The 71,846-nt window shown below is 48.2% G+C and overlaps 2 protein-coding genes and 6 non-coding genes across 9 annotated transcripts in view; all 8 read right to left on the reverse strand.

Annotated features, from left to right (window-relative positions):
- Positions 1-16,895: 16,895 nt before the first annotated feature.
- Positions 16,896-16,969, reverse strand: TRNAN-GUU (transfer RNA asparagine (anticodon GUU)). Its single transcript has one exon. It is a non-coding gene; the product is annotated as a tRNA-Asn (tRNA).
- A 5,565-nt stretch (positions 16,970-22,534) lies between these two features.
- Positions 22,535-22,608, reverse strand: TRNAN-GUU (transfer RNA asparagine (anticodon GUU)). Its single transcript has one exon. It is a non-coding gene; the product is annotated as a tRNA-Asn (tRNA).
- A 13,226-nt stretch (positions 22,609-35,834) lies between these two features.
- On the reverse strand, positions 35,835-35,908 carry TRNAN-GUU (transfer RNA asparagine (anticodon GUU)). Its single transcript has one exon. It is a non-coding gene; the product is annotated as a tRNA-Asn (tRNA).
- Positions 35,909-37,527: 1,619 nt separating this feature from the next.
- Positions 37,528-37,601, reverse strand: TRNAN-GUU (transfer RNA arginine (anticodon UCU)). Its single transcript has one exon. It is a non-coding gene; the product is annotated as a tRNA-Asn (tRNA).
- Positions 37,602-39,413, reverse strand: LOC140213231 (uncharacterized). The gene has a single exon (XM_072284376.1). It carries the CDS (start codon positions 38,689-38,691, stop codon positions 37,684-37,686), a length of 1,008 nt encoding a protein of 335 aa, XP_072140477.1. The 5' UTR covers positions 38,692-39,413; the 3' UTR covers positions 37,602-37,683.
- A 5,473-nt stretch (positions 39,414-44,886) lies between these two features.
- On the reverse strand, positions 44,887-44,960 carry TRNAN-GUU (transfer RNA asparagine (anticodon GUU)). Its single transcript has one exon. It is a non-coding gene; the product is annotated as a tRNA-Asn (tRNA).
- A 12,173-nt stretch (positions 44,961-57,133) lies between these two features.
- Positions 57,134-57,207, reverse strand: TRNAN-GUU (transfer RNA asparagine (anticodon GUU)). Its single transcript has one exon. It is a non-coding gene; the product is annotated as a tRNA-Asn (tRNA).
- Positions 57,208-61,452: 4,245 nt separating this feature from the next.
- LOC126527874 (uncharacterized) overlaps positions 61,453-71,846 on the reverse strand; it is an 11,594-nt gene continuing 1,200 nt past the window's right edge. The window contains exons 2-4 of one of the 2 annotated variants that reach the window (XM_072284251.1): positions 71,568-71,661; positions 65,774-67,143; positions 61,453-62,278 (exon numbers count right to left, since the gene is read on the reverse strand). In XM_072284251.1, coding sequence (XP_072140352.1) covers positions 61,670-62,278; positions 65,774-66,763 — 1,599 coding nt within the window. In that variant the 5' untranslated portion in view covers positions 66,764-67,143; positions 71,568-71,661 and the 3' untranslated portion in view covers positions 61,453-61,669. The remainder of the gene's footprint in view (positions 62,279-65,773; positions 67,144-71,567; positions 71,662-71,846) is intronic. The other variant, XM_050175723.3, reaches the window with a different exon arrangement.

Below are 71,846 nucleotides of genomic sequence, written 5' to 3' on the forward strand. Positions count from 1 at the left end.
CATAGGTTCGAGATACGCCGAGGTGTCCTGCCGTTGGTGCGTCGTGAAGCTCTTCTAAAACGGTTGAGCGGAGGTGTTTAGGCACGACAAGTAGGAACTCAGAGCCGTCCGGATGAAGGTTACGACGGTACAGAGTACCATCGCGGAGGACGAAGAGGCGTAGTGTGGCGTCGGCCGGAGTGTGTTCAAAACGGTCGATGAGTGCTCGGATGTAGGCGTCACGACGTTGCTCGTCGGCGAAATGCAGCAGCTGCGACACAGAGAATATGCAAGCAGCACTGGTAATATTGGAGGAGTCAGGGTCGTCAACAGGGTAACGCGACAAGCTGTCAGCGTCTTGGTGCAGGCGGCCAGACTTGTACATCACGGAATATGAAAATTCTTGTAGCCTCAAAGCCCATCGACCAAGCCGGCCTGTAGGATCTCTTAGCGATGAGAGCCAGCAGAGAGCATGATGGTCAGTGACTATAGAAAAAGGGCGACCGTAAAGGTAAGGACGGAACTTCGCTACCGCCCAGACTACAGCAAGGCATTCTCGTTCCGTAATTGAATAGTTGCGCTCCGGTGGTGTGAGGAGGCGGCTCGCATAAGCAATAACGCGATCCTGGCCACGCTGACGCTGGGCTAAGACGGCACTTACGCCATGACCGCTGGCATCTGTACGCAATTCTGTAGGGGCATCAGGGTCGAAGTGGGCGAGGATGGGTGGTGAGGAGAGAAGAGTAACGAGACGAGAGAAGGCGGCGGCTTCTGCAGTACCCCACGAGAACTGTACGCCTTTCTTCAAAAGATTAGTGAGGGGTCTAGCAATTGCCGCAAAATCTTGAATAAAACGACGAAAGTACGAGCATAGCCCTACAAAACTTCGAACGTCGGCGGCTGTCTTCGGAACCGGATAGTCTCGGACAGCGCGAGTTTTGTCAGGATCAGGCTGTACTCCGGAAGCGTCAACGAGGTGGCCCAGAACAGTAATTTGGCGGCGGCCGAAACGACATTTGGACGAGTTAAGTTGCAGCTTCGCCTTTCGAAATACATCAAGTATAGCTGTGAGACGCTCAAGGTGAGTGTCGAACGTGGGTGAGAAGACGATGACGTCGTCGAGGTAGCAGAGACATGTGGACCATTTGAAACCTCGGAGCAAGGAGTCCATCATACGCTCAAAGGTGGCAGGGGCGTTGCATAATCCAAACGGCATTACTTTAAATTGGTATAGGCCATCAGGTGTGATGAACGCGGTTTTTCTCTGTCCATATCGTCAACAGCAATCTGCCAGTATCCAGAACGAAGATCAATAGAAGAGAAATAGCTGGAACCGTGGAGGCAGTCAAGGGCGTCGTCTATACGTGGGAGCGGGTAGACGTCTTTCTTAGTAATGTTGTTCAGATGACGGTAGTCTACACAGAAGCGCCACGTGCCATCCTTCTTCTTAACCAACACTACAGGTGACGCCCAGGGACTCGAAGAAGGTTCAATGATGTTTTTGTCTAGCATTTTGTTCACTTCGCTTTGAATAACTTGGCGTTCCGACGCAGAAACTCGGTACGGTCGTCGGTGAATAGGAGTAGCATCGCCAGTAAGAATCCGATGCTTGACCGCGAGCGTCTGGCCTAAAGGGCGATCGTCGAAGTCGAAAATATCTCTGTAGGCCGATAATACTCGATAAAGGTCTTCAGCCTGCGCAGAAGACAGGTCCGTCGCAACCATTTTCTGTATCTTGGGATCGGCGGCCGAGGCTGGCACGAGAGGCCTGCGAAGCTCGCAAGAAGGATCGGTTGATAAATTTGCCACGTGATGGTCGCCGAGACAATCAACGTTGGCAAGGCAAATACCTTGTGGTAGAATTTGCTTCGCCAATCCAAAGTTAAAGATAGGCATGAAAGTGCGGTTCGCATGTAACAGTAAGTATACTGTGAGGCACGGTAACGTCATACTGTAGTGGAATGTCGCGCAGAGGAGTGACGAGGTACTCGCCATCAGGGACTGGTAGGGAAGACAAGAGTTCAATATAGGCTATTGATTTTGGCGGCAGGCAAATAAAGCCAGTGGGGCGTAGGCGGCACTGGGGTGCGTCAGAAGGTTCTGCGAGAATCGGTAACTCAAGGCGAAGGGTACTGGCAGAGCAGTCAATAAGAGCAGAATGCGCGGAGAGAAAATCGAGGCCGAGAATGAGGTCGTGGGGGCAATGAGCAATCACGGTGAAGAGAACAGGAGTGTGGCGGCCGGCGATGCTAACACGTGCCGTACACATGCCGATGATAGGCACAGTACCACCATCCGCAACGCGGACGACGCGTGCCGACGCTGGGGTGAGGAGCTTGTTCAGTCGTCGTCGGAAGGCAGCACTCATAATAGAAAGATGTGCCCCTGTGTCGATGAGTGCCGTGACAGGATATCCATCAACGTCAACGTCAAGAAGGTTTTGGTTCGTGTTTAACGTGAGCAGAGGATTTGAGGGCAGTGTCGACAACGCAGCTTCACCTCCAGAAGCTGCAGTGCCTAGTTTTCCGGCTGGGCCCGGGAGGTGATAGGCGGCGAAGAGAAGCGGCGGGGTTGGGGCGAACGGGACTGACGGCGTCGAGGTGAGGGCGAGCGGCTGTAGCGAAGGTTCGGAAGAGGAGCATCAGCGGCAGTGGGTTCACGGCGGGTGGCATAGGGAACAGAAGGTCCAAAGGTGCTGGAGTAAGTGGCGGCGTATGTCCGAGGAGGCGGAGGCCATCGGTTGCGGCAGTGACGAGCGACGTGGCCGTTGCGACAGCAGTGAAAGCAGATTGGTCTGTCATCAGGGGTACGCCAATCGGACGGGTTGCGGCGAGATGTGGCGGAAAAGGACTGTCGGGGACGAGGAGGGCCGGTGGAGAACTGGGGAACGCTGGGTTGAGATGTTGAACACACGGAGTTCAGACCCATGTTCTCAAATTCTTGTCGGACTACGGCCTGAATCATGGCAATCGTGGTTGCTGGCGGATCGGGAGGCGTCGTGGAGGAAGCTGGCGAACAGGCGGCCTCAAGCTCGCGGCGAACAATACGGGTGACGTCGTCACAGGTGGTGGCCTGACGCGATCGACCCTCACATGTCGACGTAGCAGCGGTGTTGGGTAGCCGCGTGATGTGGTGTGTGATACGACGGCTCTTGGCTTGTTCAAGGCGACGGCATTCTTTAATGATGTCGTCGAGTGTCGAGACATTGCCGAAAACAAGCAAATTGAAAGCGTCGTCGGCGATGCCTTTTAGGACATATGACACTTTATCTGATTCAGACATAGCATCGTCAGCTTTGCGGCATAGAGCCAAGACGTCGAAGATGTAGGAAACGTACGGCTCTGTAGATGTCTGAACGCGAGACGCAAGAGCCTTTCTCGCGGCAACCTTGCGGCCAATGGGGTCGCCGAACAGGTCCCGTAGCTTTTCTTTGAAAGAGTCCCAACTGCTGATCTCTTCGTCATGCGTCTGGTACCACACGCGTGGCGTGCCGCCAAGATAAAAGATGACATTGGCGAGCATAATGGTCGGGTCCCACCTGTTATTAGCGCTGGCATGTTGATATAGCTTGAGCCATTCGTCAACGTCCTGTCCCTCCAGGCCAGAGAACACACCAGGGTCGCGATGTTGGGCAACCGTGACGACGGGAGCAATCAGACCAGCCGAAGCCGTTGCAGAGGCGGGCTCGTCACCGGGAGGCATGGTGACAAGCTCGACGTACCGACTACTCCGGAGTTCCGTGGCGAGGACGGGGATCGCTCACCTCCACCAGAATGTTACGTGTAGAAAGACACAGACAAAAGAGGCTATTTACAGACTATTTACACTAGAATGGAGCCAGAGCGCCAGGCCGACATTCACTCACGCCAAGGGCACAGACCCACTTCGTCGTCGTTCTCACGGCGGCTCGTCTCTCGGGTATTTACCGATCATATCGTAATAATATCTTTCCAAAGCACGCAAAACTTCTTCCAGCGCGCATACTTGAAGGTCTCCTTTGAGATTTTCTTAGTCAATTTCTGTCTCACTTAATTATTTCTACGGACAGAACACAAAGTTTAGAGAACACCGCAGTTGGCATTTTTCAAATTACTTTAACTGGTATTTTGCTCTGCATCTGGCTGATTACACCCCAATGTTTCCTGCAGAATTTCTCGCAATTCTGGCCACCAGAAAATTGGATCCACAGAATTCAAAAGTAATAATTTTTAGAAATGAACTTTTGGTCTGTACACATTTAACTTCTAATAATTGGTCACACCTGCCGAGCGCCTTTTACACTGTTGTCCCAGACAATATGTCCAAGTCCCCTTTGTCTAGGTCTTCGGACATAGTGGAATCTTTTTAAATGAATTAGCTGACTCACTCGTATTGTCTTCACTAAACGGTCCGGTCTTAGGTGTTCTTCCTGATTTCTCTTCAATAACAGCAGACACATTTAAACGCTTTTTATTACTGAATTGTATTGAATCATCCCTACTTTGCGCAGATAGTCTTAAATATCTAACTTTCGGTGGAACACGAGCTAATGCATTTCATGCCAATGCGAGGTGATGTTATCAAGCTTCCCCGCCAAAATCTTTATCCTTATAGATCTAATTTATCCATAACTAGCATCTTCTCTTTTTGTAATGAACTAGAAACTATCGCCTACTTTTTTCTTTCTTGCCGCTGCTTCTCTTCCTTCCGCATAATGTTCCTCATATTTCCAACTGGTAATCTGGGTGTGAAGGAGTACGTTTATCTAGCTCAATTACCCTGGTCAAGAGAGGGAAATTTACAGAAGAATAAAAGTGGGTTGGAGCGCATACGGTAGACATTGTCAGATCCTGACTGGAAGCTTACCACTGTCATCGAAAAGAAAGGTGTACAATCACTGCATTCTAGCGGTGTTAACATATATGGAGGCTGTAGGCTGACAAAGAAGCTCGAGAACAATTGAAGGAGCGCGCAAAGAGCGATGGAACGAAAAATGTAAAGCGTTAGGTTAAGAGACAGGAAGAGAGCAGTGTGGTTCAGTGGACACACGGGGAAAGCCGATATTCTAATTGACGTTAAGAGGAAAAAAATGGAGCTGGGCAGGCCATGTAATGCGAAGGATGGATGACCGGTGGACCATTAGAGTTACAGAATGGGTGCCAAGAGAAGGGAAGCGCAGTCGAGGACGGCAGCAAACTAGGTGGAGTACTGAAATTAGAAAATTTGCAGGCGCTAGTTGGTATCGGTTGGCACAGGACGGGGGTAATGGCAGATCGCAGGGAGGGGCCTTCGTCCTGCAGTGAACATAAAGATGATGATGATGATTATGATGATGATGATGATTGTTGCGAGCACACGCCCAACGTTAGACTGTCCCCGCATACCATACACAAAATACCGAGTCTCTGCTGTATTGCAGCACCTGCTGTGGTGGTTTAGCGGCTGTGGTGTTGCGCTGCTAAGCACGTGGACGGCGACAGCACTTAGAAGGGGGAGAAATGCAAAAACTCCCGTGTACCGTGCATTGAGGGGACGTTAAAGATCGCCACGTGGTCGAAATCACAGCCACATCAGCCACAGCAGCAGCCTACTAGCGTGGAAGGGTAAGCCGTCGGTGACGTATGATGCCACCTATTCTTCACCAGTAACCACCACTAACGAAGGTCTGAATCTGTGATGTAGCGGGGAAGGGCCGCCTACAATCTCGTAGCTGGTGATGAGCACTTCTTGTATAACAGTGTCAGCGGTTGTAGGTTTCATTCGTTTCTGGTAATGCGGTTACCATTGTCTGATTACTTCAGTTGTTTTAACGCAATAGCGTTAAGGAGCCCGTGTTGCAAAGAATCCGGCGTCGGCGTCCCGCATCGGCGTCCAGCGTCGCACGTCGGCTCGGCGAAAATTTCGAACTAAATCTTATTCCCGCATACCCAACCACTTCTCTACCACCAAAGTTGCTCATACTTTGCCTTTCATTCTTTACAAAATTATTCCTCGGAATTCTGAGAACGGCATCCCACAAACAAATGTAATAAAAAAAAAAACACGGACAGCGCATGTTCTTTATGTTAGCTCTTCTCAGAGTGAAATATTAAAAGCGCGAAACAGTAACAGGAGATTGACCCACCCAAGAAGCCGCATTTCTACCAGAAAGCTCGCATTCGTGCAAAGCGTTCGCAGCCAGAGAGAGAGAGAGAAACAACTTCACTGGTCCCTTATGCGTTTCCCGGTAAACGTCACGGTTACATAAGCTGCAGTTGTCAGAAAGCATGAAAATCAGTAAGGGATCTTTGAACGGCTCTCGGGGCGTTCCACTCCTAAACGCAAAGCTTAAGCGTCCTACAATTTCTTTCAGCTATTCTTGAACTTCAATGTACGAGAAAGCGTGTTTCTTTAACAAGTGAAACAGCAGTGCTTGTTTGAGGCGTTTCACAGCTCTTGTCTCAAAAGTCCATCTGGTTTCAAAACTACTTTCCAAGTAGATGGGCTGCGTTATATCCCCGACTTCAATTTGTGTATTTGAATATGTGCTCTAAAGTAATTAGTTAAAATGTTTGTTAGTGATGTTTTAGGTACTGCCTGGTTAAGCATGCAGTTTTTTTTGTTTCTTGTTTTTTTTTTTTTTCAGTAAAGCCCACCTCTTAGAGCAATCCAGCAGAATGAGTAGATTATTGCCATATGCCTTAGGCGCTTATCTTTTTTTTATTCTGTCAGTGCCCAAGGAAAAAAGAAGGAAAAAAGTACCCGGTGTTATTTACGAAGGTCGGCAAATACTATCAAATCTTTTTTTTTTGCAATACATCCAAGACTAAACGTCATATAACGCTCTAAACATGATCACCTATCAGGTGCAAAGAATGAATGCTGTCTTCGAAACATCTATCTTCGGTAAACATTGGGATCACACGAAATCGAACGATGAATTCGTTCAACAAAGCTAACGATACCGTAACGAACCGGCGTATTCACGGGGGACACAATAAACGCGCTGCAACGTTTAGCGTTCGCTTACATCGTCCAAAGAAATGTTGCAAGCTCTTGTGGAACGACTATATTTCTAGTTTACTAACTTTCTTTTTTTCCTTGAAACCCATTCCTTTTAAGTCGCCTGTGGCAGACACCAAAGTCGCACGAAGAGGTGGACTTTATTGCTTACGATATAGTAATATTTACTTCGCTTAATAAAAGCTTCCATAATATATATATATATATATATATATATATATATATATATATATATATATGTGAACTATTCACTTTAGGACACTTGCTGAAATTAGCAAAAGAAAGCCGGATATTAAATTAGTCGTATGCACTGATCTGAAATCCTGAGGCTCAAACCACTTTTGAGACGTACGTGCGCGAGATGTGTACAATTTATCAGCGTTCCAGTCAGGGGCGCTATAACGTGAAACTATTCCAAACTTTTCTATTCCCATTCTGCAATATGCCTTCCGCGATTGGTCAAAAACTTTTTTTAGACCACCCACATTTGACCTGTCTGTCACGCGACGTCACGAAAACCGTGATAGCGCCCCATCTGATATGACATGCACACACTGAATATGCATGATTTGACCAAACAAAAGAAAAATACTTATTTTTGATTCGACACCTTCTCGCCATTAGCCATCGGCTATTGGTCTAAAGTTTTCGCCCCGCACCCCTTTCACCTGCATGGCACGCGACGTCACAAAACCGCAAAAGCTCCCCACGTCAAAGTGACGTGTGCGCGTTAAAGATGCATTAATATGCCGAACAAAACTGAATTTTCTTCTGAATAGCCGCAGGCTGCCCCGTTCCGAAAGTAATAAAAGATGGCTGCCCCCGATCGCTCAGGCACTGGCTACTCGCACCTGCCCAAGAGCATGGGTTTATTTTTGTATAATAAAGCTTCTTGCGTGACCCTGTAACGTTATCGAGCCCTTTGGCCACGTTTACGACCTCGCTCATCCAACTTTTCTTTGCTGAGGATCCTTTTTAGCGGCATTCTTAACCTTCCGTTGCATACCGCCGCGATTTTCGACCAGCCACCTCAAGCTAAGTAAGGGAAAGTGGACCAATCGTAGACACCGGCACCACCCTCTTCATCCGGTTATCGACTTTCAGAGCAGTGACTCGGCCCCATCGAATACCTCTCCATTTGAGCGTGCTCCTCGCCTATTGTCAGCCAATTAGATAAGACAAGCCGTTCCGTGTATGCAATGTTATTCGTTTTTCAAGCAAACAAAAGTGACCTCCTATGAACGAGGAGAGCGTTTCATTGGCATGTTCAGACAACCCCGCGGGTGACCGCCCGATGTTTGTGTCGGCGGTTACGCAAATTTGACGTCACGAGAATTGAATAAAAACATATTGGAATAGTTTTACGTTATAGGGCCCCAGTTTTCTTTTTCGCACTGATCGAATGAGGTTTTCCTAAATGCACCAACTGGCGAATTTAGCGAATGTTTCGAAACTATGCTAATAACACTTTTAGGATCTCTACTGAGTTCGTAGGACTAGCTCTTGAGCACGCTTCGTTTGTGCAATCGCAACGTGTGCTTTAAAAATGAATAGTTAAAAAAGCTCTCGGTTGAAAGCTTGTAAATAGCTAACGGCGACCTTCAACTTTTCCTTCGGTTATGCTTGCTTGTTGCAGTAGGCCACTTCAAGACGTCGAATTGCTCTGCCTAAAGCAGGTGATAACTGAAGATACTGTTTCAAAGAAAAAAAATACGCCGCTTGAAAGAGAGAATTTGAATCGCTACAGCGCCGAGTAAAGTCGCCTTCTACATCATCCCAAAAAGGCTGGCTCTTCCCTAAAAATATGTGTATTTGTGGGTCCCTGATAACTAACACCTCTGTCATCATCTCATCATCATTACCATCATCAGCCTATCTTTATGTCCATCGTAGGACGATGGCCTCCCCCAGCGATCTCCAATTATCCCTGTCTTGCGCTAGCTGATTCCAAGTTACGCTTGCAAGTTTCCTATTTTTTATTACTCCTCCTCATTTTCTGCCGACTTCGACTACACTTCCCTTCCCTTGGCAACCCATTTTGTAACTCTAATGGTCCACCGGTTATCTACCCTACGCATTGCATGACCTGCCCAGCTCCATTTTTTTTTTTCTCTTGGTGTCAACTAGAATATCAGTCATCTCCGTTCGCTCTCTGATTCACCACCGCTTCCTTCCGGTCTCCTAACGTTGCGAGTAATATTTTTCGTCTCATCGTTCTTTGTGCGGTCCTTAACTTGTTCTGGAGCTTCTCTGTTAACCTCCTACGTTCTGCGCCGGTAGAATACAATGATTGTACATTTTCTTTCCCACGACTTTGGTAAGCTCCCCATCAGGATTTAGTAAAGCCTGTTGTATGCACTCCAAACAATTTTTCATTCTTCTATGAATTTCCTTCCCATTATCACGGTCGTTTGTGAATAACTGGTCTAGATAAACCTACTCCTGCACAGACTCAAGACGCTGACTGGCGGTCATGAAATCTTGTTCCCTTGCCACGCTACAGAACACTTGCGCGTCACACGGGCTTGTGACCGCAGTTTGTGGAGTTTCCAGCGCTCTCACGTCGAACAGCACCGGCGGCCTCCAGACCGGTCCAGAACGCCGGAGAGTGGTCTATTTTTCTCACGCACTCTTCAAGTTTCTTCAAATCTACTGTTGTGCAACTTAAACTGCGGTGTGTATTTTCTCGCTCACTTTTTTGTCCCGCTGTCTTCCGAGGTGATGTCTTGTGGGACACTGTTTTGTCGCGTCTTTCGCTCAGTAAAAGGCTCCGCTGTGCTACTTTCGTTTCGACAGAAATGAATAGCATTAGCCTGAGCATGTTTGCAGGGCGAAAGGTTTCCAAGTTTGCCTGAAACCACCCCGAAACGCGACCGATCGTGCTTGAGGTGGTCCTCAGGTTGCTGGGCACAATGCTGGTCACCCGACGCCTTCGTCCGCTACAGGCTTGGCGGCAGCCTGCTGCTTAAGCGGCGAGCCGCGTCTACATAACACGTGGTCTTTCGGTGCATCACCTGACATACAAAGCACAGACTCGACTGCTTCACGTCCTTTTGACTAACCTCGGCGTGCGTCTGTGACTCTTACCTTGTTCGCCTATTCCGAAACCTCAGCAGCAGACGCAACCAAAGCGAGCCGAGTAGAACCTACCCCTTGCCTATTGCCTGACTAGGGCCTACTTTTTCCCTACATTTTTTTATGACTAGGCTTCAAGATTGTGACGTGATTCTCGCTCCTAGCTTATTCCTTTCTCCGAGTCCACTGCCACTAGTGGAACCACGAGTTCTCATGAGGTGACAGACGTGCCAGATACCGCAAACTGCATGACGCTAAAGGTAGTCTCATCAAAACGAATTCGAGATTTTCTGTCATGTCGCTCGCTATTGAGCATACCTGCTGCAGACGTGGGTGCACTGAGATTCATCCATGGCGCCGGCGAACAGTTTCGCGTAATAGCGGCACTCTTCGGACTCGCAAGCGAAAGCAGCGCAGTAGGCTTGTGGCACCCTCTGCAGTCGAAGGGGGGGAGGAGTGAACAGGGGTTCATTTCATACAGCTATGGTCGTAACTGAAATTGGCTGAACTCGGGGAGAACAAAATCAGCCCCGCGTCTGTGGAGTGGGACCGGGCCTTCGGTTCACTTCCGCCGGTAGTGCGTCCACTCGTTGGTTGCAGCCTGCAGGCCCTTTGCTAAGTAAACTGGGCTGCTATAACGTAAAACTATTCCAAACATTTCTATTCCAATTCTGCAATCAGCGCTCCACGATTGGTCAAAAACATTTTGGACCACCCCGTCTTAACCTGTCTGTCACGCGACGTCACGAAAACCGTGATAGCTCCACATCTGATATGACGTGTACACACTGATTATGCATGATATGATCGAACACAAGAAAAATAGTTAGTTCTGATTCGACCCCTTTTCGCCATTAGCCTTCGGCTATTGGTCAAATGCTCTTGGGCTGCACCCACTTCACCTGCCTGTCACGCGACGGCACAAAACCGCAAGAACTCACGCGTCAAAGTGACCTGTACGCGATAAATATGCATTAATATGCCGAACAAAACTGAATTTTTTTATGAATAGCCGCAGGCTGCCCTGTTCCGAAAGGAATAAAAGATGGCTGCCGCCGACCGCTCAGGCACTGGCGACTCGCACCTGCCGGAGAGCATGGGTCTAATTGCGTATAATAAATCTTTTTGCGTGGGCGTGTAACGTTTTCGAGCACTTTCGGCGTGTTTACGACCTCGTTCTGCCAAATATTCTTTGCTGACGATCCGTTTCAGCGTCATTCTTAAGCTTCCGTTGCATGCCGCCGCGATTTTCGACTTGCCACCGCAAGCTAAGTAAGGGAAAGGGGCCCAACCGCGGACGCCAGCACCACCCTCTCCATCCGGTTATCATTATTCAGTGCAGTGGTCCGGCCCCATAGAATCCCTCTCTACTTGAGCGTCCTCCTCATCTCTTGTTAGCCAATTAGGACAAGCCGCTCAGTGTAGCCAATGTTATTCGTTTTTCAAGCAACCAGAGGTGACTTCCTATGCACGTGGAGAGCGTTTGATTGGTCTGTTCAAACAACCCTGTGGGTGACCGCCCGATCCTTGCGTCGGCGATTACACAAATTTGATGTCAGGAGATTGGAATAAAAACATATTTTAGTAGTTTTACGTTATAGGGCCCCTGGACATTGGGTCTGTAACTCGACACTTACGGTTCCCTATGGCTGACAATCTTGCATTTCATCTTCGGGAGCATGTTTCTATTCATTTTCAGGGTGTTTAATTATATACACAAGTTCAGTTGGTGCGGTAATCGCGTTGGTCTTTAGGTGTTTTAGCTCTGTGGCCGATCTCACGAAAACTCTCCGCACGACGGCCGGCAGACTGGTTTTGTCGGCGTCGGCGGGACGAAAGCCTGTCACAAAACTCCCACCCACAGTCGTGGCAAGCATCGGCGGTGTTGTTGACCTATAGGTGCGACAGAAAGCCTTACGGCGATATGGCGAGGCAGACTTTCCAGCCAATCATCGGCGTTGGTATTTTGTCAGCACCACTGACTTGTTGGTGTGACAGGGCCTTACGAAAACCTTCCCTGTAAGCTCAGTCAACCAGCACGGCAGTCAGCGCGGCCGACATTCACAGACGAAACCCGGACGCGATCGAAGCACTCGGCATACTATTGTATATGCTGCCAAGCGACGTTGGAGGCGCCTAAAGATAGCACGTGTGCTGGTTGGTCACTCAGGCTCATAGGGCGGCCAAAAGCAAAACGAAGGGGGCAGAGAAAGGAATAGCTCACTGGCATTCAAGGGGCGCTGACGTGCGAGGATGCAACCGAAAGCTTGAATGGAATCGAGCATCATACGTGAACTATTCGTATTTCATCGTACAGTATCCGTCTAGCGTGGCATTCCCTCAGGACACAGCGCCTCCGCAAGTCAGAATAAAACAAGTATGATGATGGCGACCCTTAAAGTTTACTGGTGCAAAAAGCTACGATATATAAGGCACTGCATAGGTGCTACTGGAACACATGCCGAGTGGCAACTATGTAGTGATCGAAATTCACCTGAAAGACGTTCATTTAATTCTGGCACTACAGCCTCTTTTCGCCTATGCAGTGATGGAAGTTTGGCGGAGCCAGTTTTGTTTTAGAGGAGCACATGAAAACTGTCTCTTTTCCAGTGACATTGATTCACAATTTAGGCGTTCATAGAACTGTGGCACATAGCTAGTTTCGAATACGCAGTTGAAGAAGTGAGGTTACATTGATTTTTTTCAAATTTATACATATAATAAGTGACAAATACCCAGTAAAACATGTTCGCGTCAAGTGGGTCAACTGATGAGACGCGCATATGCAATGCCACATACCTGGGACACAACTTGTTCCGCCGATAGGCTATAGGGACGCGGTTTCGTCATGACAGCAGCCCCTTACTCTATCAGACCGTAGACAACCCATTACTCCAAGCTCACGAGAAAACAGATAAAGTCCATGAGCTGGACTAATAATGTCAAACCTTAGCTTTCGCGATTGATTGATTGATTGATTGATTGATTGATTGATTGATTGATTGATTGATTGATTGATTGATTGATTGATTGATTGATTGATTGATTGATTGATTGATTGATTGATTGATTGATTGATTGATTGATTGAAAACTTTATTATACCACGGAGCTGGGGTGCCCGCCTCTTAACCTACACGCAGGTAGGGGGGAGGACGAAGCAGTCCCCGCGCGTTGAGGACGGTGAGTCTTCACGGCCTCGACGGCCAGGCGGATTGCTCGACGCTGGTCGTCTTCAGCCTCGCTCTGGAGCAAGGCCGTCCAGGCTTCTCTGTGTCAATGTTTTCCTTGGCCCCTGGGGAGCCAGCACCCTCCCATATTATATGGTCTAGCGTACCTTCTTGCTTACAAATTTTGCAGAGGGCGTCGTTATAGTCCCTCGTCTGTGTTAAGTAGATCAAATGTGGTGATGTATTATTGTTTCCCTGGAAGCGCCGCCAAATGCGAGCGTCCTCCAGAGAGAGAGACCGATGCGGCGGCGGAAAGATTCTTCTTTCGGCTTTGTAATGATCTACAATTTCCCTGTACGTGATGATGCTATCTTTGATCCCTGGAATACCGGCTGCTCTAGAGTTGCCCGGTGGTAGAGTGCTCGGGCGAGCTCGTGAGCGGCTTCGTTGCCTGGGACTTCTTCGTGGGCCGGAACCCAAATAATAGTTATGTCCCTCCTAGGATGGTTTTTTAGTAGAATTTGGAGGGCCTCTTCCGAGATTCTCCCTTTGTTAAAATTTGGGATAGCTAATTTGTTATCGCATAATATTACTCCTGCTTTTGTACCCGCACAGGCGAGCGCTACTGCAACCTCCTCGGTTGTACAGGCGTCCCTCGTGCACGTGGAGCACGCTATCTTAACGCACCTGTCGCCATCAACCACCGTCGACACCGCAGTCGCGTCTCTGCCGCAAGCGGTGTCCACGTACGCTACTTTATGCACCGGTGCGTTTTTAAGTTCATTTACTAGAGCCTTAGCCCTGTGAGCTCTCCTCTCTTTGTTGTAGATAGGATGCATATATTTAGGTAGGGGGTGATTCGGAAGCGTTTAGGCACGTCCAACGGAATGTCTTTCTTGTCAGTCGAGGCACCTCTGTCGCATTGGATTTCTACCCATTCCATGATTTTTCTCCCTGTTTTAAACTGGCCTCATCTTTCCAACTGAGACACTTGTACTGCCTCAGTGAGCTCAACTAGCGTGTTGTGAACCCCCATTTTGAGGAGTAGGTCCGCCGAGGTCGAGTCTGGGAGCCCTGGGGCTCTCTTAACGCTCTTCCTAATCATCGCGTCTATTTTCTCCTTTTCTTCTCGTTTAAACACAAAATGTGGTGTGGCATACGCTATTCGGCTTGTAATGAAGGCTTGCGTGACTCTGAAGAGGGTGTTATTTTTTTTTAGGCCCCTGCCTTTGAGTGCAACTCTCCTAAAGATCCCCGTGACCTGCGCTTTCACGACAACCCTCAGCTATTTAGCTACTAACGCTTCAACCTGGGCCACATACGCTTTCAAGCGGCAGTAGTGGGGAGTCGTTGCACCCATACCTGGACTCATCCCATTCATATGCCTGTATAACCTTACTCTGTCACCCTTCGGGGTAGCCGAGTACCTAAGGCGCTAGCATATTCAGCTCGAAATTGCGGGTTAATCCCCGGCTCCGGAGATTGCAGTTTGAATGGAGGCAAACTGCCAAGACGCCCGTGTGCATTGCAGCGCACGTTAAAGATCCCCAGTTGGGCAAAATTCCCCGTAGACCTCCACTACGGCGTCCGAGGGACGTAAAAAGACTATTGGCTATAAAAGTGTTACTCTACCCCATTTTTTTATACAAACTTCTTTTCTCGACGCTTAGCTAGAAAAAAAACAAAAGGTGATTTTTTTCCACAGCTAACAGACCATGTGGCTATCAGTGATCTTGCGTACCCCTCAAAGAAGACGGAATGGTGAAATTTCGAAGTTTTCCTGAACGCCTTTCTTTTTTCAATAATATACTACCTGACAGATTGCCTTCCGATTTCACTACATTGAAGTGTAGTGAAATCACAACATGAAACCGCAGCATGGACCACTGGTGGCTTCAATGTGTGCTTGCACCGACATTGTGCCGACATTCCGTCGAGATTGTGAAAATACATTACGCCATGCTCCATGCAGCCGAGTACAATGCCCCCCCCCCCCCCCCCCCCCATTTACCGGACAGTGTCATTTTTCTATTCGGTTATAACCTTTCGCGGCGACGTCGTGGCAAACAAAATGCAGCCCGTCTAGAGTGCGCCTCCTTTTACAAATTCCCATGGCATCAAGTATGACGTTGTTAGTGATGTCTGAAGTGCACAGGCGCCATTACGCGCAGCTGAAACGTCACGTTCGCTCCGCCTCCACAACTGCACCTCAAATCCTAGCGCCCTGCCTCAGTTAAACAATACAGTTGCCAAATGGCTCATAACTATACGGATAGCACCTCAAGAGCATTTAGATAAACTGTCTCGTAACTAAGAAAAAATCAAGGCACTGAATCTTATCGGTGTCTAACAGTAATCGCTTACAGATGTTCCCACCACGGTAAAGCTCCGCGCACGACCCTTATGCTATTTCTATGTCTTCTCGGTTAAGAAAGATAATTTTATTACTCATGCAAGAAAACACAAAAAGTGCTTTCAGGTGCTAGTTATGATAGATTCAGTCGTGTGGCGTTTTGCATAAAATGAACTCAAGCACAGGCTTTAAGTGTGGTCACAATTTAATTACAATTGCGTATATTACGAGAAAAAAAAATGTATTATTTCTCGACAATACTTCAAGAACGTGGCACCTGGCGCATTCCGTCAAGCATGCTTTCAGCAACGTAATCATCTTTAATGCATTAATAGTATTGAAAGTAATACATTAATATCAAACGACACATTGACTATCCAAGGGGTTACATTCACCGTCAGCACAAAGTCCCTCGCGTTCTCTTTGCTAGCGCTGAAAAGAAATTGCAAAAACAAGTCGCTTCCACAAATGTCGACACCGCGCCTGCAGGTGAATTTTTAAAAAATAATTTAACTTATTTTCACCACCACGTAATGCTTGGTTCTGATTCGACTATTGCTGAAGCGTAGAACATCTCAATGTTAAGCACACCACGGCACGGGCACATGAGATAGACAAAGCTGACTGAAATAAAACAACAAGACCATTAAAAAGTAAACTACTAATATTTTTTTCATTATTCTTCTTAAACTTACGTTGGTACTGCCAAATTAACTACCTCATTCCGTTGGGCGCCACGTGTCCACTTCCACCGACGAAATACCGCTTCAGGTGCCCAAGGGAATGAGGAAGTAAATTTGGCGGCCTGCCCGCACTCAAGCGATAGACCAGCGTCGCAGACAGCAAGAAGATAAATCAAGCTGCTCGCGGTGGGTCGGACTGGCGATGACCTCGGAGAGCGTGACGAAAAACGGGGGAGGGGTGGGGCAGTGACATCGACAACACAGATGCTCCTTTTCCAGCCAGTTTCGGTTTCAAGAAACCTGCCAAGGGGCACTAATTGTTCGCGTAGCTACCACGTGAAATCCGCCATTCAAAATTTAATCGCTGGGATAGGTACTGTCGAGGACGGGCTTCAAAGTACTCATTTGCTGTAGCCACCTATCGTTGATAATTAGAAATTTAATTACAGTAACTTCGCTAATTACGCAAGTAATTGCGGAAATTCATCTCTGTCTAGAAGCTGCCAATTCGTACACTCTTATGGTAAAGATAATGTTACCGTGATTTATATTTTCCTAACTTAAATAATGTGGCGCAGCCACGAAAAACCACCCTGTATATAAAACATATATAAAACACCTAATGGGGAGTAAAAAGCACTAAAAAAAATGCAGCCACCCCCGGGAGGGCTCGAACCTCCAACCTTTCGGTTAACAGCCGAACGCGCTAGCCGATTGCGCCACGGAGGCCGGACGTCGCACGGCAACGTAAAGAAGAGGGGTTAATTCACTGCCGAAGTGTTTCACAAAGACCGATCCCGTGTACACCTATTGTTTATTAAACACTTGCCCAGGACCGTCCCGAGCCCGAAAGTGTGGCACGCTGGTCCGCCCGTTCACGGCCCAGTGATTTCAAACCTGACCTCTATCTGCCCCGGCCGCGAAACTCTGAACATTGATTGCACGTGAGTCAATAAACTTGGCTTGGATGAAACTTTGAATGAGCTTGTCCAGTGACTTCCAGAATACTATAATGCACTGCCAGTAGAAACTATTTTACATCCATTAAATATAAATGGGTTACGCGCAGGGGTTACGCTCATGTGCAAGTGTACAGGGCCCTTTCTTTAAGCTGCGCCAAATATTTAAACATTGGCTGTGGCATATAGCACAATTCTAACCCGTCATCTGAATTAATCGATGAAGCGGGTAATACTTCTAGGAGAAATGAAAGTACTCAATTTAATAAGTAACATAAATAAACGCGAATTACGCGAATTAACTTTTTAATTGATTACACTATAGTGCACAAACTTCAATCTTCCAATTGAAGCCTGTTAGTATGCAAGGCATATCGACTTGAAACGAATTCTGAGGATGACGCCGTTTACGAGATATGCCCCGTTAACTTGGCGGTAAAATGCCCGGTTGTTCATCTTACTTTATATGCTGAGTACGAGGTCGCGGGATCGAATCTTGACCACGGCGGCCGCATTTCCATGGGGGCGAATAGCGCTGCTCCACAAAGCGTAGCAGCGCAAAAGCAAAGGGGCACCCTCTAAGTGACCTTCCGTGTTTTTACATCAGTGGGCACACAGTTAAATAATGAAAGGGAAATTTACTATCATTTACTACGATTAGTTTGAGCAGACCAATTGCCATTGATTTGGCGCTGTGTGACCATCTTAGCTTTTTGCACCAGGAAAATTTGTATCACTGAAAATGGGTCATGAGGTATGTGCCCCTCTTCAATAAACCTTGTTGACCCCAACTTGTACCCAGTGGCGTAGCAACAGGGGGGGCCGGGGGGCCGTGGGCCCCGGGTGCAAGGGGCCTGTGGGGGGGTGTCATATACGTCTGAAGACACCCCTCTTTCCGCCGGCTACACCCGCGGGGGGGGGGGGGGGGGGGGGGGGGCTGGCAGAAGACCTATGGGCCCCGGGTGCCAGACCACCTAGCTACGCCACTGCTTGTACCACTACGTATGAGCCACACTTCAATGTAGTGAAATTGGAAGGAAATCAATCAGGTAGTATATTATTGAAAAAAGAAAGGCGTTCAGAGAAACTTCGAAATTTCAACATTCCGTCTTCTTTGACGGGTACGCAAGATCATTGATAGCCACATGGGCGGCTAGCTCTGAGAAAAAAATTTGCTTTTGCGTTTTTGTAACTAAGCGTCGAGAAAGGAAGTTTGTAGAAAAGAAATGGGGTAGAGTAACAATTTTATAGCCAATAGTCTTTTTACGTCCCGCGGACGCCGTAGTGGAGGTCTACGGAGAATTTTGCCGAACTGGGGATCTTTAACGTGCGCTGCGATGTACACGGGCGTCTTGGCAATTCGCCTCCATTCAAACTGCAATCTCCGGAGCCGGGGATTAACCCGCAATTTCGAGCTGAGTATACTAGCGCCTTAGGTACTCAGCTACCCCGAAGGGTGATAGAGCAAGGTTATACAGGCATATGAATGTGCTTAGTCCAGGTATGTGTGCAACGACTCTCCAATACTGCGGCTTGAAAGCGTATGTGGCCCAGGTTGAAGCGTTAGTAGCTAAATAGCTGAGGGTCGTCGTAGAAGCGAAGGTTTCACACCGTTAGGGCCGCTCATGGGCTTAATTTGTTTTCTCGTCAACTTGGAGCAGTGGGTCGTCTACGGTCTGGTAGAGAGTATGGGGCTCCTGTCATGACGAAACCGCGTCCGTAGCCTATCAGCGGAACAAGTTGTGTCCCAGGTAGGTGGCATTGCATATGCGCCTCTCATCAGTTGACCCACTTGACGCGAACATGTTTTACTCTGTATACGTCACTGATTGTAGATAGATATTTCATAAAATCAATGTAACCTCACTTCTTCAGCTACGTATTCGAAACTAGTTATGTGCCACAATTCAATGAACGCCTAAATTGTGAATCAATGCCACTGGAAAAGAGACAGTTGTCATGTGCTCCTCTTCAACAAAAGTGGCTCCGCGAAACTTCCATCACTGCATAGTCGAAAAGACGCTATAGTGCCAGGATTAAATGAATGTCCTTCAGGTGAATTTCGATCACTGCATAGGTGCCACTGGGCATGTGTCCCAGCAGCACCTATGCAGTGCCCTATATATCGTAGCTTTTTGCACCAGTAAACTTTATCGGTCGTCATCACCATACTTATTTTATTCTGACTTGCGGACGCCATGTGTCCTGAGGGAATGCCACGCTAGACGGATACTGTACGACGAAATACGAATAGTCCATGGATGATGATCGATTCCAATTAAGCTTTCGGTTGCATCCTGGCAGGTCAGCACCCTTTGAATGCCAGTGAGCTATTCCTTTCTCTGCCCTCTTCGTTTTGCTTTTGGGCGCCCTATGAATCTGAGTGACCAACCAAGTGAGGAAACGAACGGAAATATCCTGTTACCGACCGATCTCTGTACTGCCCGTGTTGTCTAAATTGGTTGAAGAAATCGTTAATTGCAGATTAGAAAAATTCTTCAGTAAATATAATGTCATATCTCCCTCTCGGTATGGTTTCCTAAAAAGCAAATCTACTAAGCAAGCACACATGCTTGTTATTAAAGACAAAATTATGGATAGTGTTGGACACAAAAAATATGCGGTCGGTTTGCCCTTAGACTTGAGGAAATCATTTGATTGTGTACAGCGTGACATAATTCTAAGCAAGCTGGGCAATAACCGAGTACGTAGAATTGCATTGAACCTACTATAAAGCTAGTCATCAGATAGATTACAACATATCGAAGGAAACACCATCTCCTCTCAAGATGTTCCGAAAAATGTACAAAGCCCCACACGACTCTTTTTCTGACCGTTACAACTTATAATATGTAACAATGAGATTACTAACATTCGAAATGCTTTCGATGTAATTATGCATGCAGACGACACTAACATATTGTTTACATTGAACCCTCATGGTGAAGCCGAATGCTTGGTAAGTAACATGATTTGGCTACCCGTAGTCCATGGCTGGAATACAGTAACTCTAATTCGAATTTGTCTAGAGCGAAGTACATAATAGTTCGGCCAATTAACACTACTGTCTCGCGTTCCATTAATATTCGCTTCAGTAATACAAAAATAACACAAGTAATAACTATAAAATTTCTATGTATCTGGTTACAACGGAATTTGTTCTATTGACTGTTTTGACTGGTGAACACGACTCCAATTTTTTTGTTCATTTTGTGTGTGTATGTTCGTCTGTGTCTCTTTCTCTCTCTCTCTCCCTGTGTGTGTGTGTGTTTAAAGTATAATGTTGTTTGCATGCAAACACAATACAGTACATGTGTTGATTTTTACAATTATTCATGTTGAACTTTTGTTCTTTTCTTGAAATATAGTAACGAAGCTTCCTTATTGCAATGTATGCGTCACTGTGTGTATCCCTGTATAACCTACGAGTTACATACAACTACGAGTTACGTACATGCTATTGCAGTGTGTTATTATGTGTTATGTTGTATGCACTCTTGTACTGTAGACAACTGAACGGAAGCCGTGGCTCCGTCAAACTTGCCAGCCATATGCTCCGGCTCCTTCCTTTTGGAAAGGGAAGATAAACTTCATTTCGGTTCACATTTACGATGGTTTGCTGAGTGTCCTGAAGCTGATACATAACTTGAATAGATGAGCTGAAGCCTATAGAATTGCCCCGCACATAAGCTCGAGTGACATTCTTCGAGCAAGGGCATACTTAGGATGTAGGTATTTTGCAAATTCCTTAATTTCTTCCGCAATACAAAGCTGGATTGTGAATTTTAAGCCGTGTGGGCTAGGTGGGATGGATAGCGCACAGCCTGTTGTGCCCAACGTCCTCCCCGTGTGTATTGTAAAAAAATTCCCAATTTACAACACTTAGAAAGTGGCACTCGTTAATTGGAGCAATCGCTGACAGCCTTAGCAAGGCTAGTTCCGCAAGCAACTATAGCAACATTCCTCGTCCATTCTATAAGCAACAGTAATTGTGAGACAGATTTCGCTGAAAGCAACGATAGTCCGCTTAATTATTACGCTGCACAACGCGACAAACTATTCCAGATGAGAAAGTTGAGGAGGTGCGATTGTGCAGTTCGTCAGAGCTCTTTATTTGTTCATAATAATTAAGGCTTTGCAGATCGAAGTGCCGATGCAGCCGTCTTTGATATGGGTTCCATCATGGCGGCCGAGCCCGGTCAGACGCAATGCGGCGCCAATTTTATATATACACAGGGTATTTCTTTTTACCTGCACCAAATTTTTAAATTAGAAAAATATAAATCGCAGTAACGTTATCTTTACCATTCGAGTTTGCGGTTTGGCATCCTCTAGATACAGGGCCATTTGCGCAATTACGTGCATAGTTAGCGAAGTTACGATAATTAACTTTCTAACTACCAACATTAGGTGGCTACAGCAAATGAGTGCTTTGAAGCCCGTCCTCAACACTACCTATCCGAAGGAATAAATTTTGAATAGCGGATTTCATGCGGGAACAACGCGAACAATCAGTTCCCCTTGGCAGGATCCTTGAAGCTGAGACTGGCTGGAAAAAGAGCGTCTGTGTCGTCGATGTAATCGCCAGCGCCCCCCCCCCCCCCCCTCTTTCGTCAGGTCTCCGTGGTCACCGCCGGTCCGGCCCCGAGAGCAGCTTGGGTTATCTTCTTGCTGCCTGCGGCGTTGGCCTAGCGCTTCAATGCCGGCAGCCCGCCAAATTTACTTCGTCATTTCGTTGGGCGCCATGTGTCCACTTCCACCGACGAAATACCGTTTCAGGGGCCCAAGGGAACGAGGAAGTAAATTTGGCGGCCCGCGGGCACTCAAGCGATAAGCCAGCGCCGCAGACAGCAAGGAGATAACCCAAACTGCTCGCGGGGTCGGACCGGTGTGACCTCGGAGACTGACGAAAAACGAGGGGGACGGTCACATTGACGACATAGACGCACTTTTTCGAGCCAGTTTCGGCTTCAAGGAACTTAACAAGGGGAACAAGTTATTCGCGTAGCTCCCATGTGAAATCCACTATTCAAAATTTAATCGTTGGGGTAGGTAGTGTCGAGGTCGGGCTTCAAAGGTCTCATTTGCTGTAGCCACCTAATGTTGATAATTAGAAAGTTAATTATCGTAACTTCGCTAAATACGCACGTAATTGCGCAAATGGCTCTGTATCTAGAGGCTGCCACTCCGTACACTCGAATGGTAAACATAACATTACCGTGATTTGCCTTTTCCAAATTTAAAAAATTTCGTGCAGCTATAAAGAACAACGAGTATAAATAACATGTATAAAAAACAGCTAATGAAGAGTAAAATAGTACTGAAAAATTGCAGCCGCCCCCGGGAGGGCTCGAACCTCCAACCTTTCGGTTAACAGCCGAACGCGCTAGCCGATTGCGCCACGGAGGCCGGACGCCGCTCGGCACCGTAAAAAAAGTGGGGTTACATCACCTGCGAAGTTTTTCACAAAAAGAGATCCTTTAGACAGCTATTGTTTATTGAACACTTGCCCGGGCCCGTCCCGAGCCCGAAAGTGCTGTATGCTGACCCGCCCAATCACGACCTAGTGGTTTCAGACCTGATCTCTCTACCCTGCCCGGGCCCAAAACTCTGAACAATGATCGCACTTGACTCAATAAACTTGGCTTGGATGCAACTTTAAATGAGCTTGTCTGGTGACTTCCAGAATACTATAATACACTGTCACTACAACTTATTTTACGTCCATTAATTAGAAATGGGTTACGCGCAGGGCTAACGCTAATGTGCTATTGTACATTGTTATTTTTGCATGTGCAATTGTGCAGTGTTTTGTACAGTGGTGTTTTTTTTTAACTGTACCAAATATTTAAAAATTGGCTGTGGCTATAGCACAATTGTAACCCGTCACCTTAATTAATCGATGAAGCCGGTATTACTCCCAGAAAAAATCAAAATACTTAATTCAATAAACATAATTACACGTGAATTACACGAATTAACTTTTTTATTGATAGCACTAGTGCACATACTTCAATCTTCGAATTGCAGCCTCTCAGTATGCAAGGCATATTGACTTAGCACGAATTCTGAGGATGACACCGGTTACGATATATGACCCGTCAACCTTGCAGTAATATGCCCGGTTGTTCGTCTTACTTTATTAAGAAAACGTCATTGTTTACACTGCAGCACAAAAGTAATTGGAACGCCAATGCATTTCGTGGGAAACCGAAAACTTATATTTAAATTGACGCAGTCTTGGGAATCCATTTAAAGTCTATATACCTTGCATACTCACTAGCTACAAATATGTAGATTACGTGCCGCAAATTAATTACAATATTTAGCGTGATAACGTTAATTATTGAAATAAGAATTTCGATTTCTCATAGAACTAATTGGTGCCTCTTCGAGTAATTTAGACCATTCAGGAACGAAAAGGTTAGGAGAGACCATGACGTCACGCAGCCAGCCTTGGCAAGCTAACGCTCCGTGACGCCAGTCGCTCTGCTCAGTGTCGGCCCAACATGTGACCTCTTGCGTCGAGATCACGGGGAAAGAATCCAGATTTGCTAACATGGAGGCACGTTTCCCTTCCTCCATGAAATGGGTTTGCAAAGAAAAGATCAACCGGGACTACTAAAACCTACCGCGCGATCTCACGTATCCTCCGTGTTCTGTAGTTTTAATCACGTGTTGGGACGACGCTCTCCCCTTCAATCGCGTTGCGCAATGCACTCTTCTAACCGTTTTCTTTCCTCCATGATTCAGATCAAGGGCTAAAATTCCACTATTTGCCACATGCAATTTTCTTAAGATTTGGTGCAGCCAACAAAAAAAATTGACTCACCTTCACGGCCCTGCGAAAGTGGATGTCCGGAGAATCTGTTCAAAACCACCGGTACAAATGCTCAGGAGGCATTCAATGCTTTATTGTTTTAGAGTAATGGTACATTAAAGTTATAGTAGTAATGAAAGTAATAGTAATATTGATAGCACGCACCGCCCATAGCGTTGCTGCAACAACATTAAAATCGGTTGTTAGGCTGGTTCTTTAATGTACGAAATGCTAGGGACGTCACTCCCCACGTCGCAAGCTGCCTTCGCCGCGGCAGTTTACGCAGCATTAATCTTTATCTGGAAGCGTATGCGGGGAGCGCTACGTGCTTGGCATTGTTATCAGGAGCGCCTTATCGTCAATTATGTGGCTCGGATGCTTGTTTTATGCTTGTCCTTTATTGAAGCGTATGCTGTAGATCTGTTGTAGCATGCGTAATTCCAAAGAATGTATGCCTTGTTCGATTGACTTTGCTGAGTGCTTGAAGCCTCTGCCTTACGGGGCTACGAGCCACAGCTCCTGGCCCTGCACTGCCGCTGGGATCTACCCACATTTTTTCTAAGGAACACGGACACGAAAAATTCCAACCTACTAGAGGCTAACAGCATCTCTTTATAAACACTCTGTATGACACGATATAACACACTTGAAATGGTTCAGCGCAAAGCATTTGGTATTATTTTTATAACTACTGTAAAACCCACTCACCCACAACTCTCACCCAAAAGCATGGTGCCCAGTCATTGCAACTTCAACGCACGCAAAGTTCTGAGATTTGTCTTTCTTTCTCTCCACTCGTTGCACCGTCACCCATGTCTATCTATTAGTATTATTCTTAACCGGAAATCATCACTCTGAAATTTTAACTTTGCATCAGGCACATTAACGTTTTCAAAAAAATTTTTCCTGCACTATTGAGGAACGAAACACTCTACCATTGTCATTGCTAAGCAGTAATGATTATATCTTCCTTGGAATCTCGTTGCACATATTCTAATGCATATATCGAAACTGGTGTAATGCTCAAAATGCGTTCCAAGTGAATATTATTTGCGCATTTACTCGCTACAAACGTGTCCGCAAATAAGGACACGGTTAGCTTCATTGGTAATGTTCGTTATACAAGAGCACCAATAAAGGAGGAGTGTAAAGAGAATGCGCAAGTATATTGTCGAAGCTGAACGGTTCACATTATTCACATCAATTGCGCACGTTGCTGACGTGTAAGAATGAGGCTAATGACAGGAACTCAAAGAGGTTATCGCGGTTTTAAGAGCTTATTATTGCGATAGCAATTATAGGGACACTCCAGGGTCATTTTTACCGTCGCTGTCGCCGAGATGTTCCGCATAAAGTCCGAGGGTGATAACACTATCGCTACGCGTCGTATGGTGTATGTGCGAGTGAACACAAGCGAGATAAGCCGACGATCGCGGCCCGATCGGGCGCTTGCGAAAGAGAAAGCGGAGAGCAAACGCGCCGTCGTCTTCCGTCGCGCGAAAGGCTGTGGAGGGATGAGAGGGGGGGAGAGCGGCGGAGCGGTGCTCCAGTAGCAACTGCGCATTTCGCGACCGGGCGCAGGGGGAACTGACCATCGCGGCTCAATCTCGCGCGCCACATGTGGAGGAAAGCGGATAGACAGCGCGGGAGAGAGTGAGGGCGGTTTCGACTCCGCCCACAAGTGCTTGGTATGAACTGCAGCGGGCGGCCGCGCCCGACGTATCTTGGAAGTGCTTGATAGACGTCTGCAGACGGCTCATAGATCTTTGTGCGCGCTGTGTCCTCGCCGCCTTTGCGTTGAAGCGATACACCGCACGAAAGTCGCTTCGCTCGCAGCTGCTGTCGCGCATGCTCACACCCGCTTTTTTACAGCGAGTGTCCGCGCTCATCGAGTGCGATGCCTTCATGTTTGGTGGTGCGCGCTGACACCATGCTCTTTAATTCAAGTAGTAAGGGAATGTTTCCAAGTTTATGCGGCCGATAATACTACTGTCCGTACTTCGTATACCTGCCAACTAATTTGCTATCGCAATAGATGCTCCACCTATCGGGCTAAACTACGACTTTTTTGAGGTTAGAAGGTCTAAGTGGTTAATGAAGGCGCCAAGCATAAATATTACCAAGGTCAGATCAAGGTGAAATGTTAAAGGAGCTATTTCTTAAAGAGACGATAAAGAACACTACCTTCGACGAAAGCGACGCATGGCAGAAGTGCTGCACACTGGCAAGTAATTGACATAGATTAGGATAAGTACAGGACCAAGGGCCGTACATTGAGGAACATCTAGATATAACGAGTCAAATTGAGAGAGGTGCAGTCGCTGGCGTAAGCAAAGCGGTGTCAGTTGGCCAAGCGGCTCCACATCCAGCCCAAAGCAGGGGGATATAGGTATAGGCTTGAAAGCTTATAGCTTCAAGCAATTTTTCAAATATTTTCTTCAAAGCCTAAAGGTAAAGCTTCAATGCTGTATCTTGTGATTCATTTTAGTACAAGCAATTCATAAAGAGAGTTAGCTGTATGGCATAGAACAAGCCTCCGAGAAAACCGTCCCGATTATTGTTAAACATGTTAACAGATACTATCAATTTAAAGTGACCCTGAACGAACCCTCGGGCTTGGTGAAATAACGTAGTCCGAGGGTAACATTGTTAGGATCGGCCTGCAGCTATTTCAGCCCGCTGCACGTGTTCCGATCCAACCGGGACGGTGGCGCACTTCAGAGAACTGCGCATAACCGGCAGCCACGTGACGGGAGGTCAGCTCAGGGGAGTTCTCGAGGGGATGTAATTGGCGGAACCTCCCCATGCGCTTTTCGAGACACCAGACAATGTGCTACCTGGGCGCGCCACGCGGTACGGCTCCGAGATCGACGAAGCAGGCTTTGTGCGCAACACGACAATGCCGCCCTGTTCTGCTATGAGTGGGAGAGTTGCCGCGGGAACGCCGATGAAGGCTCCTTCCCACGCGCCGACCAAGACGCAAGACTATGTGCTGCACCCAGTTGCGCTACCCAGACCGACTCCGATTTCTACGAAGCCCCTCTGACGTCGGCTTCGGAGAGCACTGAAACCTGTGCGGCACGTGTATGTGAGCCCTCCTCCTCCAAAAGGGCGGGTCATCTTCAATGACGTCGAACTATGACGTCGAACTATGACGTCGAGCGGAGTGCTTATAAGCAGCGATTGTCGGCTGCTAGTGTGTGCTCGTTGTCGTGCTCGAAATGTACCGGTGAGCTGTGTGCTCGTTTGCTGTATGCTCGTCTTGCGGGCTCCATTTGGGAGTCACGCTAGACTGTCGATGTATCTCATGTTCAACTGTAAATGTAAATAACATGTAAATAAATCCTCCTCTCCTAAGTCCCGACGAAGAGTCAAGCGCCTTCCTACAGCTACGACTGCCAAATCTTACATCTGAATGGCAGCGGCGAGATCGGCCTACAGCTCCTAGATCATCCGACAACTCTAACAAATGGTGGCAGCGGCGAGATCGTCCGACGAATCTTACAGCATACGCTGCAGTGAACATATCAGCCAAGTTTCGCTGCCGTACGCGGTGCGCGGAGCTCGCAAAGCGGATCGCGAAGTCTCCTTTTTCCTCAAACCCTGTCTCTTCAGCAGAAAGCCCTGTCCTCGCTCTCTTCTAACGCCCCATTTCGTTATCGGACGCACTATTTCGTCATTCACTTAGACGGCTGCTATTGGCCGATAGCTGACATTAGACTGCGGTCGACTACGTGGCGTAGATGCCGTGGGGTGCCGCCACGAGTCCACTGGCTAAGCTGGCTGCAGCTAGGTGAGGACAACCCCATTTGGTTTATGTTTAGCGCGTCGTAGGCACCAAAGGCCGATGTCGTGGCGTCTACGTCAACATCCAAAATTAAATTTGAACTGCGCGCCACGGTGACATACAGAAGGCGGAGCCTTGTGGGCACGCCAAACTGCGCCGTAGCCTTCGCAGTGCAGGGCATTGAAGAAGGAACGCGAGTACAGCGGAGGCCGGGTTTGATTACCAGTAACTCCGCTTTTAATGAACGCATTGAAGTACTTTCTTTTTGTGCCGAAGTATTTCTGAAATGGCCTATTTTTACTTGAAATGCCTTTCTCCACTTCAATAAAAAATGGTTCAAAGTCCCTTTAATGATGTGAGCGTTGACTATGCGATGAGATGACGTTATGTGAGATTGGATCGCACTTTGTTTTAATTCGTTTTAACCGACAGATGTCAGTGAAACCAAGTTTGCAATGAACATCAAGGGGCGTAAATTTTCCAGAAAGCATAGACGGCGATCTGAGCGTAGCTGCCAGCCTACATACATACGCTCTGATGCAAAAAGCCTGTCGAGGTCGACGTCACGTGTCACCTTAGGCCTAAATCAAATCTTAATTATTTTTCATATTCGAATCGGTATGGCCGCCGCTATGACGAAAGATACAGGGGAGGCAGGGGAAAGGAGGAGTACGGGTCGGGTCCCTGCATTGTTCGTGCCACGGTGAATGAATGAACCAGTTTACTGGTGCCAACGCGGGGGTCATGTCTAGCTAGTAATTTCTTTTTCAATTATACTGCAATTATTGGCCGCAGCATTATACAGCGCCCTCACAATGAAAAAGAGAGAGTCTCACTCCATTTTTACTCGAATATCAAATGCACTCTCTATTAAATCCCTCTAAAGGCGCTGCGGGTATTGCTAAAATAAATAAATAAAACCGGCTTAGTCACATCGACGCATAGTTGCACCCTCGCTATAGAGGTTGCTCTGCAAAAATTTTTTTTCTCCATGCATTGGTTAGGGGGCCGTGGAGTACAGACGTGTCTCACATGGGCTCCCGCTTCTCGTGCTTCTCACCTCGGAACAAGGCCAGTGACGAACCCAAGTTTTGCACTGGTGCGACCGGCAAGACGAGTGAAACCGGCGGACACTAGCCACCTTCGGCTGAGTGCACCTTATCTCAAGGTCATCATCATCATCATCATCAGCCTGGTTACACCCACTGCAGGGCAAAGGCCTCTCCCATACTTCTCCAGCAACCCCGGTCATCTACTAATTGTGGCCATGTCGTCCCTGCAAACTTCTTAATCTCATCCGCCCACCTAACTTTATGCCGCCCCCGGCAACGCTTCCCTTCCCTTGGAATCCAGTCCGTAACCCTTAATGACCATCGGTTATCTTCCCTCCTCATTACATGTCCTGCCCATGCCCATTTCTTTTTCTTGAATTCAACTAAGACGTCATTAACTCGCGTTTGTTCCCTCACCCAATCTGCTCTTTTCTTATCCCTTAACGTCACACCCATCATTCTTCTTTCCATAGCTCGTTGCGTCGTCCTCAATTTGAGTAGAACCCTCTTCGTAAGCCTCCAGGTTTCTGCCCCGTAGGTGAGTACTGGTAATACACAGCTATTATACACTTTTCTCTTGAGGGATAATGGCAACCTGCTGTTCATGATCTGAGAATGCCTGCCAAACGCACCTCAGCCCATTCTTATTCTTCTGATTATTTCCGTCTCATGATCCGGATCCGCCGTCACTACCTGCCCTAAGTAGATGTATTCCCTTACCACTTCCAGTGCCTGGCTACCTATTGTAAATTGCTGTTCTCTTCCAAGACTGTTAAACATTAGTTTAGTTTTCTGCAGATTAAGTTTTAGACCCACTCTTCTGCTTTGCCTCTCCAGGTCAGTGAGCATGCATTGCAGTTGGTCCCCTGAGTTAGTAAGCAAGGCAATATCATCAACGAATCGCAAGTTACTAAGGTATTCTCCATTAACTTTTATCCCCAATTCTTCCCAATCCAGGTCTCTGAATACCTCCTGTAAACACGCTGTGAATAGCATTGGAGAGATCGTATCTCCCTGCCTGACGCCTTTCTTTATTGGGATTTTGTTGCTTTCTTTATGGAGGACTACGGTGGCTGTGGAGCCGCTATAGATATCTTTCAGTATTTCTACATACGGCTCGCCTACACCCTGATCTCAAGGTATCAAGCATTATTCCCGACGACCGCCCGCCCGCCCGGTTAAGCCTAACGCCAGAACCAGCGCCGCACGCCGCGTGAGCTCGAACACACGAGCGCTCGCCCACACAGCGGCGAAGAGCCCCTACGATGAGCCGAGAGGCAGCTGCTGCAAGCGAAATGTCAAACCAGAAAGAAGATGAAGCAAATGTAATGCAAACAGACCGGGCGGAAGGAAACACCGGGGAAGGTACCTGGAACTACGACGCAGAAAGCGGCCGAACAATCGAAGCGGAAAGCGCCTGGATCACAAGAAACAAAGCCAAGAAGGACACCTCGAATTCAAAGACGCCGGAAAAAAAACCAACCAATGAGCAAACGCCCAATGCAGCACCTTCACACCAACAACGCAGACCCAGGATGCCGCCCCTGTCACTTGACGACTTTAAGATCGTCTACCACCCGCAAGCAGGTCTCGACCTCGCCAAATGGAATACCGTCGCAGTCGTGCACGCCATCGGTAGAGCGAGTCGACTATCACAGCAGGACTTCAATGACAAAGTACGCGTACAAGTACAGCGAATCGAAAATTTAGTCATCGCAAGCACGGCCGGCAAGGAAGACGCAAAGATGCTGATTAGCATCAACAGAATGCAGCTCGGAGGCACTTACCACAACGTTAAAGGCAACATACGAACCCCTGGTGACGTCTCCCGAGGCGTCATCAATGGCCTCATACCGGAACAAGCACCGCAGGACTTATGGCAGGAATCCGAGCACCGGCACGATTCACCGTTCTTCACGCCCGAATGATGGGTCAGTCGACCACGGCAGTCGTATTCTTCGAAGGACCGCACGTTCACTACTACATCATCTTCCAGAGCGTATACTTCCGCTGCAGACCATATCGCAAGTCAGTGCAGTACTGCCGCACCTGCGGCAACACGGGACACCGCCAAGACGTCTGTCCAAAACCGATCCCAGATTTTTGCTACAAATGCTGCAAGACTGGACAACCACAAGACCATGACTGCAAACCGACCTGCAAGCTCTGCGGAGAAGCGCACGAAAGTGCAAGTACAGAGTGCAAGAAGAGACTGAAGCCAAGTCCTCCACCCTACAATATACGGCAACAGCGCCTTAACAGACTACAAGAAAGAGACAACCACTGGAGCTCCAGCAGTGAAGAGTTCCTGGAGCTGGGCACCTCGGCCACCAGCTCGAGCAGTGACAGTGCGAGCAGCTCCCCCAGACGCAGCAGCTCCAAGCCAATACTGCGAAGTGCTTCGCGCTCACGTTCCCGCTCTCGCTCCCGCTCAGTCAAGCGCGCGAGCTACGCCGACGTAGTAAGCGGCTCGAGCAACTCGGGTTGTACGAGCAGCTTGGATGCATCGGCCCAAGCCGCAGTCATACGGGTCCTAGAAAACAAACAGCAGAACCAGCAGAGCAAACTGCAGAATCAGCAAAACCTCATAGACAAGCTACTCCGCAGTCAACAGAAACAGCAAGAGCTCACCGATAAACTGCTTCAAAAATGCAAAGAACAAAAAGAACTCACAGACAAGCTGCATCAAAAATGCCAGGAGCTCGAAAACATAAACAGAGCGTCGGGAACGACGTTGACCAAGGCTGACGTTGAAGCCATAGTAGATGCAAGGTGCCTGATATTTCAAGAAGCCTTTATGAAGAACATTCACGCTACAATGGAAAAAGTTGTCCAATCAGCAGTCGAAAAAACAGCCGCTACCTTCGAAAACAAGATCGCCACGTTAAACGCCAAAATAGATGGGATCGCACCACAGCTCAACAATTTTATCGCGCATGTAAATAACAACTACATCACCAAGGCACAGCTCGACAATTCGCGCCCCACGACTCGGAAGAAGGCACGGGCGAACAGCCACAGCGACTCTTGCTCGGTCTCGCCCACTCGCGATCGCCGACGCGAATTCGTATCCATCGACGATGGCGATCGCTAACCACAACAAGGCAAAGAACCAGCATTCAACTATACGCATATGGCAATGGAACTGTCGATCTTACCGCCCTCGACACGCCAATCTACAAGAATTCGTCAAGCTGAATCAACCCGACGTCATAGCACTACAGGAAACCAACACGCAGAACGTCCGACTGCAAGGATACGCCACATATGCACAAACCCGACGAACTGCCATAATGGTGAAGAAAACTCTCACAGCCCAAAAACATGACATAGAGAACACCCAGACCGAACACACCTTAATCGAGGTTTTACCGGAACGAAAGACGCAGAAAAGCCTATTCGTGGCCAGCGTGTACAGCCCGCCTCGCGACCAGCTACCGGACTTCGATCACTTTGTACGAGAAATCAGGAAATCCACGAATGGACGCCAACTCGTCATAGTGGGAGACTTCAACGCCTCGCACACGGCGTGGGGCTATCATACCACCACAAAGAAGGGTGCTAGAGTGCACGATGCCGCACAGCAACACAGACTCACCCTCTGGAATGATCCCCTCCAGACCACCAGAATTGGATACAGCGTCTTCAGGGACACAAACCCCGATCTTACCTTTACTGCGGACGTTCCCTGGGCAGAGTGCAGTCGACTCCAGAAAACCTTAGGTAGCGATCACCATTTTCTCCAATTAGATGTAGCACACACCCGTAAACAGACCAAGGCAGGAATTGCACGGCTAACCGATTGGAAATCCTTCAGGGACAAGCTAGATTCCGGAGGAAGCATAACTGACATTGACGAGTGGCTCAAAAATGTATTAGACACAGCAGAACGTCACACCAAGATCATACAACTCGATGCCGATACACCCGTGGTCGACGCGCACCTCCTACATCTCTGGGAGGCAAAAAGCGGCCTCCTGAAGAGATGGAAGCGACAAGAGCTTAACAGAAAGCTAAAAACACGTATCGCTCTCCTTACCAAGCAGGCTTAAGACTATGCGGACCACCTCGTCAGGCAGAACTGGCACGCTTTCTGTGACAAGCTACAGGGGACTCTGAGCAGGAAGAGGACCTGGCACCTCCTACGCGCACTCCTGGCCACTGAACCCACCAAAATGAAACAGAAGCAACATCTTCACAGTCTTATCCACAACCACGCCGGATCAGAAGAACACCTCCTGCGAGAACAACAAAAGTAACTACGCGAAGACGCACCCTCTACCGCGTCAACTCGCAGCAAAGAATACTCTGGAAAACCGAACCCAGAACTCGACCGACCTTTCACGCAGGCCGAAATCCACGTAGCCCTATCCAAGCTGACTAGAAATACTAGCCCTGGTAAAGACAGGGTCGTTAACAAACACCTACGCAACCTACCGCAGCAGGCCACCGAGGCTCTCCTCCGTTACTACAATGAGTGCTGGGAGAAAGTAGAACTGCCTGCTGTGTGGAAACACTCGGACATCACCATGATTCCCAAGGCCAACAAACCTCTCAGCTTGGAGAACCTACGCCCGCTCTCCCTCACCTCGTGCGCGGGAAAGCTTTTCGAACATATGGTGCACGACCGCATTACCCAGTACCTGGAAGACAACGACCACCTACCAGACACCATGTTCGGTTTCAGGCAGCACCTCTCAACGCAGGATGTACTCTTACAACTAAAAGAAGGCCTTCTAGATAACCTAAACAATCGAAGCAAATACTCCATAGTGGCAATAAACGTCAAGGGAGCTTTTGATAACGTTAGCCACGACGCGATCCTCAACAATTTCGAAGGCACCGCCTGCGGCACAAGGACCTACGCATACGTCAGAAACTTTCTGATGGACTGCACGGCAACAGTCGGCATCTGCAACATCCGCATTGAAAGCTTCCTACTTCCAAACAGAGGCACCGCGCAAGGGTCGGTCATTTCACCACTACTCTTTAACGTAGCTATGATCAAGCTACCCCCACTCCTCGAGATACCAGATCTGCGTCACGCGATGTATGCTGATGACATCACGCTCTGGACCAGAGCTACGAACGTTGGAAGGCGAGAAAGTAGCTTACAAGAAGCCGTCGACACCATCGAAAGCTATCTCCGAAATTGCGGCCTCCGCTGCGTCCCAGAGAAGTCTGAACACCTCGTCCTGAAAGCAAGAACGAGAGGCCAACCACCCAACTACGAAGAGACCGACCCCAGCAACACACTCAACGTGACAACAATCCCGAAAGTCGACACCATGCGAATACTTGGACTCCACATCCACAAAGACGGATCGGGAGCTGCCAGCCTACCGAGACTAGAACGCACCCTTTCGCAACTAACGCACCTTGTAAAAAGGATCTCAAGCCAACGAAGCGGGCTCAAGGAGCAAGACACTCTAAGAATAATACAAGCGCTCCTCACCAGTCGCATCACATACGGCACGCCGTACCTGTCTTTAAAGAACGCTGAAATAGAAAAGCTGAACATCATGATAAGGAAGGCAATCAAAGTCGCCCTGGAACTCCCCGCCATGGCCTCTACATCACGTCTCCTTAAGATGGGCGTCCACAACACGTGGCAAGAGCTCGCCGAAGCGCACAAGAACAGCCAGCTGGAACGACTCAAGCTCACGCCCACAGGGAGATCAGTACTCCGACACCTAACCTACAGCGAGACGTATGTCGCAGACACGGACAAGAAAGAGCGAATACCACCGGACGGTCGAGAGTGCATTTGCATCGCACGTGTCCCGCGCAACATGCATCCCATATATCACAAGAGTAGAAGACAGGCTAGAGCCAACGCCATCAAACGAAGTTTCAAGCATGACCCGAATGCCCGCTACACCGACGCGGCCAAGTATCCGCATCTAAACGCGTACGCTCTGAGCGTCGTAGACTCCCAAGGCTCCGAGCTAGCATCGGCAACCATCAAGGCACGCAACCCGGAAACGGCTGAAGAAGCGGCAATCGCTCTCGCCACCACCACATGCACAGACGCAGCGGTTATATTCATCGACTCTCAGGCTGCCTGCAGAAACTTCTTGGGGGGCCGCATCTCGGCCGATGCACTCAAGATACTAAAAAGACGAAGCACTCCGCTCCCGTACACCTGCGTAACGTGGGTACCTGGACACGAGGGACTAGAGGGGAACGAAGCGGCCCACGCCGCTGCCCGCGAACACGTCAGCCAGGCTCCCCTCTCCCCACGCGTTGTCGGACCCGTGACAGAAAAGGCGCAGGCCGTAACCCACCAACTATTCGGCCATATTGCAACATTACAGGCTCGAGCGTCGAGTGTACCCTCCACCGCACCCTAAACTCGACAGAGAAGAAAGCCTAATCCTTAGACTGCTGCAAAGTAATACATACACGCACGGAACGATAATGCATCGCCTCTACCCGACGCTCCACGTCTACCTCTGCCCACTTTGCAACGTACCCGACACTCTGGCACACTTGCTCCTGGAATGCCCGTGGCAGGAAGGCAGCGATATGCAAACAGAAACGCACGCAAAACGAGCAATAGAAGCAAACGGCGTATTCCAAACGTGGGAGGCCAAGCTAACCCTCGGGGACCTGGAAGACCAACGACAACTCGTCGCCAGGGCCAAGAGGGCAGTCGAAGCCAGAGGGTTCCTGGACTAAGGAGCCTTCCCACCTTAGGGTGATACCCGGCCTCGCTCGGGACACTGTTTCGTTTAATAAAAGTTTCTCTCTCTCTCTCCATGCATTGGCTAGACAACTACAGCGAAACAGCCACCAGCCGTCATACGCCATACCTTTAAGCGTCTACAGAATCAGGGAACAATACACACACATAAAGAGAACAATCATACGCGCCGGCGGAGCTCGGTAAGACGCTAGATGGCGGCAACAGCAATAATGGCGGCGCCATTTCAATAAAGAAAAAGAAACATCCGGGAAGACCAAAACAAACACCCGCCCCCGGGAGGGCTCGAACCTCCAACCTTTCGGTTAACAGCCGAACGCGCTAGCCGATTGCGCCACGGAGGCTGGACGCCGCAAGTCGACGTAAAAAAAAGTGGGGTTACATCACCGCCGAAGAGTTTCACAAAGACCGATCATGTGGACAGCTATTATTTATTAAACACTTGCCTTTGCCCGTCCCGAGCTCCAAAGTGTCACACGCTGGCCCGCCCAATCACGGCCCAGTGATTTCACAAAATAATTTCCACTTTGCTGCACTTGGAAAGTGGCGCTCGTTAATTGGAGCAGCCGCTGACAGCCTTAGCAACGCTAGTTCTGCAAGCAGATATAGCAACGCTGCTCGTATATTTTATAAGCAACAGTATTTGTGAGACAGATCTCGCCGAAAGCAACGATAGTCAGCTAAATTATTACGTTGCATAACACCACAAACTATTCCAGATGAGAAAGTGGAGAAGGTGCGATTGGTGCAGTTCGTCAGAGTTCGTTATTTGTTCATAAAAATAAAGGCTGTGCAGTCCTTCGCACAACGAAGCGCCGGTGAAGCCGTCGTTGCTATGGGTTCCAGCATGGCGGCCGAGCCAGCTCAGATGCGATACGGCGCAAATTTTACATATACACAGGGTGTCTTCTTTTTTTTTTAGCTGCACGAAATTCTTTAAATTAGAAAAAATATAAATCACTGTAACGTTATGTTTACCATTCGAGTGTACGGATTGGCAGCCTCTAGATACAGAGCAATTTGCGCACTTACGTGCGTAATTAGCGAAGTTGCGGAACTTAACTTTCTAATTATCAACATTAGGTGGCTACAGCAAATGGGTACTCTGAAGCTCGTCCTCGACAGTACCTATCCCAACGATTAAATTTTGAATAGTGGATTTCACGTGGGAGCTACGCGAACAATTAGTTCCCCTTGGCAGGTTTCTTGAAACCGAAGCTGGCTGGAAAAAGAGCGTCTGTGTCGTCGATGTCAACGCAGCCTCGCACCCCCCCCCCCCCCCCCCCCCATGTTTTTTCACGTCTCGGCGGCGTTGGCCTAGCGCTTCAATACCCGCAGTCCGCCAAATTTACTTCGTCATTTCGTTGGGCGCCCCGTGTCCACTTCCACCGACGAAATACCGTATCAGGGGCCCAAGGGAATGAGGAAGGAAATTTGGCGGCCTGCCCGCACTCAAGCGATAGGCCAGCGTCGCATACAGCATGGAGATAACCCAAGCTGCTCGCGGCGAGCAAGAACGGCGGTGACGTCAGAGTCAAAACAAGGAGGGGGGGGGGGGGCGACATCGACGACACAGACGCTCTTTTTTCAGGAAGTTTTGCTTTCAAGAAACCTGCCAAGGGGAACTAAATGTTCGCTTAGCTCCCACGTGAAATCCGCCATTCAAAATTTAATCGCTGGGATAGGTACTGTCGAGGACGGGCTTCAAAGAACTCATTTGCTGTAGCCACCTACTGTTGATCATTAGAAAGTTAATTACCGTAACCTCGTTAATTATGCACTTAATTGCGGGAATTGTTCTGCATCTAGAGGCTCCCAATCCGTACGCTCGAAGAGTAAACATAACGTTACCCCGATTTATCATGTCCTAAATTTAAAAACTTGGTGCAGCTAAAAAAACACCCTGTACATAAAACATGCAGTAAAAAAACCTAATGGAGAGTAAAGAGAAAAAAAACGCAGCCGCCCCCGGGAGGGCTCGAACCTCCAACCTTTCGGTTAACAGCCGAACGCGCTAGCCGATTGCGCCACGGAGGCTTTTTTTTTTTTTTTTTTCTTTATTCACAAAATGACATACATACATAAAAACCCGTTGGGCTACTTGGACCAACGTGACAAGCTAAAATTTCTTGAAATTCACTAATTCATCAAGAATACCCAACCAGTCAGGCGGATCTGCCTGTACACGATAAATCTCGCGTATGAAGATAATGCTTTCAACAAAGTTTTCTCGTGCTGAGCGCGCATTCACATCGGCGTGCGTTACCGCCATCCGTGTCTTCCAAAGACTATGGAGGCCCAAGAGCATTATCATGTCGTACGGAAAGCCCTGATGGCTGTCTACCGGCAGAAAACGTATACCCTGTGCTGTTATCGGCAGTTCCTTTTTAAGAGTTCTTTGCAAGACGTCCCAATAAAAAATTGCATCCCAGCACTCAATGAAAGCGTGCTCAATGGTCTCCGGCTTGTTACATAGCGCACAGTTTGTGGTCCATGGTACAAATATTCCTTTGTCGGCTATCCATGTTTTGACCGGAAGGGTAGATGTATGCAATTTAAAGAAGAACGACTTTACGCTTGCTCTCACTGGCATCCTTTTAACTCTTTTTAAAACATCTTGTCCTGGGCCTCCATAGTATTTCATTCGGTACAATGGCACTGGCATCATAACTTCAACTAAATCCTTGTAAAGTTTCTTTCTTGTTACTGTGCTCAGGTACTGAAGGGAAAACCGAGCTTTTAATATTCGAAGGGAGTCGACTACCTCTCGCAAGTAGCCTTTAAGCCGATAGTGTACAGGCTGTGCACTAGACACAATAAATTCAGGCAAAACGCTTTTCAAACGGATCTGGATCATCGACCGCAAGAATGAATCACTTTGATCTCGTAAGAAGACAAAACGAGAAACAATCTGTCGTAAGAACAAATGCGACAATCCTAGACCACCATCTCGAACAGGACGAAACAAGTTGGTACGGCTGACCCTTTCCCAAGTGGAACCCCAGATAAAAACAGCAAATACTCTGTGTATTTTCTGTACATTCACACGGGTCATCGACAAAAATTGGAGGACATACCACACTTTGGCAATTAAAAACAAATTACAAACCGTTGCCCTTGCAAACATTGACAAATCACGACCCTGCTATCCTCCGGTTTTCTCTTTTACGCGCGACGTCTCTTCCTCCCAGTACTGCGCGGCACTCTCGTAGTGCTCAAGCGGTACCCCCAAATATTTCGTAGGAGACACGGACCATTGTAAATTGGCAAAGACAGACGGTGTGTTGTCCCAACTTCCGTGCCAAAATCCGATGCTCTTGTCCCAATTGATCTCGCATCCGGTTTGCCTGCAATATCTTTTAGCATCGCTTATCGTCTCTAGTACACTTTGGCGATCTGTACAAAAGATTGCGACGTCATCAGCATATGCAAGCACTTTAACATGGGACGATTCAAGCTTATAACCATTGATTTTTTCGTTACTTATTAGAGATAAACAGAAAGGTTCTAAATAAATTGCAAAGAGCAGCGGTGACAATGGACAACCTTGCCTCACTGATGATCTGAGTTTAATGTTCTCAGTTAGTGTCTTATTCAGCACGATATTTACTATGCAGTCATTGTATATCATTTTTAGACCATCGAGTATAACTGTGCCTATGTTAACGTGTTCAAGGATACAAAAAAAGAGCTTCATGCGACACACGATCAAATGCCTTTGCTAAGTCCAGCTGCAACATAGCGACCCGTCCGCCAAAAATGTCACAGCACTCAAGAATACTACGGGCTACATGCACATTTGTAGAGATAGAGCGACCTTTTATGCCACATGTCTGGTGTGGTCCGACTAGAAATAGGACGCCGCACGGGAACGAGTAAAAACGGCGTTACATTACTGCCCAAGCATTTGACAAAAACCGATCTTGTGGACAGCTATTGTTTATTAAACACATGCCCGGGCCCGTCCCGAGCCCGAAAGTGCCGTACACTGTCCCGCCAAATCACGGCCCCGTGATTTCAGACCTGACCTCTTCCAGGCCCGGGCCCGAAACGCTGAACAATGATTGCACCTGAGTCTATAAACTTGGCTTGGATGTAACTTTAAATGAGCTTGTCTGGTGATTTCCAGAATACTATAATACACTGCAACTAGAGACTATTTTAGATCCATTAAATAGAAATGGGTTACGCGCAGGAGTAGCGTTCACGTGCAACTGTACATGGTGGTTTCTTTATAGCTGCACCAAATATTTAAAGATTGGCTGTGGGATATCGAACAATTCTAACCCATCATTTCAATTAAACCATAAAGCGGATATTACTTCTAGGAGAAATAAAAATACTTAATCTAATAAATTACATAATTAAACGCGAATTACGCGAATTAACTTTTTAATTCATTACACTAGTGCGCATATTTCAATCTTCGAATTGTAGCCTGTTAGTATGCAAGGCATATCGACTTGGAACAAATTCTCAGGATGACAGCGGTTGCGAGATATGCCCTGTCAACCTTGCGGTAAAATGCCCGGTTGTTCGTCTTACTTTATTAAGAAAACGCCATTGTTTGCATTGCAACAGAAAAGTAATTGGAACGCCAATGCATATCGTGGAACGCCAAAAACTATAATCTTGATATTGACGCAGTCTTGAGAATCCGTTTCAAGCCGATATACCTAGCATACTCACTAGCTACAATATGTAGATTTTGTGCCGCAATGCATTTACAATAATTAGCGTGATAACGTTAATTATTCAAATAGGCATTTTGATTTCTCGTAGAAGTTATAACCGCTTCTTCGAGTAATTTCGACAATGCAGGAAGGAAAAAGTTAGGAGATAGCATTACGTCACGCAACCAGCCTTGCCAGGCCGTAACGCCAGTCTCTCTGCTCAGCGTCGGCCCAACACGTGACCTCTTGCACCCAGATCACGGAGCAAGAATCTAGATTTTCCGACATGGAGGCACTTTTCCCTTCCTCCATGCGAATGGGTTCGCAAAAAAAATATCAACCGAGACTACTAAAACCTACCGGCCGCTCTAGCCATGCTCTGAAGTTTTCACCACGTGATGGGACGACGCTCTTCCCTTCAATCGCGTTGCGCAATGCTCCCTGCTAAGCCTTTTCCTTCCTCCGTGATTTAGATCAAGGGTCAGAATTCTGCTATTAGCCACAGGCAATTTTCTTGAAACTTGGTGCAGCCAATAAAAAAATTCAGTCGCCATCACGGCCCTGCGAAAGCGGATGTCCAGCGGAGCTGTTGAACACCACCGGCACAAATGCTCAGGGGGTATTCAATGCTTTATTGCTTTCAGTAATGGTAATATAAAGTCATAATAGTAATGGTAATATTGATAGCAGTCACCGCCCATAGCGGTGCTGCAACAACATGAAAATCAGTTGTTAGGTTGGTTCTTTTATATATACCAAATGGTAGGGACGTCACTACCCACGTCGCATGCTGCCTTCGCCGCGGCAGTTTACGCAACAGTAATCTTTATCGGAAAATATGTGCGGGGAGCTCTACGTGCTTGGCATTGATATCAGCAGCGCCCTATCGTTAATAACGTGGCTCGAATGCTTGTTTTGTGCTTGTTCTTTATTTAAACGTATGCTGTTCTGTTGTATGTTGCATGCGCAATTCCAACGAATGTATGCCCTGTTCGCTTGACTTTGACGAGTTCTTGAAGCCTTTGCCTTACGGGGCTCCTGGCTCTGCACTGCCGCCAGGATCGGCCCACATTTTTGCTAAGGAACATGGGCACGAAAAACGCCAACCTACAAGAGGCTAACAGCAGATCTGTAAAAACGCCCTGTACAACACGATATAACGCACTTGAAATAGATCAGCGCAAAGCATTCAATTTTATTTTTTCTAACTACCGTAAACAGCTCTCATCCCACAACTCTCATCCAGACGCATGATGCCCACTCATTGCAACTTCAACGCAAAATTCTGAGGTTTATCTTTCTTTTTCTGCTCTCGTTTTGGCATGACCCGTGTCTGTCCATTAGCATTATTGTTAACCGGAAATCATCACTCTGCAATTTTAACTTCGTGTCAGTCACATTAACGTTTCCAAAATTTTTTGCCTGCACTATTGAGAAATCAAACACTCTACCCATGTCACGGCTAAGCAGTAATCATTCTAGCTTCCTTGAAATTTCATTGCACATTTTCTAATGCATATCTCGAAACTTGTGTAATGCTCAGAATGCATTGAATATCATTATTAGGTGAATATTATTTGCGCATTCCCTCGCTACAAACGTGTCCGCACATTAGGAAACGGTTAGCTTCATTTGTAATGTTCGTTATACAAGTACACAATAAAGGAAGAGGGTAAAGGGAATGCCCAAGTATTTTGTTGAAACTGAACGGCTTACATTAATCACATCAATTGAGCAATTTCATGACATGTAAGAATGAGGGTGACGCCAGGAAATGAAAGAAGTTATCGCGGTTTTAAGAGTTTCTTATTATTGAGATAGGAATTTTATGGACACTCCAGGCGCATTTTTGCCGTCGCTGTAGCCGTGATGTTCCGCATAAAGTCCAAGGGCGATAACACTGTCGCCGCGCGTCGTATGCTGTATGTGCGAGTGAACACAAGCGAGATATGCCGACGATCGCGGCCCAATCTGGCAGGCGTGAAAGAGAAAGCGGAGAGCAAACGCGCCGCCGTCTTCCGTCGCGCAAAAGGCCGTGAGAAGATGAGAGGGAGGGAGGGCGGCGGCGTTGTGATTCTACAGCAATTGCGCATTTCGCGACCTGGCACAAGGGGAACTGACAATCGCGGCTCAATCTCGCGCGCCACATGTGGAGGAAAGCGGCAAGACAGCGCGGGAGGGAGTCGGGGCGGTTTCGACTCCCCCCACAAGTGCTGAGTTTGCAGTGCAGCGCGCGGCCGCGCCCGCCGTATCTTGGCAGTGCTTGAAAGGCATCTGCACACGGCTCATACATCTTTGTGCGCGCTGTGTTCTCGCCGCCCTTGCGTTGAAGCGATACACCGCACGAAGGTCGCTTCGCTGGCTGCTACTGTCGCACTTGCTTCAACCGCTTTTTTACAGCGAGTGTCCGCGCTCGTCGAGTGTGATGCGTTCATGTTTGCTGGTGCGCGCTAACACCATGGTGTTTAGTTCAGCTAGTAAGCGAATGTTTCCAAGTTTATGCGGCCGATAAGACTACTGCCCGTACTTCGTATAGCTGCCAACTAATTTGCTATCGCAATCGATGCTTCACCTTTCGGGCGACACTGCGACTCCTTTGAGGTTAGAAGGTCTAAGTGGTTAATGAAGGTGCCAAGCATAAATCTTATAAAGGTCAAATCAATGCGATATGTTAATGCAGTTATTTTTTTAATGGACGATAAATAAATCTACCTTCGACGAAAGGCACGCATGGCGGAACTGCTGCACACAGGCAAGTCATGAACATGGATTACGATAAGTACAGCACCAAGGGCCGTACCTTGGGGAACCTCTAGATATGACAGGTGAAATAGAAGAGGCGCAGTCGCTGGCGTAAGCATACTGGTGCCAGTTGATCAATCGGTTGCATATCCAGCCCAAAGCAAGGGGATATAGGTCTAGGCTTCAAAGTTTCAAGGCGTTTGTCAAATGTTTTTTTTTTTTGAAGCCTAATGGTAAAGCTTCAATGGGGTATTTTGTGATTCGAACTAGTACAAGCAATTTTTAAAAAAGTGTTAGCTGTGTGGCGTAGAACAAGCCTCTGAGAAAACCACGTTGATTATTCTTAAAGCTGTTAATAGATGCTATTAATTTAAAGTGGTCCTAAACCAACCCTCGGGCTTTGTGAAATAACGACGTCCGCGGGTAACATACACTGCTGTGAACATCTCAGCTAAGTTTCACTGCCGTACGCGGTGCGCGGAGCTAGCAAAGCGGATCGCGAAGTCCGTTCTTTCTCAAACCCTCTGACTTCAGCAGAGGGCGCTGTCCTCGCTCTCTTCTAAAAGCACTATTTCGTCATCGGACGCAAGATTTCGTCATTCCCTTAGACGGCTGCTATTTGCCGATAGCTGACATCAAGCTGCGGTCGGCTACATGGCGTAGATGCCGCGACCGCCGCGGGGTGCCGCCACGAGTCCACTGGCTAAGCTCGCTGCAGCTCCGTGAGGACAACCCAATATGGCTTATGTTAAGGCACCAAAGGCCGAAGTCGTGGCGTCTACGTTAACATCCAAAATTAAATTTAAACTGCGCGCCACTGTGACAGTTAGAAGGCGGAGTACTGTGGGCACGCCCAACTGCGCCGTAGCCTTCGCAGTGCAGGGCATTGAAGGAACGGCAGCACAGCGGAAGCCGTGTTCGATTGCCAATAACTCCGCTTCTAATCAACGCATTCAAGTACTTTTTGCGCCGAAGTATTTCTGAATTGGCCTATTTTCACTTCAAATGCCTTTCTCCACCCCGATAAAAAGTGGTTCAAGACCCCTTTAATGATGTGGGAGTAGAGCATGCGATGAGATGACGTTATGTGAGATTGGGTTGCACTTACTTTTAATTCGTTTTAAGCGACAGATGTCAGTGAAACTAAGTTTTCAATTAACATCAAGGGGCGTTAGTTTTCCAGAAAGCATAGACGACGATCTGAGCGTAGCTCCTAGCCTACATACATCCTCTCTGATGCAAAAAGCCTGTCGAGGTCGACGTCACGTGTCAACTTAGGCCTATATCAAATCTATTTTTCTTTTCATATTTAAATCAGTATTGCCTGCCGCTATGACAAAAAATACAGAGGAGGCAGGGGAAACGAGGACTGCAGGTTGGGTCCTTGCATTGTTCGTGCCACGGTGAATGAATGAACCAGTTTACTGGTGGCAACGCGGGGCCGGGTCATGTCTAGCTAGTAATTTTTTTTTCAATTATGCTGCAATTATTGGCCGCAGCATTATGCAGCGCCCTCACAATGAAAAAGAGAGAGTCTCACTCCATTTTCACTCCAATATGAAATGCACTCTATATTAAATCCCTCTAAAGGCGCTGCGTGTATTGTTAAAATAAATAAATAAAACCGGCTTAGGCACATCGACGCATAGTTGCTCCCTCGCTAGAGGTTGCTCTGCAAAAATTTTTTTCTCCATGCATTGGTTATACAACTACAGCGAAACAGACACCAGCCCTCATACGCTATAGCTTTAAGCGTCTACAGAATTAGTGAACAATACACACACATAAAGAAAACAATCATATGCGCCGGCGGAGCTCGGTAAGACGCTAGATGGCGGCAACAGCACTAATGGCGGCGCCATTGCAATAAAGAAAAAAAAACATCCGGGAAGACCAAAACAAACACCCGCCCCCAGGAGGGCTCGAACCTCCAACCTTTCGGTTAACAGCCGAACGCGCTAGCCGATTGCGCCACGGAGGCTGGACGTCGAACGGCAACGTAAAAAAAAAATGGGGTTACATTACCGCCGAATTGTTTCAGAAAGACCGATTCTGTGGACAGCTATCGTTTATTAAACACTTGCCCGGGCCCGTCCCAAGCCCGAAAGTGTGGCACGCTGGCCCGCCCGTTCACCGCCCAGTGATTTCAAACCTGACCTCTACCCGGCACGGCCGCAAAACTCTGAACATTGATTGCACTTGAGTCAATAAACTTGGCGTGGATGTAACTTTAAACGAGCTTGTCTGGTGACTTCCAGAATACTTTAATACACTGCCACTAGAAACTATCTTAGATCCATTAACTAGATATGGGTTACGCGCCATCATGTGCAATGGTACAGGGTGTTTTTTTTTTTTTTTTAAGCTGCACCAAATATTCAAAGATTGGCTGTGGCAAATAGCACAATTCTAACGCGTCATCTGATTAATCGATGAAGCGGGTATTACTTCTAGGAGAAATCAAAATACTTAATTTAATAAATGACCTAATTAAACAGCAATTACGCAAATTAACTTTTAAATTCATTACACTAGTGCACATATTTCAATCTTCGAATTGTAGCCTCTCAGTATGCAAAACATATCGACTTACAACGAATTCTGATGATGACACCGGTTACGATATGTGCCCCGTAAACCTTCTAGTAAAATGCCCGGTTGTTCGTCTTACTTCATTAGGAAAACTCCATTGTTTACACTGCACCTCAAAAGTAATTGGAACGCCAATGCATTTCGTGGGACACCGAAAGCTATTATCTCGAAATTGACGCGGTCTTGAGAGTCCGTTTCAAGTCTACATACCTTGCATACTCACTAGCTTCAATATGTACATTATGTGCCGCAAATTATTTACAATAATTCGCGTGATAACGTTAATTATTCAATGAGGCATTTTGATTTCTCGTAGAAGTAATGACTGCCTCTTCGAGTAATTTCGACAATGCAGGAAGGAAAAGGTTAGGAGAGAGAATGACGTCACGCAGCCAGCCTTGGCAAGCTAACGCTCCGTGATGCCAGTCGCTCTGCTCGGTGTCGGCCCAACACGTGACCTCTTTCGCCGAGATCACGGAGCAAGAATCCAGATTGGCCGACAAGGAGGCACTTCTTCCTTCTTCTATGGGAATGGATTTGGAAAACAAAAATGTACCGCTACTGCTAAAATCTACCGCACGCTCTGGCCATGCTCTAAAATTTTCACCACGTGTGGGACGACGCTCTCCCCTTCAATAGCGTTGCGCAATGCTCCCTCCTAACCTTTTTTCCTTCCTCCATGATTCAGATCAAGGGCTAAAATTCTGCTATTTGCCACAGGCAATTTTCTTTAAATTTGGTGCAGCCAACAGAAAAAACTGACTGGCCATCACGGCCCTGCGGAAGTGGATGTCCGGAGAAGCTGTTCAAAACCACCGGTACAAATGCTCAGGAGGCATTCAATGCTTTATTGTTTTAGAGTAATGGTACATTAAAGTTATAGTAGTAATGAAAGTAATAGTAATACTGATAGCACTCACCGCCCATAGCGTTGCTGCAACAACATTAAAAACAGTTGTTAGGCTGTTTCTTGAATCTACCAAATGCTAGGGACGTCATACCCCCCCTCGCAAGCTCCCTTCGGCGCGGCAGTTTCCGCAACAGTAATTTTTATCGAAAAACGTATGCAGGGAGCGCTACGTGCTTGGCATTGTTATAAGGAGCGTCATACCGTAAATTATGTGGCTCGGATGCTTGTTCATTACTGAAACGTATCCTGTTCTGTATGTCGTATGCGTGATTCCAAAGAATGCATGCACTGTTGGCTTCACTTTGCTGAGTGCTTGAAGCCTCAGCCTTACGGGGCTAGGAGCCACAGCTCCTGGCCCTGCACTGCGGCCAGGATCGGCCCACATTTTTGCTAAGGACACGGACACGAAAAATGCCAACATACTGGAGGCTAACAGCATCTCTGTAAAAACACCCTGTACAACACGATATAACGCACTTGAAAGGAATCAGCGCAAAGCATTTACGTTTTTTTTTTTTTCTGACTACCGTAAAGCAGACTGACCCACAACTCTCATCTGAATGCATGGTGCCCACTGTTGTAATCGCACCGCTGGCACGAGTTGTTGGGGACTCGGTGTTGACGCCCGTTATTGCCAATGGGTCGCAAGCCCCATGGGTAGCGTTGGCCTGGCGGCCTGGGGCACTGGAAGCATCCGAAGGTCCCGGCAAAGCATGAGAAGACTGGTAACAGAACAACTTGTTTATTCTAACATAGCAAAAGAGCGGCCGGTCAGGTCGACCGAAGTGGAGAGACGGGAGAGCACGCAACTCAACAGTACAAAACGGAGTCTCTCTCCTGGCGTCCGGGGGCAGCTGCTCTTATACCCTCGGCGTCGCGGTCCAAAAGAGAAGGTCACGGGATGAAGGTCACGGGATGAAGGTCACGGGACGGCGGAGCATGACCCCACGACGGCGCGAACTGTCGGGCCGAGAGACCTGCTGAACCGAGTGTAGTGACGCATCGCCAACCCTCACCCACACGACGGCGCGAACAGTTGAGCCGAGAGACGTCCAGGCTCCTCATTCGGGGAACTCCGCTCCCCGGCTGCCGCGCTTTGACAAGCGAGGGCACACACACACACGCACACACGAAGACACGTGGCACTGAAACACGCCTGGACACGCTTGGCGGGTAGGCGTTGCGGCGGCGTCGGACGGGCCAAAATGTCCGCCGCTTTGAACAAAGCCCCGGCGTCCGTTGCATCCGCGCCGGCATTACCGCGCGTTGTAGGCGAAACGTAACAGACCGCCCCGCCGGGGGAAGGAGATCCCGAAGGTCAGGGGACTGCATCCGCTGTCCGGAGGGATGTCGCTCGATGATGCTCATAACCGAAGTTGGGCGTCCTTGGGCGTTTCTTGAGCGCAGCGCACAGAGAAGGCCTCGTTCTCACGTTCAGGTGCACACAGGACACTGCAAAGTGACTTCGGGAGAGTTGACAATTTTGTTCTCGTTTCCGGCAAGCGTTAGAACCACGCCAAAAGTCAACCGCTCAGTCAGCAAGCACGGCACAACCCTCACTAAGCCCTGCCAGGCTCTTTCCCCTTTTATACTGCTGCCTAGTTCCTTACAGTAGTTTAGCAGCACTCAGAACGCGTCCACAAATCGGAAAAATTGCACTAGAAAGCACATCATCACTTTGAAACACTACACAAAAGCAATAAGTTAAAAAAAATCCTGCCTCAGGAAGAAAAACATCAGTAACAAGCAATTTTGAGGCTGATTCCCACGTTAGGGGCTTCGACTTAAGCCATCGGCGTTACCGTTGAGACTCCCCTTTTTGTAACGCACCTCAAAGGAATATTGTTGCAAAGCGAGGCTCCAGCGCAGGAGGCGGCCATTTTTGGGAGAGATGGTCTGCAGCCATTGGAGAGGGCAGTGATCCGTTTCAATGATAAACCTCGAGCCAGCTAGGTAACATGACAATTTCTGAACGGCCCACACGATACACGCACACTCTTTCTCGGTGGCGCTATACGCCTGCTCACGACTCGTCAGCTTACGACTAGCATACAGGACGGGGTGTTCTACTTCTCCATTTTCCCGTTGGCACAGTACAACGCCCATGCCTCGCTCACTAGCATCACACTGAACAACGAACCCTTTTGTGTAGTCGGGCGATCGTAGCACAGGCTGGCTTGTTAGGGCGCTCTTTAGGGCGCTAAAAGCTCTTTCCTTCGTCTCATCCCAGACGACTGTTTGCGGCTCTGTCTTTCTTAGAGCATCCGTCAAGGGAGCCGCGATATCAGAGTACCTGGGGATGTACCTCTGATAGTAGCCGGCGACACCTAAGAACGACCGAATATCGGTCTTCGTGCGCGGTTGCGGGAAGTCTCGCACAGCGGCCACCTTTATTTCAGAGGGGCGGCGACGACCCCGACCAATCACGTGTCCGAGGTAGACAACCTCGGCCTGTGCTAACTGGCACTTGGGAGCCTTGACTGTCAAGCCCGCATCGCGCAGGCGGGTTAGCACTGCCCGCAAGTGCGCCATATGCTCAGGCCATGATGCGGAGAATATCGCTACGTCGTCTAGATACGGTAAAGCGAATTCTTGCTGTCCCCGCAACACTTTATCCATGAGGCTTGAAAAGCAGTATGGCGCGTTCTTCAAACCAAAACTCAAAACTTTAGGACGGAATGTCCCCATTGGTGAAATGAACGCCGCATACCTACTAGCCTCTTCTGTAAGTGGAACCTGCCAATAACCCCTGACAAGATCTAGGGTGGAAATAAACTGAGCGCTACTCACTCTCTCAAGGCGCTCCTCGATGTTAGGGATCGGATAAATTTGATCCTTAGTGATGGAATTAAGCCTGCGGTAGTCGACGCAAGGACGAGGTTCCTTGCCCGGTACCTCAACTAAAATCAAAGGGGAGGTATAATCACTCTCACCCGCTTCAATAACACCGAGCTGTAGCATTTTCTTTACCTCAGCCTCCATAATATCGCTCTGGCGGGGTGACACCCGGTACGCCTTGGATCGTACTGGCTCTGGGGAGGTAAGTTCTATGTCATGAGTAAGGACAGAAGTCCTACCAGGCCTCTCAGAGAACAGACCTTGAAACTCTTGTAAGAGCTGGTGTAGTTCTGTTTTCTGCTCAGGCGACAGCGATGCTTTACTTATTAAGTCACTAATGACTTGATCGGCGTCTTTCCTGTTTGTCACTGAGCCTAGTCCCGGAAGCTCGACCGGAAGCTCTTCGGGCACGTTTACCATCATGCACACCACTGCTTCCCGTTGCTTATAGGGTTTGAGCAGATTACAGTGGTAAACTTGCTGTGCTTTCCGCTTTCCTGGCAGACTCACCACGTAGTTAACGTCCGACAGTTTTTGAACAATCCGTGCTGGGCCCTCCCACTGCACGTCGAGTTTGTTCTTTAGCGATGTGCGCAATATCATGACCTCATCGCCCACCTCAAAACGACGGGCCCTGGCTGTCCGATCGTAATAAACCTTGGCCCTCTGCTGGGCCTCTGCCATTGCTTCACCTGACAACTCCTGTGCCCTTCTTAAGCGTTCGAGGAGCTTAAGCACGTACTCTACCACGACTGGGTCGTCGCCCCTGCCTTCCCATGATTCTCGAAGCATGCGAAGCGGAGATCGCAGCGAGCGACCGTACACCAGTTCAGCTGGCGAAAACCCCGTAGCCGCATGCGGCGCGGTACTTAATGCAAACATCACTCCAGGCAGACACAGCTCCCAGTCAGTTTGATGTTCAAAACACAATGCTCTCAACACGCGCTTCATGACGGAGTGGAGCTTCTCAACGGAATTCGACTGGGGGTGGTGCACTGAGCTGTGTAACAGCCTTACCCCGCACCTTTCGAGAAAGGCTGTCGTCAAAGCGCTAGTAAACACTGTACCCTGATCTGACTGGATTTCTGCAGGAAAACCAACTCGCGCAAATATGGACAGTAGTGCATTGACTATCTCAACTGAGCTGAGTTCTTTAAGCGGCACTGCTTCAGGGAACTTTGTCGCTGGGCAGATCACAGTCAAAATGTGTCGGTACCCCGTGGCTGTTACCGGCAGAGGTCCCACTGTATCAATAACGAGCCGTCTAAAAGGCTCCGTAATGATAGGTACCAACTTCAACGGCGCCCTCGATTTGTCCCCTGGCTTGCCCACCCGCTGACAGGTGTCGCATGTCTTCACAAAGTGGTCTGCGTCCCGAAAACACCCTGGCCAATAGTACTCCTGCAAGAGACGGTCCTTAGTTTTCTTAACTCCTAGGTGTCCGGACCACGAACCCCCATGCGACAAGCGCAACAGATCCTGACGATAGCATTGAGGCACGATCAGCTGATCGAACTCCACTCCTCTGCGGTCTAGATACTTCCGGTACAGGACCCCACCTCTTTCCACAAAGCGAGCATTTTTCTTGGCGATACCTTCCTTGATAATGCAGCGTATGTTTTCTAGGCTGCCATCCTTCTTTTGCTCGGCTATCAAAGCCGAGCGGCTGACTTTTAGCAACCTGTTAAGTCCGTCTGACGTAGGCGCGATGAGCAAATCTGGAGACAGCTCTTCTAACTTTCCCGTGTCGGGAATTTCCTCTCCAGTATCTGCTGCCTTTAACGCTACAGGCTCAATTTTATTCTGTTCGGGCGTGCTCTGAATACCAGCTTGCTGCGCCTCTGACCCTTTCTCATCGTTCAACAACGTCGGCCCCGCAACTACCGCCTTTGCAGCGAGCTCCCGAACCTTCGATCTGGTTAAGGCCTGAACGCTAGCCTCACCAAACAAAAGCCCCTTCTCGCGCAGGAGGTGATCGGACCTGTTCGAAAATAGGTACGGGTACTGGGGGGGCAGCATAGATGACACTGCGGCCTCCGTCTCAAGTGCTCCGAAAGGTCCTTCAATAAGCACTTTTGCTACCGGCAGACACACGCTATGAGCTTCCACTGCTTGCTTGATCCATGCGCACTCGCCCGTGAACATATCGGGTTCTACGTAAGAGGGGTGAACTACATCCATTGTAGCTGCGGAATCGCGAAGCACTCGGCACTCTTTCCCGTTCACGAGGAGGTCTCGCATGTAAGGCTCGAGAAGCTTCATGTTCTCGTCAGTGCTGCATATAGACAAAAACACGACTTGTGTTTTTGTTTCTGGACACTGCGCCGAAAAGTGACCCGGCTTCTGGCACGTATAACAAACGCGCGCTTGCCTCATCTCGAACCGCTTTCTGCGTTCGGCTTCGGTTGCCGCCGTCTCCTTACGTTCGGTCGGACTGCTTTCATTCGCATCCGCACTACGTGTGTCCCCCTTTGCTCTCATGGGCGTGAACTTTGGCCTCTCAAACTTGGAGCCAAATTCACCCTTTTGACCGTCCTTAGCTCCACGAGCCCGACGCGTCACAAACTCCTCGGCTAACTCAGCGGCTCTAGCCACCGTACTAACGTCTGGCCTATCCAAGACCCAGTACCGCACGTTCTCAGGTAACCGACTATAAAACTGTTCTAGCCCGAAACACTGCAGAACTTTCTCGTGGTCACCAAACGCTTTCTCTTCTTTGAGCCACTCCTGCATGTTTGACATAAGCCTGTACGCAAACTCTGTATATGACTCACTTCTGCCTTTCTCGTTTTCCCGAAACTTCCGACGGAACGCCTCCGCTGACAGCCTGTACTTCTTTAGCAGACTCGATTTCACTTTCTCGAAATCCTCTGCCTCCTCTCTCTCCAAGCGAGCGACTACGTCGGCCGCCTCGCCGGGTAACAAAGTGAGCAAGCGCTGTGGCCACGTTTCCCGAGAGAACCCCTGCTTCTCGCACGTTCGCTCAAAGTTAACCAGGAACAAACCAATGTCCTCTCCAAGCTTAAACGGCCGCATCAGGTCAGTCATTTTGAACAATACTTGTTCTCCTGCACCGTGTGCCTGACTTCCATTACGAGCGCGTTCCATCTCTAACTCGAGACGCTTCATTTCCAAAGCGTGTTGACGGTCGCGCTCTTCTTTTTCTTTCTCTTTTTGTTCTTTAAGTTCGCGCTCATCTTTCTCTTTCTGTTCTTTAAGTTCACGCTCCTGTCTTTTTGCCGTCTCCCTCTCCTCAATGGTCTCAAGGCATTCCGACAGCTCGTCATCCTCAGCTTCTAACTCAAGAATAGCCCTTAGCAGTTCTGGTTTTCTGAGTTTGTCTGAGACATCCAGACCCAACTCTCTCGCAAGCTCCAACAATTTCGGTTTGCGCAACGACTTCAAATCCATGGCTGCTCTGAATGCTGCTTTCTCTACTGCCTACTATTGTCTTGCCGCAAACTAACCCGGTAGCAACGACAACCACAATTACCAGCTCTGTTTTTAACACTAACAAAAGCCTGGCAAAACTCAGAAGAAGAAAGTCCCGCACTCACCAAACCTCGCAGCCAAGACTTCAGCGCAGTCGTTCCGCTGCAGGCAACCAGTCATCACACAGGGCTCGTTGCACTGCTCCCGGATGGTCGTTGTGCTGCTCAGCATACAGTCAACCGCATCTCTTCGCTGCTGGCCTCCGTTGTCGCGATCCCACCGCTGCCACCAGATGTTGTAATCGCACCGCTGGCACGAGTTGTTGGGGACTCGGTGTTGACGCCCGTTATTGCCAATGGGTCGCAAGCCCCATGGGTAGCGTTGGCCTGGCGGCCTGGGGCACTGGAAGCATCCGAAGGTCCCGGCAAAGCATGAGAAGACTGGTAACAGAACAACTTGTTTATTCTAACATAGCAAAAGAGCGGCCGGTCAGGTCGACCGAAGTGGAGAGACGGGAGAGCACGCAACTCAACAGTACAAAACGGAGTCTCTCTCCTGGCGTCCGGGGGCAGCTGCTCTTATACCCTCGGCGTCGCGGTCCAAAAGAGAAGGTCACGGGATGAAGGTCACGGGATGAAGGTCACGGGACGGCGGAGCATGACCCCACGACGGCGCGAACTGTCGGGCCGAGAGACCTGCTGAACCGAGTGTAGTGACGCATCGCCAACCCTCACCCACACGACGGCGCGAACAGTTGAGCCGAGAGACGTCCAGGCTCCTCATTCGGGGAACTCCGCTCCCCGGCTGCCGCGCTTTGACAAGCGAGGGCACACACACACACGCACACACGAAGACACGTGGCACTGAAACACGCCTGGACACGCTTGGCGGGTAGGCGTTGCGGCGGCGTCGGACGGGCCAAAATGTCCGCCGCTTTGAACAAAGCCCCGGCGTCCGTTGCATCCGCGCCGGCATTACCGCGCGTTGTAGGCGAAACGTAACACCACTCATTGCAACTTCAACGCAAAGTTCTGAGGTTTATGTTTCTTTTTTTCACCTCTCGTTGCGCCATGAGCCATCCATGTCTGTCTATTAGCATTATTGTTAATCCAAAATCATCACTCTGAAATTTTAACTTTCTATCAGGCACATTAACGTTTTCAAAAAAAAAAAACGTCCACTATTGAGGAACGAAATACTCTACCATTGTCATTGCTAAGCAATAATGATTCTATCTTCCTTGGAATTTCATTGTTCATTCTCTTATGCATATCTCGAAACTGGTGTAATGCTCAGAATGCGTTGCAAGTGAATATTTTCTGCGCACTCACTCGGCTACAAGCGTGTCCACAAATTAGGACACGGTTAGCTTCATTGGTAATGTTCGTTATACAAGAACACCCATAAAGGAGGAAGGTAAGGACAATGCCCAAGTATTTTGTTGAAGCTGGACGGTTTACATTAATCACATCAATTGCGCAAGTTCTACATGTGCAAGAACGAGGGTGATGACAGGAAATGACACAGGTTATCGCGGTTTTAACAGTTCCTTATTATTGCGATAGCAATTATATGGACACTCCAGGCGCATTTTTGCCGTCGCCGTGATGTTCCGCATAAAGTCCAAGGGCGACAACATCGCCGCCGCGCGTCGTATGCTGTATGTGCGAGTGAACACAAGCGAGATAAGCCGACTATCGTGGCTCAATATGGCGCGCGCGAAGGAGAAAGCGAAGAGCAAACGCGGCGTCTTCCGTCGCGCGAGAGGCTGTGGGGGAATGAGAGGGAGAGAGGGAGTGGAGTGAGGCGGCGTTGTGCTGCGGTAGCAACTGCGCATTTCGCGACCGGGTGCAAGGGGAACTGACCATCGCGGCTCAATCTCGCGCGCCAGATGTGGAGGAAAGCGGATAGAGAGCGCGGGAAGGAGTCGGGGCGGTTACGACTCCGCCAACAAATGCTCAGTTTGCACTGCAGCGCGCGGCTACGCCCGCCGTATCTTGGAAGTGCTTCAAAGGCTTCTGCAGACGGCTCATTATCTTAGTGCGCGCTGTGTTCTCGGCGCCCTAGGCGCCCTTTCGTTGAAGCGATGCACCGCACGAAGGTCGCTTCGCTCGCTGCTACTGTCGCGCTTGCTCCACCCGCTTTTTACAGCGAGTGTCCGCGCTTATCGAGTGCGATGCGTTCACGTTTGCTGGTGCGCGCTGACACCATGCTCTTTAATTCAAGTAGTAAGCGAATGTTTCCAAGTTTATGCGGCCGATAAGACTACTGTCCGTACTTCGTATATATAGCTGCCAACTAATTTGCTATCGCAATGGATGCTTCACCTTTCGGGCGAAACAGCGACCTTTTTGTGGTTAGAAGGTCCGAGTGGTTAATGAAGGCGCCAAGCATAGCTATTACGAAGGTCAGATCAAGGTGAAATTTTAATGCAGTTATTTCTTAAATGGACGACAAAGGACACTACCTTCGACGAAAGGGACGCATGGCATAACTGCTGCACAATGGCAAGTCATTCACATAGATTAGGATAAGTACAGGACCAAGGGCCGTACATTGAGGAACATCTAGATATAACGGGTCAAACTGAGAGAGGCGCAGTCGCTGGCGTAAGCAAAGCGGTGTCAGTTGGTCAAGCGGCTGCATATCCAGCCCAAAGCAGGGGGATATAGGTCTAGGCTTGAGAGCTTGAGAGCCTAAAGGTAAAGCATCAATGGGGTATATTGTGATTCATGCTAGTACAAGCAATTCTTATAGAGTGTTAGCTGTGTGGCGTAGAACAAGCCTCCGAGAAAACCGTGCTGATTATTGTTAAAGATGTTAACAGATGCTATTAATTTAAAGTGACCCTGAACCAACCCTCGGGCTTGGTAAAATAACGTAGTCAGCTGGATAGCATACGCTGCTGTGAACATATCAGCCAAGTTTCGCTTCCGTACGCGGTGCGCGGAACTCGCAAAGCGGATCGCGAAGTCTCCTTTTTCCTCAAACCCTCTCTCTTCAGCAGAAAGCCCTGTCCTCGCTCTCTTCTAGACGCCCCATTTCGTCATCGGACGGACTATTTAGTCATTCCCTTAGACGGCTGCTATTGGCCGATAGCTGACATCAGGCTGCGGTCGGCTACGTGGCGTAGATACCGTGACCGCCGCGGGGTGCCGCCACGAGTCCACTGGCTAAGCTCGCTGCTGCTCGCTGAGGACAACCGCGTTTGGCTTATGTTTAGCGCGTCGTAGGCACCAAAGGCCGAAGTGAAGGCGCCTACGTCAACATCCAAAATTAAATTTGAACTGCGCGCCACGGTGACACAGAAGGCGGAGCATTGTGGGCGCGTTAAACTGCGCCGTAGCCTTTGCAGTAGGAGGGCATTGAAGAAGGAACGGCAGCACAGCGGAAGCCGTGTTTGAATGCCAATAACTCCGCTTCTAATCAACGCATTGAAGTACTTTTTCCGCCGATGTATTTCTGAATTGGCCTATTTTCACTTGAAATGCCTTTCTCCACTTCGATAATAAGCGGTTCAAGGCCCCTTTAATGATGTGAGAGTAGATTATGCGATGAGATGACGTTATGTGAGATTGGATCGTACTTTTTTTCGTTTTAACCGACAGATGTCAGTGAAACGAAATTTCCCATAAATATTAGAGGGCGTTAGTTTTGCAGAAAGTGTAAAGGGCGATCTGAGCGCAGCTGCCAGCCTACATACATACACTCTGATGCAAGAAGCCTGTCGAAGTCGACGTCACGTGTCAGTTTAGGCCTAAATCAAATTTATACTTATTTCTTATTCGAATCCGCATCGCCTGCCGCTATGATGAGAAATAGAGTTGAAAAGGGGGAAAGGAGGAGTGCAGGTCGAGTCCTTGCGTTGTTGCGCCACGGTGAATGAATGACCCAGTTGGGGTGATGTCTAGCTAGTATTTTTTTTTTTCAATTATACTGCAATTATTGGCTGCAGCACTGTTCCCGCGTAATGAAAGAGATAGAGCCTCACTCAATTTGCATTTGAATATCAAATGCACTCTACATTAAACCCCTGTAAAGGCGCTGTAGGAATTGCAAAAAAATAAATAAGTAAAACCGGCTTAGTCATATCGACGCATTGTTGCACCCTCGCTAGAGGGTGCTCTGGAAATTTTTTTTTCTCCATGCATTGGTTATACAACTACTGCGAAACAACCATCAGCGGTCATACGCTATACCTTTAAGCGTCTACAGAATTAGTGAACAATGTATACAAATAAAAGAACAATCATATGCGCCGAAGCTGCTGCTTTCACAATCCAGTATGGCGGCGGAGCTCGGCAAGACGCTAGATGGCGGCACCACCAATAATAACGGCAACACTGCAAAAAAGAAAGGAAAAAAAAATCTAGGAAGACAGCCGCCCCCGGGAGGGCTCGAACCTCCAACCTTTCGGTTAACAGCCGAACGCGCTAGCCGATTGCGCCACGGAGGCCGGATGAAGAACTCGGAATTAAAAGAGCAAGGTATACCTTGCTCTACGAGCATTTCGTAAAGACCGATCTGGAGCACGTCCGCGTCATGTGGGCTATATATGTGTAAGGGGTAATCACTTTTAAGTTTTCAAGTTTAAGTTTTCAATACTCGTTCTTTCCTCCCTCTATAAACACATGGAATGGCTTTCCGGACTGCACTGTAACAGCACAAAATGTTGAAGAATTTTATACTCAACTAGAATTGCATTACAGGAAACGGGATAATTATTAATTAATCATGCTTACTGCTATTCTTGCATTTCTAAGAGACCTTACACGTATATACTTGTTCATGCTTCCTGTAATTTGTGTTCGACAATGCTCTATAATGTATTGTCGGTGCTGAAATTTATCTTTTATTTTATATTTCCTTTCCTGTAATGGCCCTCAAGTGAGAGCTACAGTATTCCTAAATAAATAAATAAGGCTTTCCGGAATATTTAAATATCATCTGTCACAGAGAAAATTGTTCTTTCATCTGGATTGCTCAGAGAGGCGGCCATTACTTTCGCGATAAATCGAAACATATATTCCACTAATTAAACATACTTCACTAATTCACTTCTTACTTAATTGCTCCACGGGACATAATGCAATTTATGATTTGTAGCCGGTGAGGTTGCAAGGCGTACCCACTTGGAATGAATATTCAGAATGACACCTGTTGAGAGATACGCGTCATCAAACTCGCTGTAAAAGTACATTCTTCTTTCAGTTACTTTTTTTAACAAAATGCTCTTTTTGCGTGGAAGCAGAAAATTAACTGGAACGCCCATGTATTTCGTCCCACACTTTGGTAAATAATATCTCCAAACTAGTGTCATTTATGTCACTTATGCCATCTGCCACAGGCGCTTTTTGGAAATTCCGGGGAATACTTAGAAATGAGCCCCCCGTATATATTCGAAAGCAAGGTGCCGTCAGATCCAGGAACTATGGGAATCTTGTCACTTTGAGTCAACCCGCTTTTAGACACACACACACACACACACACACACACACACACACACACACACACACACACACACACACACACACACACACACACACACACGTGTGTGTGTAATGCGTCCACTACAGTGGTCATCGTCTTAAAACGTGCGCACGTATGTGGGCGAGCGTTTGGCCGGTCATGCAATGTCTGTGACATAATTTGACCGACAACTACGCGGAAAAGCTAGTGACCAATGTTGCCGACATTTCAGTACAATCAAGTAAAGGCATCACGATCTGCAGGACATACGTTTGCTTATGTGCGAATGAATGCGGCAGGGCAGAGAGCAAGACGATGCGCTGAGGCCAGTTTTAAAGGCGAACTTTGCGTCAGAATAAGCGTGTGTCGAAGAGACATATATTGTGCGTCGCTACACTATAGATAACGATTGTATAAACTGCGCGTGATAGAACCTTGAATAACATGCTACCGGTCACAAACGACTTTCAGCTACATCAGAGTATTACGATCACGTAACTTTTGCACAATTCACAAAACATTTCATTGCGTATGCTGTGCACTATATGACAGTTCTTTCTTTACGGCCATAGTTGCCTAATTTGAATTCTATATTTAACTTTACATATACTTCAAGCGCTTTGGAACCAAATGCAACGCCGATCGAGCTAGTACATTTATACACTGTAGAAAGATGCAGTAAAAGAAAAGTGTTATGTTGAAAAGCAAAGCATTTTATGCCGCACTCTCCGAGTATGTTTCTCGAAAATGGCACTTGTGTTATCGAGGGCATTGGCGATTATCACTTAGGCCCTGACGCATGTGACTGAGCTTTGTCAGAGAAACAAAAACCTTTTCTAGAATTTCCTATTTCGCATAATCCGAGTTTGTCGTCCCAGAAACAAGTAGTACACCCGTATCGCGAACTTACAGGACGTTATGGCCTAGCGCTCGCACCGAGAGCCGACAACGTGCTGATGTCTGTTCAACAACAACGTTGTGCTCCCAGCAAAACGAGGTTCGAAGCTAAACGGTCAGTCATTACAGACACAACCTTCATGCGTTCCTCGAAACGCGACTTTCGTAATATTAGAGGCTGCACGACAAACACTTCAGACCCTTTTTAGTTCAAAAGTTTATTGAGGGAAACATATCAACACCTTAAAAGGAATCTGCGCGCCAAACACACGCGAGAAGAGTTACCCTGGAGACCAATTTTTCGCAAACGGATATGGCGGGAAAAAGTGGGACCGGAGTGTTGCACTTAAACGAGTCCTCAAAATCTTACTGCACTAGATGAAGAAAGAAAAAGAGCGATGGCACTCCAGATGAGCAATTCTGACGGCCACATTCTGTCAAAGACCTGAGCGAACAGTGATGTCAGGCTCCGCTCTACCGCTGAACGACTAGACGTTTCACGTGTGGCGCCGAGAGCTGGACTTGTCCTAGTTAGGTCTGGCTCTCGCACACAAACGACTTACTGCATGTACGAAAGAACAACATTACGTCACGAGCTTCCAGCCGCCTTTCATTACCCGCCAAGGTGACCAAATGGATTTTCTTTATTTATTTACTTGTTCGTCCGTTCCCGAAGCGTTCGGCACTGCGAGTGGTGGATATTATATTGTTGACCATCATGCATGGACAGCACGCCTAAGTTTAACGTAGTACAAAATGAGAAAAAAAAAAGTGTTTCATCCAAATTATTTGCCTAAAGTGATCTCTCAGTTCAGTTTGAAATGCACACTGTACAACGCAGTTGAAAAAAATCTAAATTTCTTGGTAATTTGCGCACACAAGATACGCCGATGACTTCGGCTGGTATCTTGGGTTTCCGACGACAGTTACACCCTCGGTCACACGGGTCAATTTCAATACCGATCGGCCGCGATCCCTTTGGAAGCGTGGCTACCTTACGGGACTTCACGACAGACTCTAAGAATGCCGTCCCCTACCGCTCTGTAGTGTACGCGCTTTGTTCGTGCTTGTCTCCCTTTCTATCTCCCCCATCTACTCTGTTTCTCTTTGTATCCCTCTTAACCCTTCCCCCTGCGCAGGGTAGCCAACCGGAACTACCTCTGGTTAATCTCCCTGCCTTTCTCTGCATTATTTTATCTCTCTCTTTGAGAACTTGTGCTCTCGTTTGGAACTCTATCCCCTGTTTTTGATCGTTTGTTTTCGGGCATATAATCACTTTCGCGAGATTCAACGTGACTAGTATACCGAATGCGTCGGCTCCTGCAGGCATTCTTGGCGTAGTGCTAAGCACGCTGTCTTAATTTAGTTGCACGATGTCCTGAACAATGCCGCCCACAGGCACCAACGCGTCCAGCGGTACGTAGTCACGCGAAACATCGCGAAAGTGATTGTACCAACATAGCGAACGGCCGATAACCGCGCTTTTCTGTTGTAAACTTGTTGCAGCCGTGTTAAAAAAATTAAGTTGTGGGGTTTTACGTGCCAAAACCACTTTCTGATTATGAGGCACGCCGTAGTGGGGGACTCCGGAAATTTCGACCACCTGGGGTTCTTTAACGTGCACCTAAATCTAAGTACACGGGTGTTTCCGCATTTCGCCCCCATCGAAATGCGGCCACCATGGCCGGGATTCAATCCCGCGACATCGTGCTCAGCAGCCCAACACCATAGCCACTGAGCAACCACGGCGGGTTGCAGCCGTGTTGCACGCTATCAATCGTTGCCTCCACTGTACTCGTACAACGGATCGGATGGTTTTCAATAGGCATCATGTGTATTACGCTTTAAGGCTATCTGTGAATGTTACAAAAATCATTAAGGCCGCTAGCCTTGCGCGATTGGTACATGGACGCTGAGTAAGAACAAGACACACACACACACACACACACACACACACACACACACACACACACACACACACACACACACACACACACACACACACACACACACACACACACACACACACACACACAGTGCTAACTTTCAACAAGTACTCATTTCCGGTAAACAACGACACTTATACATCCAGCGATATACGTCACAGAATGTATACCTGTTACATAAACTGTGGAATCGATAAATACCGTGCTTTTCACCGAGGAAATGAATCGTTGTTGGAAGTATATGCGGTTGCGTGTGTGTGCAGTGCTCTTCGTCTGTGCCCACGCGCAAGTTGCGCACAATACGAGCTACAGGACGGGCTCCCACGGTCGGGGGGCTCCGAGACTGGCCGGCGGTGCCGACCCACGAATCTTCGGAGAAACGAACGCCGTTCCAGTTACCGTAGCATCTTGTTCACAAATATTTTTCGCACCTCAACGACGCCGCGAGGTTTCGAAGCCACACGGGCCGCGGGTCACCCGCGTTATAGCTCACAATGAGCGCGACAGTATACTAGTGGCTTTACGCTAAAGGTCTCTCGCGACGACGTAAATATATATATATACGCCGTTGACAAGGCCTATAGACGAGAGCCCAGCCCCCGCCGATTACGAAAGCGCCTCGGGGTACTCGATTCCGTTCTCGTCGTCCTCCCCGTCGTCCTCGTCGTCCCAGAGTTCCTTCCCGCCGCCCGTGAGACGCCGCAGCTTCTTGTACAGGCACCGGCTGCGCTTTCGGAGCAGCTCCACCTTGGAGCGCTGCACCGGCGGCAGCGAGGCGAGGCAAACCCGCAGCGGCGCCGAGTCTTTCCTCCTGCGCTGCCTCGACACTTGGGCGCGCAGGGTGCAGTCGAGCCGGGCACAGTGGCGACACAGCGCGGCGCCGTACACCTCGCAGTCGACGTGCCTCCACACGCCCAGGGCGTCGACGCGAGCGCGAGTCGGGTCCACATCCGGGTACTTGGCCCTCGGCGGTCCGCCGCTGCATATGGGCAGCCGGTCGATCGCCTCCACCATGCGCTCGACGGCCTCGACGCTGGTCGGCTTCGCCACGTCGCCCAGCGCGCCGTCCAGGCTCCGGCTCGACACGAACGCCTCGAGCGGCTCCCCTTCGCGGCTGTCCGTGACGTTGACGAACTTGCTGACCACGGGGGTCGTTCCGTCGCTAGCGACGGCGAGGGTGCAGAAGACGACGCGGTTCCCTCGGGGCGCCCTGACCTGCGACCGATAACATCATCGTTACTAGCATCGGTGTACGTAGTACGCAGTATGTGTTGGATGACAGCGGTGACGCTGTCGTCAACGACAAACTGACAAACCGCAAATTCCCCCCCGCTGGCAACTTCACGGATTACGTAAAAAAAAAAGATGACAAATTATATAGGTTCTAACACAAATACATATTAACAAGTCACTCGGCGTAAACGGAGATATAAATTAATGGCGCGAATCATAACACGTTAAATACAAGAGAAGAAATAAAACGTCCCGCGAAACAGACGAACGCTGCAAGTTTCCAGAATGGAGAATTTTTAAAGACAGTTTTCAAAATCGGGTGATCTAGCACAGTAAAAAAAAAGGAGTGTTGTAGTTGCTTGAATGTAATAGTGTCTAGATGCTTATCATTTTTGTTTCGGCAACTAAATAACCTAGATACATTGTTTTGTATAGTCTGTACGTCGTACATATTTCTAGACGGGGTGTCCCCACTATCATGCACCAAGATTTAAAAACATGCAAATTCCACGTAGCTGGACAGAACCAAGGTAATGTTGTTTGCCGTCGTTTGGAGATACTCCGAGTATCTTTTGCATCCTGCCTAATTATGTAATTAGTCATAACTATGTATTAATCAATTTTTCGAACATTATAATTAGATTAAGAGTGTCAAGGAGAAAATTGTACAGCAACATGAAAAATTCCCGATACAACTTTCTGCTGCTCAATACATGCTACATAAAAGTGTTTTCCGAGCGTCAAAGAAGCCTGCGAATATACGCAAAGTGCCTCCAGCGGCCAGTCACACGGCAATTTTGTATGTATTCGCATGCTTCTTTCATGCTCGGAAAAAAAAAAAAAAACACTTTTATTTAGCACATATTCAGTAACAGAAAGCTGTGTCAGGAGTTTTTCATGTTGCTGCACAATTTTCTCATTGACACTTTTCATCTAATTATAATATTTGAGAATTCATTAATAAATAATGATGACTAATTACGTAATCAGGTGGAATGCAAAAGATACTCTGAGTATCTCAAGTAGTGACAAACAACAATCCCTTGGTTCTATCCAGCCAGGTGGTATTTGCATGTTTTTAAATCTTGGTGCATGATAGCGGGGACACCCTGTGCATGCGAACATTCCATGGCTCAACATGTTGTGTAGAGAATAATGCAATATTTTCTCCTAGCTTTGCCAAATTCAAAAGAAAAAGAAGTTTGGTCATTATAAAAATGCTCTTGCACACGTAAACTCGGACGGGACTGACAGAAAACCTACCTTGTCCATCTCTGTGTGGTGTTATGCTAGGAGAACAGGTGCACATCATTAAGCGGTAGCTTCTTTGCCACATTAGCTCTGATTGTCAGTTGGCCATTGTTGACCTAAAGCCAGCTGATTGGCTGAGGCATGTGTTGAGGGTAAGGAAGGGGTATGGTATGAGTGAGGGCGTATTTCCCTGAGCAGACAACAACAATCACAAGGCAGACAAATCAGCTAACACAGCCGTCCGTACTGACCCTATAGAATGTGCCAACCATGGTATTTAGTTTGCTGTAGAATTACACTATGAAACAGGGGTAGCGAAGCATCCTCGCTGCAAAATATATCTGCCTTGAAGCCCATAATTCTGTGTTATTATTTTATTAAAGGAAAGAAACTGTTTGTTGCTTTCCTTCGTGGATTTGGGTGTGGTGCTCGGTCGGTTTTTGGCCAAATTAAGCAGGCTCATCCCGAAAGCAGTGTAGTAGTAAACAGTACCAAACGCTGAGCTGATGCAATCAAAACTGGGCCGATCGTGGAGACTGTAAGCTGCCGTAGCCTGGTTCACAGAGGTCACGTGGTGGAGTGAATCGTTGCTGCATAGGTATGACTGAGCATATAAAGACCCCCCTGTTAAGTGTGACATTTGTGCCTGGCATCATGGAATGGAAGCGCATTTTCAAAGCTAGGAACAAGCGTTTTGCCTGGAGATCATGTATTCGCTAAGTTGCAAAACGCGGTGCAAAACATGAATGCTTACACATGCGCTTAACGCGAAACCAAGTGACATGAAACTTTTGCGGTGGGACACGAGTGTGAATAGTTCCTTCAACAGCACACATTATTTGTGTTTTTCGATAGCATTAAATTGGAAGGTCAATGTTTAAAAACGCCACATATAACGGAAACTTCAGCAAGCGCGATAGGTCTGTAGATTGCTATCGCTGTCAAGACATTCTTTGGGCGAAACTGCGAGCAATTCTCATTATTATTAATAGTAGGTAGTATTAATGTAAACATATATAAACACCACATAAATAGAAAGAAAGAGGTGGGCTGGCAATTTTCTCTTGAAAGGGGCATTACACTGAATGCAGAGTATGCATGAACATGCTGGTATTCAGGCCACACCATGTTAATGTCGTTTGGTTTGTTTTGTTGGGCCAGACAGCTGGTGGAAACATTGATTTGTAAGGTTGTACCTCAGGTAATGTCAAACAGACGTCACAAACTAACCTTCAGTTATGATAATGTGACCGTCAGTCCGCGTTATGAGCTTGTAATCCCTTTCGATTTCTAAGTGTGATAACTTCAGTCTCCTATGAATGATGCCTCAATTAGGTCCGATAGATCTGCACAGTGTTAAGAATGGCCAGCTGCAGTGCAAGTTTGCCAGCCATTTACGCCAGCGGTGGCAACCTCATCTTGGAATGCCGCCGCCAACCTCTAGCCACGGCGTGACTAAGTCGACTTTGTGTCAGGAACAATACACAAGTCCTCCACTCTCCGTCGCTTCAGCTAGGATGTGTTTGACGAAGCAAGCTTTGTGCTGAAACTGCCACCGCTACGCTCTAGCCTCGTCGCCGTTGTGACTGAACGAGTTCGACGAAGCAGGCTTTGTGCGCAACACGACAACGCGGACCTGATCTGCTACGCGGGCGCGCTACCCGGGACGGCTATATAGGGAATTCGTGATATTCTATTGTAAGCACCCCTGAATAGCATGGTGAGCTCAATCACTAATTCTACAATGTCACGCTCACCTGGCAGCAGTAAAGAGAATGCACTGGAACGTATAAAATGTGAATTATCGATCAGAGGTAAACAATTGGCCACTAAGTACACATGGAATACACATGAAAATTGAGCTTCCCCAATATCTAGGAACAGATAATAGTCCGAAAGGTGTGCCCACGACGCATTAAATTATTACGTGCTGTACCACACAAACAAAATGTTACGCAATAGGAAGGCCCACATTTCAAAAAAATGAAAAATCTATAAAGGCAAGTTCAGCAGGAGGAAAGGTGTGCAGTTATTCAGAATTTTCAATATGAATCCAACACCATCTGTTGATTTGTACTCTATCCGAAGAATCTCTGGAGTCTCGGAGGCGATGTTCCTGCCAATTCCTACGCACACAACACGCCGCACCATGTGCGTTTTGACCGAGGGGCAGTGGTCACTCATTGGAGTGATGAATATGTGAAATGATAGCATCGTGTTGCATACCTTGTGGTAGTTCCACGTGGGCGGGAGTTTCACCACCTCAGGGTGGTGCACGAGGTGTTCCACAAGGGCCCGTGGCACAATGCGGGGTGCCTGTGGTGTGTCGAAATCATTGGCTACGCACACTATCTTTGGCACTTGAAGTGGACACTGCTCGTCGGTGCACTCCTCTTCCTTTTTCACTTCGACACGACAGCCAACGCCCGCACCGTTAGGTTCGACTTCACTGAGCTGTCTTACCACCCGGCCTTGGTTTTCATTGTGAACAACTTCCTTTGGACTCGGCACGCCCAAGCAGTATTCTTCGTTCTCCACTTTGACGCGGAGGTCAGGGACCACCCTGCCTTGGTTTTCACTGTGAACAACTTCCTTTGGACTCGGCACGCCCAAGCAGTATTCTTCGTTCTCCACTTTGACGCGGAGGTCAGGGTGGACACTAGGATCGACGATCTTTTCGTCCGTGCGGGGGGGCTCCGTGTTCCAGGTCAGGCTCGCGTCGGAGCTGTCCTCCTCCTCTCTTTTAACGGTGATGCGCTGGTCGAGATCACCGCTTCGGGCGTCGGCGTTCAGGCAAGGCGTCGTCTCGAGCGAGGCATGCCGAGTCAGGCTCGCATCGCACAGAGGCGCCCCGGCATCTGGCGGCGGTTGCGCGACCGTCTTTGACGACCCCTCTGACGCGTCCGAACCGGCGCCGGCGACACCGACCACACCTCCTTCGAAAATCGTCGGCACCGCGCCTTTCCGGAGCCTCGGAACTTTCCTCTCGTTGAGCAGCACGTTCCCGTCGTGTTCGCTGTAATACCTGTCGCATACCAGGTGCTTCTCGAAGTGCAGCGCGCAAACCACGTCCTTCCGAGTGAGGGCCCTGTCTTTCCTCTGTATGTTCCGCTCCCACTGGCGAAGCAAACCGGGGTCGGCCGGTGGCCGGAAAAGCGGACACGTCCTCTTGTTTCTGGCGTAGCCGGAATTGCAGCCGGGCACAAAGCAGAACATAGTTACGGTTTTGACTGTTCAACCTTGATCTATCGAGCGCATAAAGCCCGCGAGCTTCTCAGCCTACCGTAGTGCGCCTCTTCCGGCCCGCCATTCCGGGGTATCGACCTGGGCTCTCCAGTATCAGACCTCTTGCGCTGTCATTCAGCGATGTTCGGCAAGCGTCCGATAATACCACATTTCCCAATCATCTTGCAGCAGGCATGGTAGTAAACTGGAGACAGCTATAGCTTTGTGCTTCCGAAGCTAAAGCTCAATAACGTGTTGCCAGGTGCTTTCCAGCGCTGCCTTCATGCAGGCGGTGACATTTCAGATGGCCAGGGACATCCTTGCTTCAACGGGCCGCGCGTTCAGATGGTTGCAAGGGTTAGTGGCCCATCCTGCGAAAAACATGAAAACAACGTTTACGCAACAGACATGCGACGAATTGCCACATTTTTACCAGTCAGGTACCATTCGGGCAAAGTCGATATTTTCATAAATTATACATCTGTCCTTAAATATACTGATGAATTATTCTTCTAAGTATTATTTATGTTGTTCATTATTTATATTTAGTCTTCTTTTCTTCACAGTGCACACCAAACAAGAAGGCTTATTGTATGCTGTTTCGGCGCACATAAATACACAACGCTATTCAAAGCAAACAAAATCGAGTGCGCGGGACTTCTATGATTCGGTGGTGGTGGTGGTAAACATTCATTTCACTTGTTTACAGAGAGAGTTGAGGACGACCTTAAGGGCCGGCCCCTTACAAAATCCAGGAGGGGTCCCTAGTCCGCGACTCCTGTGGCCTCCGCGGCGGCTCGGGCCCTAGCCACGAGAGCTCTTTGGCTCTCTAAGGTAGAGCAGCCGAGCAGGGCAGCCTCCCAGCTCTCACGGGTGGGTGCGGACGGGACAAATTTATGTTACGAGCGTTACCTCTAAGACAAGGCAGTGGCGCATTCCCACCAAGCGCGGATTCTTTCGAAACATTTGGCACATTTAAATGTTGCTGTATATTTATACTTTAAGCTACATTATTTACAGTAAAAAGTTCCCCATTCTATGCTCCCTCCCCTTGGGGCAACAATCTTCAAGCCGCCTTTTCTGTTCTTCAAAGTAGTTTCATTCATGTTTCCCTTACTCTTTTGAAAACCTAGCGCCTCGGCCAAGATCTAGCTTCCGCATATATATTGGCTGGATGGATATCCTCGCATTCTAAGAGATTATTATCAATGGTTGCTGCACTATTACCATGCGCATATGCATGAGTTATCAGAAAAAGTTCTATGCCTACGCGTTCTAAAAATTACATTGTGGGGTTTTACGTGCCAAAACCACGATCTGATTATGAGGCACGCCGTAGGGGAGGAATCCGGAAATTCGGACCCCCTAGGGTTCTTTAACGTGCACCTAAATCTAAGTACACGGGTGTTCTCGCATTTCGCCCGCATCGAAATTCGGCCGCCGTGGCCAGGATTCGATCTCGTGACCTCGTGCTTAGCAGCCAACACCATAGCCACTAAGCGACCGCGACGGGTAACTATGCGTTCTCAGACACCCTCATCTAGCTATCGCAGTAAACATCATAAACCTTTCCCTCCCGGATTCTCTTTCTTTTTTTGTTATTGTTTCATAACTGGCTTCCGCTCCATTCGTTCTTCCTATATAGCGGTTATTTCTGCATCTGTGACTTTACACTTACGACGCTTTTCACTGCCTTAAAAACTCTTAAAAAAGTTTACAACCTCTGGGGCTTGTCCCATAACGATAATCATCTGCCTTGCGTGCGTTTCCTTTCTTGAAGGCTCGGTGCTCGCTACTTTCCTGTCGAGAATGCTGTGCCACGCTGATAACGCGCAAGCTGTTCGTGACTTGGAAGTACCGGGCTCGCAGCGTTAAAGAAAGGAAATGTGGACAAGACAGATGACGATTACACTCTAAAAACAGTTGCACCCTTTGGGGTGTATATTTGCCACACAACACACTCTAAAAACAGTTCGCACCCTTTGGGATGTATATTTGTCCCACAACAATAATCGTCATCTGCCTTGCTTGCGTTTCCTTTCTTGAAAACTCGGCGCTGGCTACTTTCCTGTCGAGAATGCTGCGTCACACTGATAACGCGCATGCCGTTCGTGACTGGGAAGTACCGGGCTCGCAGCGTTAAAGAAAGGAAACGCGGGCAAGATAGATGACGATTATCGTTGTGGGACAAATATACACCCCAAAGGGTGCAACTGTTTTTAGAGTGCAGTAATCCTCATCTGTCTTGCCCGCATTTCCTTTCTTTAACGCTGCGATCCCGGTACATCCAAGTCACAAACGGCATGCGCGTTATCAGCATGACAGAGCATTCTCGACAGGAAAGTAACAAGCTCAGCGTTTTCAAGGAAGGAAATGCGGGCAAGAGATGTATATTCTGAAACTACACTCTAAGAACAGTTTACACCCTTTGGCGTGCCCCTTCTGCCACACAACGATAACCGTCATCTGCCTTGATGCGTTTCCTTTCTTTATCGCTGCGAGCCCGGAACTTTCCAGTAGCGAACGGCACGCGCGTTATCAGAAGGGACACTCCAAAGTGTGTAAACTGTTCTATGCTGATAACCCGCGTGCCGTTCGTTACTGGAAAGTTCCGGGCTCGCAGCGTTAAAGGAAACGCATTAAGGCAGATGACGGTTATTGTTGTGTGGCAGAAGGGGCACGCCAAAGGGTGTAAACTGTTCTTAGAGTGTATAACAATATATGTGTAGTTCTCTCCGCATACTTTTTTTCCCGTGCTCCGCACTGCTCATGCCCTTCAAAGACTTCGCGTTCTTAGAGAGCTGGTCCTTTCTGCCCTTGACTAATCAAAAACGTGCCCCGTCCTTCGAGTTATCGTAGAACATTTCCTTTTTTTTTATATCTTTGTTCTGTGTTTTCTAGTTTTCCGTTGCCGTAATTTCCATCTTTTCTAACCACTTATACCATTCCACCTGTTTAGAAAGTTTCAGTTTTCTGTCTTTCCTTATTCATTTATTCCTTTTTGACGCCCAGTTTCCCAATTCTTTTCTACCCACTGGTAATCCACAACTTTTCTACACGAATGCTTAAACCCTATTGCTGCCCATTTGCTGCCCTGAAATATCTGTCTCTTCAACTTCGGGCTTCCCTAAACCTCGAAAAATGCCCGCCTCAAGTCTTCACGCGCCGCTTCAGTTGTAGTTTTTCAATGGACTCCCAATGTTCCACAGTTTGCTAGGGCAGCTGAGCAACCCGTTGCCAGGAATAGGCAGCACAGCTACGCGATGTTTACCAGTGTAGTACATCTGCTGATCAGTCTCGCCAAACACTTGTTTTCGAGGTATCGAAGTATATGTGTGCAATGAACAGGTAATTCAGCTGCCTTACCATGTAGCAACAGTGGACAATAAAGCATTGAAGATATTCCGGGCGCTTGTTAGCCTGGCTCCGGCAAGCCCGAGTGATAAGTTTTCCACTCTGGTTTTCCCGGGAGCTTTCTTTTTCTTTGTTGGTGTGCGTGCTCTACTTCTTTCTTGTACTTCTTCCTAGCACTACTAAGTCCGCTGCAGCAACAGCCTCACAGTGCGTATACAATGGCCTGTAGCACATGGCAACGGCCTACCCACGACGCCTTTCCCGGGTGCAGAAGGCGACACAGCTCAACGACACGCGCTTCCCACGATCGCTGCCGGGTTTCGCGGTGTCGGCATGGAGGTCCGATGCATCCAATGGGCACAGTTTATTTTCGCGCGCTAATCCTATATTCTCGCTAATCGTCCTTACGGTGGCGTACACATTGGTCCCTAGCTGTTGCGGACAGCTAAATAAAGAAATATCGGGGAGCGAGCACGCTACAAAGGCGCGAAGAAACCAGGTGCGGCTTGAATTCAGGACAGATCGGGATACAAGTCGGGCGCACCTAATGCATTGCAAGACACGCAAGTAAGCTGCCTCCTTCCTCTTGCTCCGTAGCTGCGACAGCGGCAGATAAAGGGCCACGACTACACCGCGCTTCTGTAGGCGGGCATCCTTCTCAAAGCGAATCTTTCTTTGCCTCTTCCTTCGACTTCCCCACTGCTGCAGCTGATGCTGCTGTCTGGCGACACTACGGAAGCAGTCATACGTCAAATCAACACTTCTGTGCCCGCCGCGGTGGCTTTGAGGCGATCGCATTGCTTGCGGTCGGAAGTTTTATCCCAACCGCGGCATCCGCATTTTGACAGTGGCGAAATACAATAAAAAAAGTATGCTCGTGCATTTCGATTTAGGAACACGTTAGTGAACACCCCGGATTCAAAATTAATCCCGAGTCCGCCACTACACCACTGCGGCGTGCCTCATAATCCGATTGTCGTTTTTGCACGTACTTCTCTCACGATGCGATGTGCCATGTGAGGCAACAATATGCTCAACCTTCTCGAAGGTTGTGAGGCATGGTGCACAACAACGCGTAAGGCAAACACCTCCACCTGTGTGTTCTGTGTAATACGCAGGCAAACAGCAGTGGCGCATGCATGGTAAGGTTTAACATCAACTCGTCACTCTTGTGTTAGACGAGAGTGTTGATTTTTTTTTCGCTGGATGTTATGTACTCATAACAAACGTTTATAACTGGATAAGTTGCATGTTAGCACTAGTTAGTGGTCATATGTGCTCTCAAAATTGTACCTAAATAATACAGAAGGTACGAAACACGTGAGCAAGCTCTCATATCGTCGAGATCATGCAGGCGTAAAGCAAGCGGGACCAACTACGCTGCGAAATGTTGCGCCCCCTAGTGATATTCCGCAGCGGAGATCCTGTCCGTTCTGCTCACCGCGGATATGGCTGGCTTCCCTCAACAGCATGGAAACAGCGTTGTCGCCAGTTGTGAACGCCAGCCAACTGCACAGCAATGCCTCAGCCTTCGCCTGGTCGCTCCGAAAGATAAAGAAGGCTATTGCATTCATTACGACCGGCCACTAACGTCGCATTAGAAAACAACACTGAAAGACTCGCATGCGACAACTCCGAGAGACGTTCTGTTACAGCACGAACGGCTGCGCGCAGAACAACCGTACTACACACGTGACACCAACACGACGAGAGACATCAC

The sequence above is a fragment of the Dermacentor andersoni genome, chromosome 9 (assembly GCF_023375885.2).
Source record: "Dermacentor andersoni chromosome 9, qqDerAnde1_hic_scaffold, whole genome shotgun sequence".
NCBI classification, from domain to species: domain Eukaryota; kingdom Metazoa; phylum Arthropoda; class Arachnida; order Ixodida; family Ixodidae; genus Dermacentor; species Dermacentor andersoni.

What these genes read in the sequence shown, in the direction of transcription:
- LOC140213231 (XM_072284376.1), bottom strand. Translation starts at nt 38,691, where the DNA reads ATGTTTGCAAGGGCAACGGTTTGTAATTTGTTTTTAATTGCCAAAGTG.